At 34.6% G+C, this 58,686-nt stretch overlaps 6 protein-coding genes and 1 long non-coding RNA gene across 10 annotated transcripts; 4 read left to right on the top strand and 3 right to left on the bottom strand.

The window, feature by feature from the left end:
* Positions 1-5,233: 5,233 nt before the first annotated feature.
* On the bottom strand, positions 5,234-8,071 carry LOC135152993 (uncharacterized). 3 transcript variants are annotated; one of them, XR_010292415.1, is made up of 6 exons: positions 7,607-8,071; positions 7,079-7,392; positions 6,831-6,999; positions 6,641-6,751; positions 6,374-6,525; positions 5,234-5,502 (listed from the first exon to the last, which is right to left on the bottom strand). It is a non-coding gene; the product is annotated as an uncharacterized LOC135152993 (long non-coding RNA). The 3 variants fall into 3 exon arrangements; XR_010292414.1 differs by having other exon boundaries at positions 7,611-8,070; XR_010292416.1 differs by having other exon boundaries at positions 7,079-7,180; positions 7,611-8,060.
* Positions 8,072-14,274: 6,203 nt separating this feature from the next.
* On the top strand, positions 14,275-20,749 carry LOC108223061 (AUGMIN subunit 8). Of its 2 annotated transcripts, XM_017397114.2 has the most exons (7): positions 14,275-14,415; positions 15,658-17,032; positions 17,294-17,413; positions 17,917-18,033; positions 18,104-18,193; positions 19,647-19,754; positions 20,392-20,608. In XM_017397114.2, the coding sequence occupies exons 2-7, from the start codon at positions 15,773-15,775 to the stop codon at positions 20,455-20,457; spliced, it is 1,761 nt and encodes a 586-aa protein (XP_017252603.1). In that variant the 5' UTR covers positions 14,275-14,415; positions 15,658-15,772; the 3' UTR covers positions 20,458-20,608. The 2 variants fall into 2 exon arrangements, with proteins under 2 accessions (XP_017252603.1, XP_017252604.1); XM_017397115.2 differs by lacking the exon at positions 14,275-14,415 and having other exon boundaries at positions 15,235-17,032; positions 20,392-20,749.
* A 145-nt stretch (positions 20,750-20,894) lies between these two features.
* LOC108223062 (translation initiation factor IF3-2, chloroplastic) lies at positions 20,895-27,016 on the bottom strand. Its single transcript, XM_017397116.2, has 9 exons — positions 26,609-27,016; positions 26,479-26,518; positions 26,319-26,378; positions 23,879-23,931; positions 23,668-23,723; positions 23,542-23,575; positions 21,893-21,965; positions 21,709-21,801; positions 20,895-21,339 (listed from the first exon to the last, which is right to left on the bottom strand). Exons 1-9 carry the CDS (start codon positions 26,890-26,892, stop codon positions 21,196-21,198), a joined length of 837 nt encoding a protein of 278 aa, XP_017252605.1. The 5' UTR covers positions 26,893-27,016; the 3' UTR covers positions 20,895-21,195.
* Positions 27,017-28,703: 1,687 nt separating this feature from the next.
* LOC108219668 (eukaryotic translation initiation factor) lies at positions 28,704-34,650 on the top strand. The gene is made up of 9 exons (XM_017393158.2): positions 28,704-28,986; positions 29,122-29,193; positions 29,654-29,749; positions 29,869-30,051; positions 30,649-30,746; positions 32,236-32,323; positions 32,446-32,796; positions 32,915-33,157; positions 33,239-34,650. Exons 1-9 carry the CDS (start codon positions 28,849-28,851, stop codon positions 34,268-34,270), a joined length of 2,301 nt encoding a protein of 766 aa, XP_017248647.1. The 5' UTR covers positions 28,704-28,848; the 3' UTR covers positions 34,271-34,650.
* Positions 34,651-35,048: 398 nt separating this feature from the next.
* Positions 35,049-39,578, top strand: LOC108223132 (shikimate O-hydroxycinnamoyltransferase). Its single transcript, XM_017397233.2, has 2 exons — positions 35,049-35,563; positions 38,516-39,578. Exons 1-2 carry the CDS (start codon positions 35,141-35,143, stop codon positions 39,398-39,400), a joined length of 1,308 nt encoding a protein of 435 aa, XP_017252722.1. The 5' UTR covers positions 35,049-35,140; the 3' UTR covers positions 39,401-39,578.
* Positions 39,579-39,664: 86 nt separating this feature from the next.
* LOC108223133 (uncharacterized) lies at positions 39,665-42,564 on the bottom strand. The gene is made up of 4 exons (XM_017397234.2): positions 41,670-42,564; positions 40,898-40,968; positions 40,075-40,603; positions 39,665-39,964 (listed from the first exon to the last, which is right to left on the bottom strand). The coding sequence occupies exons 1-4, from the start codon at positions 41,775-41,777 to the stop codon at positions 39,809-39,811; spliced, it is 864 nt and encodes a 287-aa protein (XP_017252723.1). The 5' UTR covers positions 41,778-42,564; the 3' UTR covers positions 39,665-39,808.
* A 6,778-nt stretch (positions 42,565-49,342) lies between these two features.
* Positions 49,343-53,889, top strand: LOC108220901 (serine carboxypeptidase 24). The gene is made up of 9 exons (XM_017394787.2): positions 49,343-49,754; positions 50,311-50,418; positions 51,293-51,388; positions 51,982-52,074; positions 52,231-52,316; positions 52,418-52,815; positions 52,987-53,082; positions 53,182-53,287; positions 53,438-53,889. The coding sequence occupies exons 1-9, from the start codon at positions 49,502-49,504 to the stop codon at positions 53,582-53,584; spliced, it is 1,383 nt and encodes a 460-aa protein (XP_017250276.1). The 5' UTR covers positions 49,343-49,501; the 3' UTR covers positions 53,585-53,889.
* The last annotated feature ends 4,797 nt before the right edge of the window (positions 53,890-58,686 follow it).

Genomic DNA, 58,686 nt, shown 5'->3' with positions numbered 1-58,686 from the left:
CCACGCCCTCAGCGGATGATCGTCATCTACCTCAGCAGATGATCGTCCTCTCACTCAGCTGATGATCGTCGTCTACCTCAGCTGATGATCTTCATCTACCTCAGCTGGTGATTGTCCACGCCCTCAGCGGATGATCGTCCTCGCCCTCAGCTGACGAGCGTCCTCTCACTTAGCTGATGATCGTCGTCTACCTTAGCTGATGATCTTCATCTACCTCGGCTGATGAGCTTCGTTTACCTCAGCTGATGATCGTCCTCGCCCTCAGCAGATGATCTTCCTCTCACTCAGCTGATGATCGTCCTCTAACTCAGCTGATGATCTTCGTCTACCTCAGCTGATGATCGTCGTCTACCTCCGCTGATGATCGTCGTCTACCTCAGCTGATGATCTTCATCTACCTCAGCTGATGAGCTTCGTTTACCTCAGCTGATAATCGTCCTCGCCCTCAGCAGATGATCTTCCTCTCACTCAGCTGATGATCGTCCTCTAACTCAGCTGATGATCTTCGTCTACCTCAGCTGATGATCGTCGTCTACCTCCGCTGATGAGCTTCGTCTACCTCAGCTGATGATCATCCTCGCCCTCAGCAGATGATCATCCTCTCACTCAGCTGTTGATCATCCTCTCACTCATATGATGATCGTCCTCGCCCTCAGCTGACAAGCGTCCTCTCAATCAGCTGATGATCGTGGTCTACCTCAGCTGATGATCTTCGTGTACCTCAGATGATGATCGTCCTCGCCCTCAGCTGACGAGCGTCCTCTCAATCAGCTGATGATCATGGTCTACCTCAGCTGATGATCTTCGTGTACCTCAGCTGATGATCGTCCTCGCCCTCAGCAGATGATCGTCCTCTCACTCAGCTGATGAGCTTTGTCTACCTCAGCTGATGATCGTCCTCGCCCTCAGCAGATGATCGTCCTCTCACTCAGCTGTTGATCGTCCTCTCACTCAGCTGCTAACCGTCCTCTCACTCAACTGATCGTCTCGCTCAGCTAGGCCTCACCTTCAGGTCGTCCTCTCATACAATTGAACCTCTTCATAAATATCGACTCCGCTATTGATGGCTAGAATATCTCCCACGACAAGGTTCTTGAACGAGATACTTTTACTGTCGCCTCGACCCCTTAACGGAGTCCTCGCCTGAGTGGCGTCCTCGTCCGTTGCTGATTTTGGCAATTAGCTAACCGTAGTGGAAGACTTATTCCATCCTCGCCTTCAATGAGTCCTTTCATGGAGTCATGTCCAGAACGTGATATTTGATTATCTAAACGACTTGGTTCTTTGATGGAGTCCTCGCCCAAGGATGGAGCTCGCCAGAGTACTATTATCGGAAACCAGCCAACTAACCATCTTCCTCGCTTGAAGCTTCTTTAAACCCTTTCGCACTTATGCTTCAAGGGCTTGGGGGTAGTTGTTATGGCAAAATATCAACTCGGAAGATGATTGCATAAATCTCGCTTTACAAACAGGAAGGCCCATCTTCAGGGATCAGCCTCGCCTTCAGCAAGGTCCTCGCCATCTATGTGGCCTAGATCGTGAGACCCGGCAACAGATGGATCCGGGTCAACAGAAGGGTCCTCGCCCAGTATGGGTCCTCGCTCGATACGGACCCTCGTCCTAGGTACGTGTCGGACCTCGCGGCCCAATGACTGGCGGCCCTAGTCTTCAAGGAGTCCTCGCCCTCTGTGATGAGGCCTCACCCAATGCTTACCTTCTTCGCCATCAGTATGGTCCAGGGCACAAGGCCCAGCGTCAGGTAAGACCCGGTCTTTAGCCGAGTCCTCGCCCGATACGGATCCTCGCCCGATATGGAATCTCGCCTGATGTGGATCCTCGCCCTTAACGTGGGTCGAGTCACGCGGCCCAGCATCTTGCGGCCCAGGTCTTCGATGGGGTCCTCGCCCTCAGCTATTGAGTCCTCGCCCAATACGCTTCTTCCTCACCTAGTGCAGAAAGGACCAGATACGACTGGTTCTCAGGCCTGATTATTATTGTTTTATCTTGGGCCCAGGCCCACCATCAGCCTCGCCCTAAGAGAAGACGGAGGGCTAGCCCATACAGCTGAGTCTGAGGAGGTCCACGTGGGCTAGTGCTGGTCAGCCCACCTAGTTCCATGCTCCTCGGAGGAGGCTGGGCTCTAGAAGCCCACGTCCGTCTGATCTAAGGCGGTGGCCCATCGCTGGAACCAAAGAATGAGAAACCTATTCTGATTAGGTTACTTGTTCCCCAAGAACTACGTCTGGCTTGATCCCTATAAATAGGGTACGTAGGCACATTGTTTGAGGAGGTCGCAACCCTTGCAAGAGCGAATACTCCTTCAATCTTGTGAGAAAACCCTAATCCCCCAAACGATCTCAGCCAAATCTAAAATCAACACCCATACTCCGTCGTCCGCCGTCATCGTCCACCACAAGTTCCAGCAACCCTCCCCGAATCTTATTATCACCAGATTCCTCGGTTATCAGTAATCGATTTGGTTTGGTTTTGTTTTTCTAACTTTCGGTTCGGTTACGGTTTCATGGTTAAGAAAACCGTGATTTTCAATTTGGTTTGGTTTGGCACTCTGAAACCGGCCAAACCACCCGATGCTCAGCCCTTTATTACTTCACCAAAAGCTTTCTAAAACCTTCTATATCATCAAAAGAATCTTCTTTAACGTGATGATGGCTTTAAAATTTTGCAGTAATTTCCTTTGATAACACATTACTTGCATACTTGCATGGTGTGAAAAGAGTTAAATATCAAAATAGTCACTCAAGTCAAGGTCATGTATCATTTCGTTCACCGATCTTAACCACGTATTATTTGAATCATTAAAGTGAGAATGACAAAGATTCTAAAGTAAAGGCATGTACTGATGTAGAGATGTACTAACTTCTCCAGACAATATCGCATACCAATCTCGAATGCCTAGATTCAAACTCGACTTCTTGGGTCTTTAATCTTTTGACTGGTAGGTCACTAATTTAATGTCTACTTGAAACATGAAAATGATTTGGATTCCATTACTAAGATGAGACTTGATTTTGGATTTGAAGATGTGCAATGAGCTAGTTAACATGGACGTCTTCATCATCGTGATATTTAGATTCAGGGATGCGCAGATCTTTTGGATACGCAATGCTCATATTTATGATGAATCTAACCGAAAAATTTACTAAAAACATAATAAATGAATAATTTATATATAAATTAATATTATTTTAGTGAAAATAAACCAAACCAAACCAAACATACTCAGTATATCCCGCTTAGAGCAGGGTCTGAGGAGGGTAAGATATACGCAGCCTTGCCCCTGTCCTTAAAGTAGAGAGGTTGTTTCCGTGAAGACCCCCGGCTTAGTGTACAATAAATAATATAGTGTGTGATATGGAGTTAAGTTCCATGTAGTCCACATATTTACTGTAGTACCGTAGACCACGTATGTTCTGCAACTATAGAATGGCATAAAAACATTGCAAAATGTATGAAACTTGTTATTTTGTGAAATACATTCTATAAATATCACTATTTCATGAAAAATATTGAAAATCATTTATGTTCGACAAGTAGATCAACACATATGTTCTGTAATATGTAAATATGTTCTGCAAACTTAACATGTTTTGCAGAATAATGTGTTTTTCACTATTTAACTTGTATAATGTTTACGATTGTCAAAATTTTCAACAAATAATGATGTTTATAGAACATGATTTGCAAAATAACACATTTTGCAATGTTTTTATGTCATTCTATAGTTGCAGAACATACGTGGTCTACGGTACTACAGTAAATATGTGGACTACATGGAACTTTGTTCGTGTGATATAATATTAAGATACCTTAGCTCATGACCTTTTTCACATGAGACTTACCTTAACAGTTCCCGTTTGTCGATGATGCATGGGTGACAATGATGTGAGACCTTACCAAATCCCTCGACGAAACAACATATGTGATGATCCATTAGTACGCACTAAACCTTATCAAATCTTTCGACGAACCAACATCCGTGATGATCCATTAGTACGCACTAAACCTTATTAAATTGTTCGACGATCAACATCCGTGATGATCTATCTTACCAAATCCTTAAAATGCACCCTGAGACTAGAACCCCGTTTCTTAACTGTCATTTCTTGGCAGTTTGGTTTTAACTTTGTACGTATCTTCATTCTGCACTTCCATCACGATAGCATCAGATTTGATACCTTTAAAATTTTTGTCGATACAACACCGCTCACGATTAAAGACGTGGCTCTCTTGAGTGTCGTTGAAACTTATTCCAAAATTTTTAGCGAAAACAGTATATAGAAACTAATACTTCGGAGTTCGAAGCATAATACATAATTATAATTATATATAATTGTTAATTTAAGTGACGGGGTATTATATTATTAAATCATTCCAACTTTTCTCTAATGTCCTTTGAGCAACACGTTACATTTATACAAAATTCCTAAAATATTATATTATTAAATCATGTCAACTTTTCTCTAACCCCTAAGATTTTGGATCGACTGATTATTTATTTGATAACTAGGTGTGAAGACCGCGCTTCGCGCGGTCCGTAGAAACATTATACTGTACAATACTTCGAAGCATTGAGAGCACATTATTTAAAGAATTAAGCTATAAGCGAGCCAAAGAAATTAATATAAACGGGCTCCATAATTTTATATTGTTAAATAATTACAAGTTTACAAACTACTTTCAAGCTGGTAAAATTTTCTGAGGAAGAGCATCTGCTCTGCTTTTCTTCCAAGCATTATATTACACTCTCATGCTTTTATTTTCCTGGCAGCAAGAACAATGGAAAATATGTTTTTGTATATAGGAAATCACCTGGTTGTCCTCCTTAAGCAAGCAGAGTGGCACTAAATGATAGCCGCATAAATGGCAGGAGTTTGTAAGTTCCTTAAATTTGCACTTTGAATTTTAAAACTCTATAAGATATCTGCCCTGGTACTACCATCCATTCAACAGAAACATTACAGGGATACAATACGTGTGGGGTCCATCACAATATCGAGGGAAGTTTGGTTGTACACTCCCAATCAGAGTTGTTATACGAGTTAAAAGAACAAAACTTAAGACCAAGCCTTTGGCCAGATTTTTGTGCAAGCTAAAGTTGCAAAATAATTTAACATCAACACCACCTCATTGGCCAACACTAAACTGAACCCCTATGGCTAGGTTCAACTCCAAAACATGATTAATGAAAACAAAGTGCTAGGAAAACATAACAGATAAAAGGAGTTGTTCATTGCATTCAACTGAAAAAATACAAAACACCAAACATATAATGTGTCTTAAAAACATAACGTCATAAGCGAACAGTAATATAGCATCTTGCATGAAGTTATGGTGCAGCAAGCAGTCACCCATACATCAAGGTGCCGCATTTTGGCTCTCGGCAACAGCGTGAAGAACAGGTGACCGCTTTCTCTCGCCGCTGCCAGTATCTGCTTCCACTTTGCCAGCAGATGCTGAAGACTCCGCCTGATCGAGGGCAGCCTGGAAGATGACAAGCAGCGCATGACAAAGATTAATTACTTCTTAAATGAGCTAGAGAAAATAATTTAAACGGCCTCCATAACTTTAAATTATTAATAACAATATTAGTTGTTATATCATCATCTTTATCGCCATTAGCCTGATTTACAGACGAACAACCCTCTTGAAGTGATGGCAGCCGGGAACAAATGCAAGGTGAGGTCTCGAAGACTCACACTGCTTTTTATGCAATTAACTTCGAATTTCATTACAGATAATTTCTAAGACCTCATCTAATCACATTACAGCTTATCAATTCGGCGGCCTTTTCGTATCTACACTGAACTTGAAAGTCCAACAATCTTATTTAAATTAAATTTCAATGTATGCATGTACTCCTGCAATACTCTGAACTTGAAAGTCCAACAATTCTTATTTAAATTAAATTTCAATGTATGCATGTACTCCTGCAATACTTTGAACTTGAAAGCCCAACAATTCTTATTTAAATTAAATTTCAATGTATGCATGTACTTCTGCAATTTATATATTGTTCCTCTATATTAAACTGGCACACTATTTCAAAAGAAAATTTGAGAGGATCTTAAGGTGATAATTAGTTAAATTATTTATTATTATGCACATTTTAAAGAGCAGAGAACATTTTAAGATTGATTTTTCTGGTGAAAGGGGCACTAATATAAAAGAAATAAATCCAAGCGAGAAGAAATAAAAACAGAAAATCAGAGGCATTGCTTAACACACAGAGCATAGTTTAAATAATGAGTGAATCACATTATCATGAGTGTGTGCTAAACTACAAAACAAATAAGCTTTCAATAAGCACAAGCAAGAAGTATAACATAGGCTGCAGCTGAAGGAACGCGCTTACCTATGGCTTATTTTTCCTCGCATAAGGAGGTTCAAGATCTTGCACGGGTACATATACCGTAGAAACTCCATAGTCCTTGCGGCCATCAACTCAATTGTACTTGTTAAGTGTCAGTTTGAAGACAAATTCCTTCCCTACGAGGGTGTGCAGTTCTGCAGGAGTAGAGTTGTATCTGATAAGTTTGCATATCTCAAAAAAATCTGTACTTCTATGATTGCAAATTTAAGCTCCTATACTTGTTTATTTGAAATAATGTTGCTTCCTTACCTCTATTGTCATGGAGGACTCCTCTTTAATTTGTAAATTAATGCCATTCTCCGAAGCAAGCAATTACTCTGAGGACCTTCATCCTACTCCAGTTGACAGCCTTGCGACCATCTACATATAGATCACAAAAAAAGTACAATCGTATTGTTCGCTTGAGTCTGGAACGAATTATTTTAAATTTCAAATCTACCTTAGTATTGGCTTTACAATTGTTGTGTAATTCAGCACCACGAGCCACAAATTCCTTCCAAAAACATGATGTGAACATTGTGCGCATCTGTTGAAATCCTGGAAACTCTCCGCATCTTGTAGAAGAAAAATCAAGCTTGATACCACCTCCTTCAACTATTCTGAACATCCTGTGTAAAGAGGAAATCAAATCATCTTCAGATCAAATGCTTCAGATAACACACATGAATAAGTGCAAAAAAAACTAACTTTTCTTTGTCTACAAGATCAGGCTCTCCACAAATAAATGACATTAACCTTCTACTCTAACAAACACATCACCATATTCTTCTCCTTGATCACCTGCTCAACCTGTCAAATCCGATATCGAATTAAAAACCGGTACAAGGCACAACATGCATTACAGCAGGGGACAAAAATTGTGTTTGTCAAGATCGATCAAGAAGTACTCGATTGAGATCCGAGTAGCTCAACAACATTAGATCAAGCCACAAACTTCAGAGCATATCGCTGATTCTTCAGCACAAAGAGTCTAGATATGGCCAGGGCTAATCGCCCATCAACTAAAAGTTCAACCAATCACAAAGCAAATCAATCAGTTTGATCAATTTAAACAAAGCCTCTAGCATCAAGATAAAAAAAGGTAAGTTTCACACACCGCCAAATCAAATTATAAAGCAAACACAAAAAATAATCAAACCCCTGATAATAATAAACATAATTGACCAGAAGAATGAGGGAAAAAGAATTTGGGTTTGATTTTGGAAGAAATGGTACCTACAGGATTGGAGGAGTGGATGTCCAGGGACGCCGCTGGAATTTTCTTGATTAGCTTGATCTTCAAAAGAGCGAGAGACAACGAAGCCGCACAGAATTGTTCCGATCCAAAGAAGGTCGGGGTGCCATGGCGGAGAGTTTCGATGATTGTCTGTTTTGAGATTTTGAGATGGGAACTTGAACTTAGATTTTTTCAGTTTCGGCCTTTATGAATACTCAACTGAAAGTAATAAACGTCAGTAATTAATGCTGAGACTTTCAATTTCTCCCAGAAAAGTTTAAGATTTCACAACACTTATCAACAAACAGTGAGGCTTAGGAACCGAGGGAAAATAGAATGGGAGTCTTGGAAGCCGCCACGTCAGCATCCCGAGATTTTACTTTATATAGATATATAGATATAGATGATACTAGGGTTGGTTTTAATAGAGTTATAGGATGTCTGATCCGCAGGAATCAGGTGTGGGAAAGTAAAGATTTCACGGCTCAACTTGCAATGGAATGAAGTAGAAAACAAATAGTAGAATGGCAAGCAGCAAGGAGAACAAAAATGCCCTGTTTAATTAATAATTTCAATATTTTTCTGTCTCCTTCACGGGTGTGTTGGAATCATTATTGTATGATTTTGTTATTGAGCAATAAAACTATCTCCAGTTTTAAAAAAGAGGTATTGGATTTGTTGTGTGAGTAAATAGGATTTGTTGAATAAAAATTTGCTTTTTATTCAAATTAGCCATTTTCTCAACAGTTTCAATGTTTCATTTTCGCTAGGTTAATTAATACTTTTCAATCTCTCATATAATTCATTTTCTAATATATATCAAATTTGTCGATTATATTTAATAAACATTTACACGTGTTATAATTTCAATATAGTATATATTAAAAAAAATCATTTTAATATCATATACTCTGAAACATAATACAATGAAAATTGGTCATCGCTTGTTCGTTTATATTTATTTATGCACATCAACCATTACCAAGCTGGTGACGTATGAATGATTTGATTGGCTATATATCCTGAACACGATATCTTTCGTGAAAATTAACACTGCACAAGTTCTCATAAAATCAATTTGAACTTCTAAAGTAAACTAGTATAAAAGCCCGTGCAAGGCACGGACCTCTAGTTTGTATTATGTTTTAAATAATATCCATGTGTCAGTCATATATTATTTCGAGCATTAATTATTATGTTTTATTCTCTGACGAAATACGTAAATACGAAAATGTTATATTTGCAATCTAATAGCATTAATAGTAATAATAAGTATTATATTTTTAAAAAAATTATGGATAAAAAACTACATTTGAACTAATTTTTCAATATTCAAATTCGATATGATATAAAGGCCACTACCATATTATTTACATGCTCTAAATTATATTCGAAATTAATACTCAAACTTTAAGATTTTACCTCATTAAAAGTATTTGTAATATACTGTTGAAAATTACTAAATTATTTCATCTAATATAACATGATTTTGATGAAAACTTGTTCTTGATATGTGAATTATGATATCCTAAATCATGATTAGATGAAGATGTGTGGTCCGTGTTGTTTTACATTTATTTCTTCTTTTTTGAGCGTATGTTTGCGTAATAGTTAAGTGATACATGAGGAGACAGAGCATCAACGCATTCGGTTTTTGCATATGTTACACACACTTTGTATAAATAGAAATTGAAACATATGTTGTACGTAAAAAAACACATATCTTATTTTATTATAAAAACATCAATTGAACTACTAACTTTATAATTGTACCCAAAAAAATTCTGACACCTTTAATGTGGCTTACCCTTTTAATTTTCATATCAATTATATAGTACTTCAATGTCTTAGATTTTTATTGTTAATTTAAAATATTTGATGAATATTACTTTGATACAACATGTTATAATATTGTCTCGTTATAAAATTTTAATTTTTTATCATTAGTTTTCAGAACTTGTTGATTAAGACTTTTAATGATTTTTCATGTAATTGTTATAAACCAGATCTCAAAATGATTTTCTAGCATTTCAAATAGCAAAAGGAGAGTAGATATGAGTTAGACCCCATGAAGTTCATAAAAACATGAAATATTTAGTTTAATTAGTTGTGTAATTACTTTTTTAACTTTGTGTAAACTCACATTTTTAAATATTTTGACACTAAAGTGAGCAATATAGCATATCATGTTCAATTATTAAAGATCAAATAAGGTATTCGATATTCTGAAAAACTATTTTTTCCAAGTCCCGTTTAGTCAGATTTAGTTTTCACCATATCGTGTCGGATTATCAGGTTCAGAATTAATTATATTTTATTAGTTTAATTTGTAAAAAATTAATTAATTTAATTGTAGTTTGAATCATTTTATTTAACTGGTATGTTATAGATTGATTGATGACAAATTAAAATTATAGTTTTAAGACTTTAATATATATAACTTATTTCTCTATGTTATTTTATTTTAACCAAGTAAAATTTATAACTCAATTCTTTTTAGTAGGTCTCGTAAACGTTTTTTACTATTAGTTGGTTGACTTTTGATTAACAATATAGAATTTTCCTAAATTCACCTTTATATCACAAATTATAATATTTCAAATACATATATCATTAAAATTACATCATCTAGATAGAGTTAAGTTCTATGGAGTACAAACAAAATTGGAGTATTGGAGTACAAATCATAATTTTTTAGCTTGATCCTATATAATATCTTTGATTATCCAAATTTTGATATAATCTATCATTTATAAGTTGTCTTGCACATAATTGTCAATTAATCATTAATATCTTTCAACTTTTACAAGTATTAAGATTATTGTTCTGCTTATTAGTTATATTGCAGAACATAGAGTCCTATGATTTATAAAAGTAATTATTCTACCATTTGATCACGATGTTTATGTTGCAGAACATAATGTGCGGGTTGTCAAATATTTACAAATATTATTGGACAAAAAAGATTTAAAATTTAGATGACTAGATTACATTTTATCAAACTTTGTGCTCTAATACTCCAATTTTTTTTGTACTCCATAGAACTTAACTCCATTAGATATATATTTTCTAACACCAAATTTGATGTCTTTATCACTATTCTTATATCTATATTTTTTAAAAAAAAAATTAGTTAAACGTCGAATTCTGAATTCATAGGTTTAAAATAAAAAAATATTTTAAGTTAGAATATTCTTTCAGTTACCTTATTTTATGTTATCCAAAATATTGTAATCTCTTTATAAATAACCTTTTTATAATGAAAAAATTTAATATGACATAGTACATATTGAAAGCCCATCAATTCATGCTCACTGAAATCTTAGTTTTTGTGCTTATTTCTCACATTCGTGACTTAATATTTCTATAATATTGTATTGGTACTCGTTTAGACGATTAAGTTAGATTTGACTTCGTTCATTTTTATTCGAATATGAATTGTATCTATTTTTAGAAATCTGAATCATTGTTCGAGCCTAATTATTCAAATTATTTTTCATTTTTAAATTTATTAACGTAAATAATTAATTTATAAATATTAATCTATCATGTTAACAATATATGAGACTTAGCTGAAATAATAACTTATCTCAAATAAATAAGATATTGAAAAGAATATAAATACAATTGTTTTAATGTATGTGGTTAATGCTTATGAATAACAAATTAATTGCTTGTTCAGTTCAAGTGGTTTGTGTGTTCTATTTGCATTAGAGAGGTCTTGGGTTCAAATCTTATGAAAAACATTTTTTTATATAGATGAGGAGGAGTTAGGTTCGGAGTTAGGCTCGGGTTCGGAGTTAGGTAATTTATTTGCTCAGGAGCGAGGCTTGACATTAACCTGTTCAGCTATTATATATATAAGTAGAAGTAAAAGTGCAATTGACATAAAATTTTATAACAAGATTTAATATATTAATATATTAATATAATAAATTAAAGGGAAAAGTACAATTGGCATAAAATTTTATAACATGATTTAATGAGTATATACATATATAGAATATTACTCTAATAAAAACCATCTTATACTGGAAACTTAAAACCAAGTTGGAATATCACTAAATTCTAAAGCAAATACCACTAAATTCTTAAACAACCCCATCTCCACCTCTATTATTTCTCTAACAACACAATCTCCACCTCCATCTTTATCAGCCCCATCTTGGTCGCTGCTTCAACCTCCTTCAGCCCCGTTCATACTTCTTTCTCCACCTCGGCTCAACTTCAAAACGCGGCGGAGCCGCCACTATTCCGGCGGCAACGCTCGAACCCCTTTCTTCAAGCCGCTCAAAACTCCGCTACAATCATCCCTCCTCCATCTCCACCTCCACCTGCACCATCTCCACCATCGTCACCACCATCTGAATCGAAAACGTGAACAAATCTGGAGATTCTGAGCAGTCCCGGAACATATGTGGAGATTCTAGGCAGTTTCTGCGAGTTTTCACTAATTCCTGCAACATAGATCACTAATGTTGTGTTTGGTTGGGGTGAATGATTCCGAAATGAATGGAATGAAAAATGAACTATATTATGGGCAATTGTTAACAAATTTCATTCTTTCTTCCATTCCATTCCTTACATTATATGCTAAAGATCACACCTTTAATTTGAGATGGAATGCTCCATTCTCTCCTACCCTCAATTTCTTCTCAAATCTCATTATAGCAATTTTGCACTCACTTAAATTTATTTCAAAACTTCTCTCCTATCTCTATTAGTTCCAAGTAATTTTACTATATCATTTCATTCCATTCCATTCTCCCCAACCAAACACAACATAAATCCTAAAGAGAATATTACTGACTTGTATTGGTTTCTAGTTTTTATTTTAAGAGTGATTTCTCTTTGATGATGAGCCTACATATATATATATATATATATATATATATATATATATATATATATATATATATATATATATATATATATCTGTGTGTGTGTGCGCGCGCGCGCGCGCGCGCGCATATTAAAATTAATATAAATAAATATCGAATATGATAAATAAAAATAACTATTGAGAAATGGAAAATTAATAAATTATTAATAATTATTAATACAAGATAAAGATGACGAGGAGACCGAACACAATAACGCAGATAATCAATATACTTATATAAAGGAAGCGAGGGCGTGTAGGTGGCGCCTCTCACATCGCTCCGTTTTATTTTTCTAATTTTCTGGAATTTTTGGATGAAAAATATTAAAAATTAGAATTACTTTTTTTAGTTTCGGGTATATTAGAAGCAAGTTTCAGAATCTGATTTTGTTTCAATTTTGTTTCAGATTATCTATGGAATATAATATCTTGAAAGTTTTAATCTGATTTTGTTTCAGATTATTTATGGAATATAGTATCTTGAAAGTTTTAATCTGATTTTGTTTCAGATTATTTAATTATGGGAAAGACAGATTATTTATGGAATATAGTAGCTTGAAAATTTTAATCTGATTTTGTTCAGATTATTTAATTATGGGAAAGAGTAGCAAATAAGTCTCTAGCTTGAAAATTTTAATCTGATTTTGTTCAGATTATTTAATTATGGGAAAGAGTAGCAAACAAGTCTTTCTCCACCTATAAATACCCGTATAGATCGTAGTATTTCGATTTTTAAAGGAGAAGCGAGGGGCGTGTAGGTGGTTCCTCTCACATCGCTCCGTTTTATTTTTTAATATTCTGAAATTTTTGGATGAAAAATATCAAAAATTAGAAATATCTTTCTCTTGCTCGATTTCTAACTCGGAGGTGTCGTTCTTCTGCAACGATAAGTGAAGGCTGTTACAGAAAAGGTTGTTGCAAGCAAATGTAGTTATAGACCGTTATATTGGAGTCGACAAATCCAAACACGGGAAAAGAATATAGTCTTGACAGCGATGGTTGATGTCAATAAATTAACTATTAATGATGTATGTTTATTGGTTATTCTTTTATAATATTTGTTTTGTTCATTGGACATGTTTGTTGTTGTTAATTTTTATATTATTTACTTTGTATACATGAAAAAATTATTCATGCATTATCTGTTTGCTCCGTTCAAGCAACTTCTAAGAGGGTGGTTATATTTAAGTTAAATGTTTTCGTGCACAATCAATCTAATAAAATTGGAGGAAGGTGACAATATAAGAACATGATTACTTTTCCAAAAAAAATAAAATTTTAAGATTCGTCACGCTTTAAATTGTTATTTACGTGTATAAATTTATTGTCATTTTTTCACCATGAATTATAGTCCAATTTTACAATTTTATATATTAGTATTTGTATTACATCAAGATTTTTATAATATAAATTTATTTTATCGTACAAATATTAACTTAAAACATTAATATACTTTTTATAGACAGTCATAAAATTATTTTATTGTATAAATATTAATATTGGATCATTAATATAATTTTTATAGGCCGTCGCAACGCGCGGATTCTCAACTAGTTACGGATAACGGACAAGAAAGAAGTCATAAAACTTATTTTTGGAGAAGGTAGAACGGGCTTTTCAAAAAAAAAAGAGAGAGAGAAGGTGGAACGGGCAAATAAACCAACGTTAACTAGATAACGACATTTTATTATTTTATTATTTATTGTTACATCCAGAAGGTGGCGCCAATACAACGGCCCAGTCTACTTAACTAATTCTCAACGTCTTTACCTACATAAACAACAAGTCTACATACGTAAAGTAGTTTCAGTTTATTACATGTAGCGGTTCTCCAACTGTGTGCGTGCTTAAGACAATTCAACTACGCTCACTCGTCGGAAAGTATCATCACCGGCCACCGTCTGTCGAGCAATTTCTTTCTTACTGGTTAGAATATTATTATTTATTTGTTTTCGTGTTGATCGATGATTTGATTTGTTATGATCGTCCAATAGCGATTCTGATTCTGCTGATTAGGTTTTTTAGAAGTTTGTGTTTTCTTATATAATTTTTTTGTGTGATTCTACTATTTAATGGTTTCGAAGTTGTGATTGTATAATTGAAGTTGCAATTGAAGTTTATATTAAGCTTTATATAATTAGTTTGCTTCTTCAGCAATCATTGGTGTTAAGCAATACCCTGAATCAGTTTGGGTAATTTGATACTTGGCATGCAAATTTTATAAATTAAGGACATGTTATAGATATTGGATCAATTATGTTAGCACTCATGATAAAGGAGAACCGGTAATTTAACATGATGATGGCCGTGTCAAATTTAGGCTAACAACTCCGAGGATAACTGATAATTTAGCTGGGTGACAAGCGTGTCGAATTCTTGAATTCTTCCCGCTTTTATTGAAATGAATATGCTGAGAAACAAAAAGGTACCAAATTGAGAATAGTTATCTGTAAAATTGATAGTTAAGATGTAAAAGCGAAACTTTCCGAGGTTCCAATAATTTAAGATTCTTTGATTATTTTACTAAGTATCACTTTAGTTTGATTCTTGTTTATGATGATAATTGGGGTAAGAGAAGAAGTAGAAGATGAAGAAACAAGTAAAAGAATGTGTGTTGATTTTGTGTGTAAAAGTATGTGTGCTTAAGTTAAGAATCCAGCACAGCAGTCCACTACAGTCCCGTGAGCATGACAAAAGTTTGGTGGCCTAAATAAAAGGGAAAGCACAGTAAGAAAAGAATAATTTATTACACACACTTATTGTATATATAGAAGCCATCTTATCCTGTGCACTCCTTCTCTGTAATCTGTATTATCTTTCAGCCCACTCCCTCCATTTTCCCCACCACTCCTCTAAATTCCAAGGCAGAGGGGAACATTGCATTTTTCATTGTTTTTAATTTGCTTTTTAGGACCCTTAAACTTGTTTATAGCTGTAATTTTCGATATAGATTGTGTGTTTAGAGATGATTTTCCTATGTTTGTTTGAGTTTGATCCACTTGGATTGTGTGTAATGTTCATAACATGACTAAAAGGCAATTTAGTGGTTGATGAATTTGAATAATAGATCTGAGTATCTGTAAAGTTGGATGTTCTGTAATCTTTTTCTTTTTTCCTCTCTGTAGTATTCCTACTTTTGGCTGTAAATTTTTAGCCACATTATTGCAGATTAAAAGGGGCTATCTTTTTGCAAATTGGGGTTCAATAATCAAATGTGGGAGTTCTGAAAAGCCTGCTAATGTGTATATTAAGATTTCAATGTGGTTCAGTTTAGAGAGTGTGGATGGATGTACATGAATTAGATCAAGCATTAGTGAAGCATTCAGTAGTGGAGGTTCCGAGGAAAAATGGAGCTACTAGCCGATCTAGGAGTAGGGATATTAGTTCTAGGTATAGATCATCGACTCCATCCTCAGTTGCAAGTCCGAGGCGGTGCCCTTCCCCGAATTCTAGAACAGCCACGACATCATCTGTATCGGTTCCGAAGAGAGCTATATCTGCTGAAAGAAAGCGGCCCTCGACACCACCTTCACCGCAGAGTCTGTCTGCATCAGCTCGTGATACAATAAAAAAAGTACATATGGTGGTACCTACAAAGTTAGTAAGTGATCGGACGGCAGAGGGACTATGGCCATCCACAATGCGTAGTCTCAGTGTCGCTTTCCAGTCTGATACCTTTTCCATTCCGGTCAGTAAAAGAGAAAAGCCTGTTACCCAAGCCCTGTCAGATCGCAATTTGAGGCAGTCACTGAATGTGGCACATAAAGTGGCAAGTACAGTGCCCGCTTCGCGAAAGCCTACACCGGAGAGAAAGAGGAGTCCGCTGAAAGGAAAGAATGCCCCTGATCAATCTGAAAATTCCAAACCAGTTGAAGAATTAAACACTCGGCAAGCGGGTGAACACAGATTGCCTAGCATATTTGGTGGAAGATCATCATCAGGTTCTTCAGTTAAAAGCATTGACCTTTATGGTAAAACATCTAAAGCTTTGGCAGCTTCACAAGGAATGGCGGCACCTTCTTTGAGGCGAATGTCCTTACCAGGTTCTTTGGCAACACCCTTGCAGAAGTCTGCCAGTGATGTGGTGAGGCTAATGTCACCAGATGGAGAAGTAGAAAATGGGAATAATGATATTTTAAGATTAACCAAACTTAATTCTTCAATATTGTTTGAAAGAACAAAATTAGTTACTCCTGCTGGCCGAACTCGATCTTTGCCGGGTTCACACCCTTCATCTCCAAATAAGACATCTATGCCTTCATCTTTTGTTTCTAGATGTCCCAGTCCAGCTCGAACAACCTTAAATTCTGCTCCATCTAGAGGAGTAACTCCCTCTTGGTCAAGGCCATCCAGCCCCTCCAGTCAAGCTAAAAGTTCGACATCTGTACTGAGTTACATTGCTGATATCAAAAAGGGAAAGAAGGTCACAAGCCACATCGAAGATGTGTGTAAATTGAGGCTACTTTACAATACCCATTTGCAATGGAGATATGCCAATGCTCGAGCATATGTTACACAAAATTATCAGAAATTATCTGCAGAGGTTTTAATTCTAATTTTTTTTAAATTTCTGAGATCCTCCTAATTCTGTTTAATAAGTTAAGCCAGTGTGTTTTCTTAATTACCTGTTTGGTCACCTGACTCCTTTAATGAATAAATTGCATTACCCTTAAGTAAAATTTAACTCTAGTTGCTTTTTGTTTGATGCAATTCATTCTTTGTGATGTCCCCAAGCTTGATTCCTTTTAGTGATTGCATGCAATGTCTTATCGGCATCTACTAATTGTCTTCTGTTGATCTGCAGAAAACATTGATCAACGTGTCTAGAACTACCTCAGAGTTGAGAGTTTCCGTTATTGAAAAGAGAATTTTCCTCCATCAACTCAAGCTGAAATTGAAGTTGGCCTCTGTTTTAAATGAACAAGTAATGCATCCCCTTAGTGCAATATCATTCAAGTTGTTTAGTTCTTCTATGGAATACTAAAAATCATACGATTTTAAATGGGAAAGTAAGCATTAACATCAGGTCATCACTTGTTTTTCTTTCAGCGTGTTAATGCGTGTATTAGATTTCAATGCTCAAACTAGTTTCAAATAGAAATATATTTTGTGCATTATGAGATTCCCAACTATACTGTTCAGGAAAAGAAATTAACAATTGCTACACTTAAATTTAAAGAAATTTATATGGTAGCAAAAATAGTCACAAGATTCTGCTTTATAAAATCTATGTAATCTAAAGCTGTTATGAGATGCTTTCTTTTTTGTTGATTTTATCTACCTTGTTTCGCCTGGCTGTTTACTAGCAGTAAGTAATCAGTTCAGTGAGACAGCTCGCTCTTCTTTAATGTCTATATATGAACCTGTGTTTCCATAATTTAAAATTACGAATGCACATCTGATGGTTCCTTTAATGCATGATATCAGATAACCTACCTTGATAGATGGCATTTTCTTGAGAAAGATCACAGCTGTGCTGTATCAGGAGCTATTAAAGATTTGCAGGCAAGCACTATCCGCCTTCCAGTCACAGAAGGAGCAAGGGTATGTCATCTCCAATTTATCAAGATAACATGAGGAGTAATAGTATCTAATTAGTTTTCGAATTCTACAGGCAGATCTTGATACAGTGCAGGCAGCTATGTGCTCAGCTGTCAATGTAATGCACACAGTGGGATTATCCATCTCTTCTGTACTCCCAACGGTGAGTTCAATATAATGTTTTATGTTTATTCTAACCATAGTGTTTCAAGTTTTAAATTTGTTGCTTCCTAATTGCCCTGTATATTGGGCTTACTGTGTTTAGCCAGCTGAACGATACCTCATAGACTTGTAGTTGCATTTAGTGAGATGGCCTCATGCATAAGTGATGAAGTACCAAGTATTTTGGCCCTAAAAAGCAAATTTGAATCCTTTAAAAAACTGCATTTGGAGATTATTAATTGACCCGAAGGACCGAATTTTTTCAGAAGTGATACCAATCTTTAATGTTTTGGTTGTGGCCATTGTTGCACACATGTATCTGCATAAAATGAAACGCAGACACTTCGACCAGCTGAAAGTTCACATATAATCCGAAATGAACTTATAATGCAAGTAATAAACATCAGAAGGAAGAAAGACACTTGAGGGGCAAAAAGAGATTTATTTTGAGTGCTATACGACATCATGGCTGATTTTGGTGTTATTGCTGATCTTGCTAAGAAGTTTGATCGATATACTTGTTTCTCAATGAATAATTTAGTAAAAGGACAAAGTTTCTGTGAGCCAAAAAATTTTAGAAGTTCCAAGTCTGGTGGTCAACATTGCATCACCGAGTTCAAGTAAAATGGGTATTGGGTTTGTATAATGTATACGGCTTAAAGCCCTAAAGCTCCTTTGGAGTTGGGGCTGATGCATATATAACATGTATGCTTAGCTGCATATCGTTTGTAAAATGAGAGAGAATTTGGAAGTTTAACTGAGATTACTTGAAGTACCTCATGCATTTGGTATGAAACTTTAATCTGTCACAGTCGAAAGGGCCAGTCAGACAAACAATTTATTGTCTGATTGGACCATTGAACATCTGAAAATTTATTTCCTTCTGGCCTTCAAAAGGCCTACTTTATACTGTTCTTGAACGCTCTTAGCAGGAAACTCACAAGTGTTGTACCAACTCGGTGTATTATCGCGTATTAATGAATGTGCAGGTCCCGTGATAAACTAAACGGTCCAAGGTTGTCCTTGATTAGGTACTGATGGGGTATTTAAATGGATAGAAGCATGTTAGTAATGGTATAAAAAGTCAGCCTACCAAAGTATTCTGGCTGTGTTCATTTGGTCCCTCACTGCCTGCTGCTTTTATATCATGGTTATGACATTTAGCTTTCAACTTCTAGATAGTTAGACCTCTAAGACTAGGGAATCAAATATTGACTATAGAGTTACAGATCACAAGCACAGTCCTGCCTGGTGCAATTACCAAAATTACACTATAGCTGTGCTACATTCTCTAATGTCCTATCAGATATTTGGAATTTCTTGTAATTGCAATGCAGTTTCTGAGCTCGTAGCATCAATCTCGTGGAAGGTCGACATGTTTCTGTATAATCCGTAACTACTGATTTTTTGTATGATCTCTAAAATAATCCTTTATATTTTCGGTTCTACTATAGGTTGAAGAGGTGAATTGCTTGGTTTCTGAACTTGCTAATGTAGCAGCAGAGGAAAGAGCCATGATTGATGAATTTGAAGCTTTATTGGCAACTACAGCTGCTATGCAGGTCAGAAAATTTATAAAGACATCGATTCATTTCAGTTCATATAAAAATTCACCAACCACTTGTAATCCAAATTCGGTTATATTTCCCCTCCTGGCATTCTTTTCCATGTATTGGTCACTCACAAGTAAGGACAAGTCCAACGGAGGTACAGAATTGATGCTATACCTAATATAGCACCCACCAAAACATTCACACTCCAATGGCATGTTAAATTTGGTTACAAAATAGCCACGTGGTATGCAAGTGAGAAATTGAAGAGAAATAGCAAATCTGATCATTTTTGTTTATTTCATCTACAAGGTGATTAAAAAGTTAGCAAAATATAAGATTATTTGGTGTTATTTTAAATGTGCCATTAGAATAGAAGTTTTATTCTAACATCAAAAGTCACTTTTTGATGTCAAAATATAACAATGTCTATATGTATTTTAGCACCGCCATTGCCATGTTCTAACAATGAAGTTTTTTTGGTGGTGCTAAAAGAGCTATAACTGGATCAGTATAGTTTTTGGTTCTTTTCATTGTAAATCTATTACTAAATGCAATATATGCATTACTAAATGCAAAATCAATCTTGCTTTCTCTGATTTTTGTATCTTACATTTTTTGATAAATTTATTTGCATATCAATTGCCAGGCAGAAGAAAACAGCCTTAGGATGCATCTCGTACAGTTGAAACAAAATCGGGGAGTACTAAAATGACTGATAAACAAATGATCCATCACCAATAGGCCTCTACTACTTCAGGATACTAAACTAACAGCAGTAAGGTCTGCCTCAACAAACGATACACAACTACTAGCCTCATAGGTCACAGCGAGTACATATATACTTCTTTTTTAGGGGAAGGAAAATCAAAGTTTTTATTTTCTTTTCCTTCTTTCCTTGGCAAATGCCATTGGTGCCATCTTGTCTAAGCTGTAATTGTTGTATGTAATTCTTATATCAGTAACGAGAAAAGAAATGCCAATGAAGAAGGAATGGAGTTTCTAGATTTTGATGTGTGGACACTCTTTGTTTGCTCGAAAGTAAATTCCTGGTTCAGCAACTAACTTGTATTGCTAACATAAGAGAGACTCGATTTCTGGCCTTAAATTGGCGAAGCTGTGCATTTAATATAAACATCTGTAAAACTTGAATTCGAAGAATTATGTCACTGATTTCCTATGACAGTAAAAGTCACTTCTTAATGGAACGATCCACATTATGCACCCACTACAACAAAGAACAGAAAATTCACAAACTTAGGAAGCAGTAGCTTCATTGCTGGCTGCAAGGGGTACCAGAAAAGGTTGCTATTGTATTCAGGATAAACAGAAGCTATATATCAATATTATACACTAAAACCTATACTAGACTGTGAAATCTCTGTTCTAGTAAGAAGAATAACTTGAAGGTTGTCCTGCTTTAGAAAATAAAACCAGCATATAAGGGTGGAATTCAGACAGGGGCTGAAACTTCAGTTGCTGTTGTCTCGTTCTTCTTTGGTGATTCTGGAGGTTTCTGTATGGGAACAACTTTATTTGGAACCATTACTAGAGTCATGCTTCTCTCTCTGAAGCTTTTGCTCTCCTCTACTGCAAGCTGCAAAGTAGAACAGAAAAAAATTGCAGAAGGAAATTAATTAGAAAAGGGAGAAAGCTTGAACATGTATATGGTATTACCATGTAAACGTTTATTAACTTTACAGGAGAAAAAAAAATGCCCAAAAATAATACCAGCAAATTAGATGCAATACTATTTTAGAAAGCACTCTTGATTTATAATTATATAAATTTATCTTGCATATATAATTAATAAGGATAAAATTTCCAAGAATATGTGTTATTATAATTATTATCATCACATGACTTGTAAGCTAGAAGTTACAACAAAGCTCTAGACTCATCTTTCGAATCTCTTGCTCATATTGCTTTTTCAATGTGGAGATTCACTTATATATTTAGTACATACCTCTCCAATGTCACTCTGGAAACGTCGAATAAGCTCTATAGCTTTATTCCTGAAGTCACTTTCACGGCCCTTCAACTGCACTACGACTTTGACCTGCACCCAGAAAATAATATATTGATTAAGCGGGACACTAAAAAGGTGCATCAGGGTGAAGCTAATTTGCAATGTGAATATCTGAAGCAACCTTATCGCCAGCCTTCAAAAACTTCAAAGCAGCTTTCAAGCGCACAGAATAGTCATGCACGTCAATATTGTAACTGCAGAGCAAAAGAAAATATTTTATTATGACCGCTTTTAGTTGCAATAATCTGTTATTTAAAACAATTTAAGCCAGTGAAGGATGCATATAACCAGGCATTTTCTCTATATTCGGTACCAAAAAATTTAAGGAACTCAACTCTATCTGTTTGTTTGCTGGAGAAAATATTTTCCAGAAAATAAATTCTTGGGAAAATATTTTCTGTCATTTGAGTACCGTGGAAAAAATTATGAAATTTTGTGAAAAATGATCAATTTGGAAAAAAATTCCTCTTTTGAGAAGGGGAATCATTTTCCAAGAAATTATGTCATTTTTTTTTAAATCCTCCTTTGGAAAACATGATATTTTCCGGGAACCAAACAAACAGGAAAATGTATTCCAAAATTTCTGGTTTTCCTTCGTTTGTTTGACTTCTGAAAAACATTTAAGTGGAAAACATTTTATGGCGGACAAAAGGAGCCTTAACATATTTACTATTGGAATTGGATCAAACGTCAGTATTACTGGTGGAGGTCTATATATATATATATATATTAAACTGGCAGTAAGGCCACAAGTTTAAAAAAACAGGCAGTGTAGCCAACAATAGTGACCAACCTAAAGGTTCCAAATTCAAATATTGACTAGTGACAATTGGCAGCTATATTGTAATGTAACAGATTTTTAATAACACGTTAAGAGCATCTCCAACGGCGTTGGCTATAATCGTTGGCTAAATTGAACCTGTAAGACATTATGTAAAATTTGCTGAACCTGTAAGACGTTGTACTTCAATGGTAATGGCTATATTGGTTGGCTATAATTTAAAAATAGAATGTTATTAATATCTTAGTTTGTTAAAATAGAATTTATCAGTTTAATATGGTAATAAATGATGTGCAATCATCCTACAGATTTCTTACAGACCTGTAGAGGTTCGACAAATATAGCCATCCATAAGACGTTGGCTAAAATTATAGACAACAGGTTCACGTGGTTGGAGTATGATTTTTTCAACAGGTTGGTTAAATTTTTTATATTTGGAATGCCAACTCACTTTTTAGCTAAGGGGTTTGTATGGTTGGAGATGCTCTAAATATGACAGAAAAAGTATATCCAAAGTATTTTAACTGTGATTACAGAACAATTCATCACAACTTCTTGGCAGATATTTTGTAATGTAACATATTTTTTATAATACACTGAACATTACAGAAAAAATTATATCTTAAATATCAACTGTGATTACAGAACAATTCATAACATTTTCTTGTTCATTTTTCCCTGACAACTGGAGAGTTCCCTCATAAAGCTGTGCAACTGATTCGAAAATTACCGAACAGAAAATTTTGTTATGCCTTTTCTCACATATGAACCTACTAAAGCTGAACATCATAATTTATTACTTTGTGTTTATATTTTTTAATTTTTAACAGGATGCATTCAAAAAAATTACAGTGGACAAACTGTAACTCTCCAAATGTAAAGACAGGCCAAATAATACTATTTTACTTGATAGCTACTATTTACTATGAGCTACACAACAAGGGAATCAGTCAACAATATTGCCAGTGGGATTGTATGATAAGACTTACCCCATTTTTAGTTCCTTCAAATCCATGCGATGGGCTAAGAATATCAAGTGTACACTTAATCAGCATATTCTCTAGCAACTGAAGCAATATGAAGTATAAATGTAACAGTTTATAAAAGTCATTTACCAGCACTTTTCTTTTGCTGATCTCTTTTCTTCTTTTGCTGCTCATATTTAAATTTACTGAGGAAGTAAGCAAACTGCTAATCAGTACATGACGGCTCCATAGATTTCAATGACAAAGTGAAATAAGAATCTAGGGTTAAGCTTCGATCAGATTATAAAGTAGTTCATTCCCGTGTAATAATATAGATAATAAGAAGAGCAAGTAATCTTACTTGTAATCCATTAATCTGACGACTGGTGGATCAGCTTCCGGAGACAGTATTACCTACAAAATGTGAAAAAATTAATTCCACCATGAAGATCCCCAATTTGACTGCTGAAAACAAAATTCGACTAGCTTTAAAGTGGAACCATTTTTTGTAAAAAAAAAAATAAAAAAATTAAGCTACCTGGCACAAGTGATCCTTATTATAACATCAACTTGTTAACCACGAACCAAGAGAAATATGTTTCCCAGATACTTTGTATATTTACACTAAGATCTCAGTGTGGGTGGGTCGCTGTGTGTGGGGTGGGGGGGGGGGGGGGGGGGGGGGATTGAACCCTAGTGCATAGGCTAAGAGAAAAAAAAACCCAGATACTTTGTATTTTTATACTAAAATGTCCGTGTGGGGACGGGGGGAGGGGTTGAACCCAGTACATGTGCTGCATACTAAAGCATAGAAAGAAATCAGGCTCCTGAGAAAATGTTAAACACTTCGTACGGATTACAGACATTAGGCTTCTGATATATGAACTCAGAAATTGGCTTTGTTACAAAAGGAGAGAAATCTAGCAAACAAAAGTAAATATTTTGTCAAATAGTTCTTTCATTATCCCATCTTCGTTTCCTCTAGCACTATATTCTCTCATAAATTCGGTTTTGATTCCAACTTTCGAAGTCTATAAGGTTTCACCAATAGATCCTGGCATCAAACACCAATACCAGACAAAATTTAAAACTTTGCAGCAACCTTGTCCTTCATCAGCAGCAATAAGTTTCTTCCTCGTGCCAAATGTCTTTCTAAGTAAAAAAGCGATCATGTGGCACCCAACGGCCTTATATACTTTGAATATATGTATTATCGCAAAAGCATGATTCCAGATCTACATATAAAGCCATTTTCCCAACACCTTAAACTTAAAGAATTGATTATTTGATATGGTATCATAGCTTTTTTGACCCCGCGATCTCAAGTTTAATCCTGTAACATAAATTTATCAAAAAAATATATGGACATTACGAATGAATATAGTCTCAGAGATGAGCTCCTCAAATACACTCTTTATTACAAAACATGGGCTCACAGTTTACAAGGGCGTAGGGAATTTCAAAAAAGAAAAAAAAGGATTTCCCGCCCTTTAATGTCTACAATAAGTCAATAACAAAGAAAAGGGGTACAAAAGTAAGATATCTTCTGCCCTTTCATATCTACAACAAGTCAATAACAGTGAAAAGGGGTACAAAAGTAAGGCATCCTGCACCTTTTACTAGAATCACCACCGGATTGAAGAAAATTTCCTGAGGACAAACAGTAGTTATATTGTATTTTGCATCTAATAATAATAAACCGGCTTTCAATTCGTGAGATGTGTAATTTATATATATATATATATATAGATGTTCTTGGATATCAACCAAGAGTAGTCAAATATAAGGCATCAAACTAAGGCCCCATTTGGCTTACCTTATTTTTCAAAATAAATACTTATTTCTAAAAAAGAAGGTAGGTAAATGTGTACCTTTTTCAAGGAAAAAAGTGCTAATTTATGTGAAACAAGGAATATGAAATGCCCCCTAAATCTAATGTGATTATTTGACCCTATTACTGAAATTGATGGCCTTTGGCATCAAGGTTTAAAGTAAAAAATCAACTTTCATGAACTCCCAATGGAATCTGTATCTTCCTGATCTTTCGCATGCTATAAAAAAAAGCAATCCGAACCTCCTTCAAATCTAACTTCATTCTAGCTAGAACTGACAGCCATTAACACAGTCCGCAAACATCAGCGGATCAATCTACTGCCCGTTAAACCACACTAAAAGTTAGAACTCGCTGCTTATAAGAACATAGCATCTTTTAACTAGCGAAAAATGATAGCCGATACTAGTTTCACCAATATAATAACAGCCCGTCTGAACGGCTTTCCCAACACCTTATGAAACAGCAGACAAACATAAGAGAGAACACCTCCTATACCTCCACCAAAAGAAAAGGTCGAAACAACTAATTACAATACTCTGCTAAACTTTATACTATGTATCCACCGAGAATTTTTAAAAGCATTTAATATAATAATTACCGAATGTATCGAAAATTATATTGGGTTCAAACTTGCAATTTGCTTCCTTCAGGTCTTTGACAACAATAATAAATTCCATTAACATCATAGCATGACAGAAGATTCGGTCTAACCTCACAACCAGTGACAAGACAATAGGTCTTTGATTTAAAGAAATTTAAGTACAGAACAGCTGTTAGCAACCAGTACTTAACTCTAATTAGGATGCAATGATTGCAATGCCTTCGAACTATCGAAAAAGTAAAAAAATGATAACTTTATATAATCAGGAGAACCATATAATGAACTAAAGCACAAAATAATCCAACTGATGAAGCTCACAGAAGAAGAACATGTATGTATGTTAATGGGAGTGGTGCAAATACTTACGAGGTCAAGTTCAGCATCCTCAGCCCTTTGAATAGCGTCATACTTGGGCACTATTCCAATCTACAAACATACATAACACATAAAAAGTTGTCAATCAAGCAATTCAACAGCTAAATAATATGCATATACAACATATCAACAAAAATCAAAATGTCAGTACCATATTTTGCTTCTCATCAATCAGCCTGACATTTTCAGACCTATTACACACCAACAAAACAAAAACACTCAAAAATCAAGAAATTAAATGAACATGTAAATTATATATCAAGCAAAGTGTGTGTACCAACCTAATAGAAGAGATATTAAGGGCTGGATCATTATCATTAGAACCACCCTTACGCCTAAAGTCGCCGGAGTTTGACCGGGGGAAGTTGCCGCCGCCGCCGCCGTAACGGGCGGTGATGGGACTGTGAGAAATGGAAGTGGTAGTTAAAGATTGCGGAGAAGGAGAAGATGGGGTTGTCGAAAGATGGTTAAGGCGAAGTGGGTTTAGATTAGATTGGAAAGATAAGTTGGGGACAGTGAGTCTTGATGGGAAGAATAAGCTACTTGTGCTGCTAAGCGCAGCCATGGCTATGGTTTTCTTGATGTTCTGGTAATGTTGTGTATAATTTAACTACGAAATTGAGTGGACAACGTTATCCATATTATTTCACAAGAACCTCCCTTGTATTTTCACTTGTCATCTAACCATATACTCAAATGGATCCCGGACTAAATCCAAATCAAATTAAACAAAAATTTGCTGAATTGAGAAGAAACTTTTTTAATAATTTAATTATAAATAAAATTCTATATTTAATGCAAATAATATTTTATATAAAATAATATAGATGAACATATTTTAATATTTAAACCAAATATAGCTAATTTTTTAACTATGAAAACTTTCATATTTCTCTATATTTCACTCAACTTTTATTACCTAATCACCCAACTAAGAATTATTTTATGGACTTCACATTAGTTGTGAATTTTCTAATTTTTATTTTTTAACTCAAGATATAAAAGGGGGGGCGAGGTTGGTAACATTTTATTAATATTTGAATTTAAAATCCTTTCTTTTATTATAACAATGTATATAATTTCTTTTAGAAATATTAGATTTTAGATTTAATATAAATATTTTGATATAATCTATTTTAAATTTTCGATAATGTTAGATTTTAGAAATCCAGGTTCATATAAATTCATTTTAACAAATTGATTGTTTTAATTATAATTTCGATACAGTTAGATTTTTGAATAAATATTTTTTTTTAAAATAGAGGTGTTGATCTAGTAATAATAAGTCATGCGGTATCTTTGCACTGATGGAGTCGAACAAACAGTGAACTGTTATCGCTTGTTAAAGAGACAATTAAACGATTTTTTAAAGATAATGCATCGATACTTCATGCATTCTTGTTTGAATTATTTCTACTCTCTTTATCAGACCCCGATGAAACTACCGTGTGAGACATCGACCAGAATTGCGTTTCCATACAGAATATCATATCCAAATCTAGACCCCGCCTACAATAAAGAAGCGAAAACAAATCTCTCACCAAGGAGAAAAAACAACATGAAAATATAAGCCGGAGATCGAAATAAAAGCAAACCGAAAACAAGTGAAAATAAAAAACTTAGATATGACAGTTGAAGTCACAAGATAGGCGACTAACTTTCAAATCCGATAAACTCAGCTTGAATTGAAGAAAATATAAACTGGAAATTCCAACGATTTAGATCAAGAAAAACAAACAAAATCTTTCCATCAAAAAGATGATTGTTGAATAAAACAAATTAAATAAAAAAATTTAAGATTTTCTACCGGTGAAATCGATAAAAACTTTTTGGATAATAGTGATGGCAATTTCAACAATAGAGAGAATTTTTCAAATTTTTGTATAAATATTATTATGGTCGCAAATATCAATTATTTTTGAAAAGAAGAAATAGAACTTTGAAAGAACAAAATAAATTATTTTCAAAATGAAAAAAAATACTACTCCCTCCGTCCCACCCATTTCTTATCAAATGGGTTGGGCACGGAGGTTAAGGAATATGTATAAAGTAGTGGAAAAGAGGAAGAAAAGTGGGTAAAGTGGTGGGACCCATTGATTTTTAATGTATAAAAAGAAGATAGTGGAGTAAAAGTAGTGTGAAAAGGAAAGAAAAGTGGAGAAGTGGTGGGACCCATTGACTATTTTTGGTAAGTTTTGAAATGTAAAGAATTGGGTGGGACAACCAAAAAGGAAAGTGTAAAGAAATGGATGGGACGGAGGGAGTACAACTTTGAAACAACAAAACTTGAACAGCCGAATAAAGGGCAGAAACGTAATTCTAACTAACCCTAAAATCGCAATAAAACGAAGGGGTTTTTCACTCTCTCAGCCTCTCACAGTACAAAACCCCTCCCCTCTGCAAATAAAAACAACAAAACCCTTATCCCTTAATATAATTCCGGCGTCTTTCTCGGCCGACCTCGATTTTCCGGTGACAACTATTCGATCTTACGAGTTCACATTCAATTTAATTGAAAGTTATGCAGCAAGGTGATCACACATTGTTAAGTTTGAGACCCGGTGGCGGTGTCAGAGGCAGTAGAATCACAGCTTCTGCGTTCAGTTCTTCAGCTTTTGCTTCTTCTGATCTTCCGATTCTCCGTACTCACGCTTCCAAGGTTATTTCTTGACCTGGCTTTTGATATCGAAAAACATGTACAAATCGTGTTATTTTAGGCTTATATATCTTCCCTGTAGATTAGTTGTTTCGAGCTAATTTATGTTAATTGTTATTGTGAATATTTGTGATATAGACCAGAGACTCTCGGTTCGAGGGGCACGAGGTGGTTCGGTTCACTCGAGATCAGTTGTTGCAGCTTAGGGAGGTAATGTGTTATGATTTGTGCTTTCTTACTTCTTGTTATTGCAGTTATATGTTGAAGTTAGTGAGCCATGTAATTAGTTGAATTAAAAAAACGATTTCGAGCAGAATGTAGATATGGCATTAGGTGTTCTAAAAGTATGCTTTTGGTTGGGACTATATAATGAATATTACATCTGTTTATAGAGTAATAGTAAGACGTGAAATTAAGTAAGATTGTTAAAAAAGGCAAACTAATTAGCTACTTACGAGTTCTGTCCTAATACTAATCAACTACAATGATTATATGAAAAGACAGAAAGGTAATATGGTACATCGTGCTTGATAAAATTACCAAATGAAATCGATCTACATAATAATTTGTAATTGACTTGCGTAACTCTGTAAGACATATAAATTAAAGTTTAAATATTCGCTTATAATGAATGTGCATTAATTCTACTACCTTGTTTCTTTCATGTTAGGCTGTGAAGATCACTGATGATATTTTAAGAGTTAAACAAGAGGTTGAAGCTGAGTTTTTTGGTGCTGATCAGGACTGGAATCGCGTGGAGAATAATGTAAGTTACTTTTGTCCTACAGAATGTTTTCTGTTGGAAAATCGCAGGTGCATCTGCACTTTATGAGCTCTCTCTCTATAAGAAGTGGGTTCAGTTTACTGATATGTATATTTATTCAGTTGCAAAATCAACCAAATCAGTCGGCTATTCGTCAGTTAGAGCCAGACAGCCGTGATTGGCGTAGTCGACCTACACCATTGCCCAGCACTGTTGATTTGAGACATAATGGAGGAAATCAATATAATCGTCAGGATCAGCAAGACTTACAGTACAGAAGAGGAACTTTCTCTTCTCAGCACGGGGTAAATAATCCTAATCTGAAAGTTTGAACTGTATATTTGTTTCACAATGCTGTAATCATAAATTTTGTTTACATATACAGCATGCTTAGTTATAGAAGTCCTATATTGTGTGCCTATATATTGTTTATAGTTACAGTGTGGTCAATTTTTCTTCGTGAAGTTGTACTGCATCATCTATAAAATAACTGTTGGAACTATGAGTCCCTTCTTATGACGGTTTCTCTTTATCTGTTATTTGATGCAACTTGCTTGGTCATTTTCTTCTTCAATCATATTACATGATCTCATTTTAGTTTATATATTAAGTTAGGGTACGGCTCCTCTTTTATTCTTATTGTCCGCGCTTATAATTTTGTAATTTTTCAGATGTACTGTAGTAGATTATGCAATATGTTGTATTGATCATATGTTCTCTTTGCAAAACAATATAATATGAGGTCCGTGTGCAACAATATGATTGGAGATGTTGCCTATTAAATCCTTCAGAAACTATATTAATTATGTCCTCTATACTTGTGCAAGTTTTTATCCTTTCCTTCTGTTTATTATGATGCTATTACATTTTTCGGGTTCCTTATATATTCCTTTAATGAATAGGGAGGTCCTACTCCAGCTCTTGTAAAGGCTGAGGTTCCATGGTCAGTTCAAAGGGGAACCCTTTCTGAGAAGGAACAAGTACTCAAAACAGTGAAAGGGTAATGTATTTTGGATCTTTGCTGCAATTGTTGCATGTATCATGGCCCTCTTTGTTCTCTCTACTTTCTCGTCCTCTTTGAAATTTAGTTTCTATAGTTGCATGTATCATGCCCCTCTTTGCTAGTAGCTTGCGTTGCAGTTGATACATGCTCCTCTTTGCTAGTAGCTTGCGTCTCAGTTGTTCTGGTTGTACCTGCTTGTAGCCTCCCTTGTTTCCACTGTTGGTTCTTTGACCTAATCGATATTTCATGATCAAGGGTGTAATACTCTTTGTAGTAGCGGTCCTAACATATCATATTAACAGTTGAAATATGGTTGAAAGAAAAAATTTATATTCGATAAGGCTTTCTAGTTTGAGTTACAAAATATCTAACCTCGTAAAGCCCGTTTATTATTACAACGATGCCTGTCTTATTAGTTGTAAAAATGGGAGAGGACCAAGCCTCTTAGTACATGCCTTTATATAGCAAATCTGTACTGCTATCCTACTTTCCCAGCATTTGGAATTTTTTATTAATAATCAAGTTCCCTCACAAATGATATTTGCACTTGTCCAAAATCTAGCAGCCTTTATCCAACAGAGACTTCAGATGCTATCTGGTTATAAGGTGTATCAGCTTCAGACTTAATTTCCCTCATTTTCCATGTCTCTATCTTATTATAAATTGAGCTTACATGGAGTCACTTTATATAAAAAAAAAAAAGCCCTAGCTTGTTCTGGAATTACTGAAAATATATGCAGTGGTGTTGCATATGGACTGATTTATTTAAGCAAAATGTTCCTTCACCGGACCAATTATAGCGGGATGATTATATTCTTCTTAATTTATATACTTTTCTCTAACAATTCATTAAAATATTGTAATTTGCAATACCTTTTAAGGAGTAAATCCCAATTCATAAAAGAACATTGAGCACGAAACGTTTTTGTAACATTTTTTTATCATCCGAGTATCTGACAAAACTCTGGTTTTCTATAATATAATTACTTTTTAGCTTATTAATCAACTTATCTCAAGGCTGTAATATATTCTTAAAATAGATTCATCAAGTGTTGTAACTCTGATATACAATGTGCTACAGCATTTAGGCATTATTAGCTGCAATATAGTATACTATCTTTTTGAATTTTTATAATTTCTTGATTTTTAATGGAAACCTAGTACTCCCTCTGTCCCTGTGGGTTGTTTACCTTTGGGACAGAGGGCTTGACACACATTTTAATGCTCTTATAAAGTATAGTTTCATAAATCATTTTAATATTTTTCTTTTCTGAATAAAATCTAATGTTTAGCTTTTCAGTCAAAGAAAGAATTTTTTTTAAAAATTTATGAAACTATACTTAAAATGCGTGCCTAGCAGGGAAGAAAAACTCTAAAAAAATAAGAAAGAGAGGGACAGAGATATTATGTTTTGTTTATGAGTATTTTGTGTTGAGTTTTCCTGGCTATTTCTACATATGTGCTGACAAATGTACTTGCATTGCAGTATTTTGAATAAGCTGACCCCAGAGAAGTTTGATATTCTGAAAGGTCAACTTATTGATTCTGGGATAACGACTGCGGACATTTTAAAGGTTCTAATATGCACTATTTAAGATCATGTGGCCTGTTGGCCCTGTTCCACACATATTAGTTAGTCTCCGCCACAAAATTGATTTTTCCTATTCTGAAGTATATTTTTTCTGCTTTAATGCAGGGTGTTATATCATTATTATTTGATAAGGCAGTGCTGGAACCGACATTTTGTCCCATGTATGCAGAGCTGTGTTCTGATTTAAATGACAACCTTCCCCCATTCCCAGCCAATGAGCCTGGTGGGAAAGAGATCACATTCAAGAGAATTCTTTTGAATAACTGCCAGGAGGCTTTTGAAGGCGCTGACAAGCTTAGGGAAGAAATTAGGCAGATGACTGCTCCGGAGCAAGATTGGGACCGAAGAGATAAAGAAAAAATGATGAAGCTTCGTACTCTCGGAAACATCCGTCTGATTGGGGAGCTTCTGAAGCAGAAGATGGTGCCTGAAAAGATTGTTCACCACATTGTTCAGGTAGTCATTTACCTTTCTTTTAGCATTCCCATTTCAGATATAATATCAAAATTCATTCTCAGAACTCTGGTTGTGATTTCTTGTAAAGATATTTCTCGCTGATTTTTAATTTTAACAGGAACTTCTCGGCCCTGATAATAAGACCTGCCCCGAAGAGGAGAATGTTGAGGCTATATGCCACTTCTTTAAAACAATTGGAAAGCAGCTTGATGAGAATCAAAAATCAAAACACATCAATGATGTTTACTTTATCCGACTGAAGCAACTGTCAACAAACCCTCAACTGGAAGCACGACTAAGATTTATGGTTCGTGATATTATTGATCTGCGTTCAAATGGTTGGGTACCCAGGCGGGAAGAGGTAATTATCTAGTTGACAGAATACTATTAATAGTGGACTATCTTTGTATTCGAGCTTTATAATATATTGGTTGTCTTGTAGGTGAAAGCCAAAACCATTACAGAAATCCATACTGAAGCAGAGAGGACCATGAACTTGCGTCCAGGTGCTACTGCAATTATTAGAAATAGTCGAGCTATGTTATCTAATGCTCAGGGCGGTGGTATAAGCCCAGAGGGTTTTCCCCTCAACCGACCTGGAACTGGTGGTATGATGCCTGGAATGCCAGGAACCAGAAAGATGCCTGGGATGCCTGGAATTGATAATGACAACTGGGAGGTTCCTAGGTCGCGGTCGATGCCAAGAAATGATCCAAATCAGTTGGCTGGACGTGTTCAGTCTCCATCAGTTGGCAGGTCAGCAGCGTTGAATGCAAGATATTTACCTCAGAGTGGGGCTAGAAATGGCGGGCCTAGTGGCTTATTGCAGGGTAATGCTGTCACTTCTGTTCGCCCTTCTCACTTCAGCTCTAGTGTTGAACCTACACCTCCTTTTCCTGCCAGGCCTGTTACTGGGGCAGCCGTGCTTCCAGTTGCCAACCAATCATCGGCTTCTGGTAGAACAAGTCCGGAAGTATGTAAGAGGAAAACAACCTCACTTCTGGAAGAATATTTCAATGTACTTATGCTGGATGAAGCATTACAGTGTGTTAAAGAATTAAATTCCCCCGATTACCATGCTGAATTTGTCAAGGAAGCAATTTCTCTTGCTCTAGAGAAAAGCCCCCCATGTTTGGAACCTGTTGCGAAGCTACTGGACTACCTGTATGCGAAGAATGTACTTACATCTGCCGACATAAATAGCGGATGCCTTCTCTATGGTTCAAACTTGGATGATGTTGGTATTGATTTACCTAAAGCACCCCTCAATTTTGGGGAGATAATGGGAAAGTTAATTTTGGCTGGGGAGTTGAGTTTTAAGGTGGTAGAGGAAGTGCTGAAAAAGATGGCGGATGACATCTTTCAGAAAGCTGTATTCAGTGCAGCATTGAGGATCATTACTTCGAGTCCTTCTGGTCAAGCTGTATTAGATATGCATGCTGCTGATATTGAGTCTTGCAAGAGTCTTTTTTAGCAAATGTTCCCATCCTTTTAAATCAGGACAAAGCTGGAGTCGTAACAGATTTTCGAATGAGTTGGGTATATGTAGTGTATTCTGTCATTTGAAGTGACGCGGCCGGATATTGCCATAGCCCATATATCATGTTGAGCAGAATGGTAGAATAGGAAGAGGCTGTTTTTATATTTTATTTTAAAAAAAATTCCTATTAATTCTTTATCTTCTGTGCTAAAACCTTAGCAAGGAGTAGGTTTTTGGTCCGGGGCAGATTATATGTTGTACTGTGCATCTTCCATCTTCATTCTAGCTTCTTCGGCTACTGTTTCTTTATTATTGAAAATGTATAAACTGAATTGAGCAGATTGCTGCTTAGCTAAATTGACTCTTTTTTTTAATCACGAATAGAAATGCATTACTTTGTTATTTTAATAAAACTGAAAATTATAATCTAAAAAGGTTAAATATAAATTTAATTCTATAACTTCTCTTATTTTTTCTAATTATAAAATATAAAAATTTCCGTAAACTTCCATCAATTTATTCCCACAAATCTTAAATCGAACAACTAATTTGGACAGATTCGCTACTGTATTAACTACCCCAGTAGTTGAAGCTACAGATATATAAATACTATTTTTTTCAGGTGTGTTCATGCGCACATGCTAAGCATCAAAATTCATAAATTTGACTATTTTAATTGGTTGGTGTTTCTTAATAATGACGGACCCTACATATACAACAACTAGACCAATCAAAATGTTTCAAATCTATAAAATTCGGTACTTAACCTATGCTCATGGCACACACACTGTACAAACCCGTATAAATATATGCAGTAGCCTTCTCAGAATCTCAGTCCCTCTGCCACCAAAAAAGCTCAAAAACATGGTTAGCGAGAAAATAAAAATAACGGTGAGAAATTCATCACTCGTATATCCCTCAAAACCCACACCGTTAAAAAAGCTATGGAACTCAAACCTCGACCTGGTAGTAGGCAAAATCCACTTCCCCACCGTCTACTTCTACAAGCCAAACGGCGCTTGTAATTTCTTCGACTCGGAGATTCTACGTCAGTCTCTGAGCAATGTGCTGGTATCTTTCTTTCCGATGGCCGGCCGGTTGAGTAAAAACGAAAAGGGCCGAGTCGAGATTGACTGTAATGCTCAGGGGGCCTTGTTTGTGGAGGCCGAAGCTGATTCTAGTGTTGATGATTTTGGTGACTTCCGGCCATCTCCTCAGCTCCGGCGGCTCGTGCCTGTCGCTGATTATTCCGGGGACATTTCTTCGTATCCGCTTGTCATGGCGCAGGTACATGCACTTATTTATGTTTGCTCTAGCTCGTTTTGCTACGCGTTAAACATTCGAATCCGCAGCTAAAAAAATTATCGAATAATTTATTCAAAAATTTAATAATTGCTGTATTAGATGGGATCAACCGGAGTAAACTGCTCGTATAGTGTTTTTTATTGAATTAATTAACATGATTCTATGGATTTTAGTAAAGTGTAGTTGATCTTAGTTTTATGTAGATTGTCACGTGATCTGATGCAAAATCTATACTCTCGTTTAGAGTTCTTCACGGGAAGACATAGATGTCAGCTGGACTTTAACGGGTATAAACAAAAGAAAATTTACTAAAATGTAATAACATAAATAATTTAAATTGAAGATTTTAATGATATTTAAATCTTAGTTAATCAAATCTTGGTCAATTACAAAATTTAAAGTATAGTTTAAAATCTTCATTAAATATCTCAAAATTTTAGAAACCTTTTTTAATTCTGATGGAATATTCTCATATTGTACTGTTATTAAATTCTAATGAATTATAAAATTTAGGTTCTACACACCTTCTTAGTTCTTACAAGACATGATCAAACAAGATGTCTGAGAAGACATGCAACAAAGATGTCAATATTTATTATTCGTTATCTATAATATTATTATAATTTATGATCAAGAAGACGTTGAGATCTATTGTCTGTTAAGTGTTATCTATAATATTATTATAATTTTTACCATTGAGGTGCAGCTTAACCGTGATATTTGGAATATTTTACAGAGGATTTGTGTATCTTTCATTTTACTTTGTATAAAGATATGAGCTTATCATGCACATAGCAGGAATCAGCATGCACCGACTCATCTTATTTTGATTTGCATATTAAATTAACGACGTGATTTACGGGTAAGTTTAGTCTGCTCGATCGATATATATATATAATATATAGATATTTGTTGTCTATGAGACAACATATAATTGAGGTAGCTAGTAATTTATTGAGAAATTATAGAAGAGGACGATGGGAACGAAGGCGACCCTTTAATCATCATACAAAAATAATGTACAATATCAGGAACATTAATAACATGTTTCACAAAGATAGAAACGAGCACCAGCTAATTTTCAACATAAAGAGGAGAGAGCCCAGGGCCACAGAAGAAGAGTAGATAGACAAGACTCAAGACTCATGACTCAAGATTCCGTGCTGATGAGTCGTGAGAATGCATATGGAAAGTTTATCAGTAGTTTGTAGCATTATTATGTAGTACGTGTAGAGGACGTGGGGCTCGGGACAACCAAGTAGTGTAACTAACCACGAGTACTGTCTTGTTTCTGAAAGCTACTCTACTGAATCAAATGTGATGTCTGCCTCCTCTTTTGGGTGGTGATATGAATGCTTGACCTACTTGATTTACGTTCAAGTTGCCAACTCCAGAAAATGATATCTCGGGACCAAATTATGAAGATTTTGACTAAGGATATGAATTCATGAGATATCTTTTTGGTTTTCGAAGATGAATAGGTTGGTATTTCGTTCTTAATTATAATGACGCGCCACAGTTAGAGATCGATAGATAACTTGTTGAGAACCGATCTAACACTTTAAGATATTAGAGGAGTGTCTCAAATAGATCTTATGCTATATCTCAACACTCCCCTCACTCGAAATCCGATTTTTGGGTTAAAAAGTGGATCACGGGCGCCGCCAAACTAGAGCTCTGATATCATATTGAGAACCAATCCATCTAAAATCTTGAGGTAAGGTATTAGAGGAATGCCCCAAATGAGTCTTATGTTATATTTCAACATATCTCAACGTCAAGATTAATTTTGTTCGCATATTAGAAATAAAGACAGGACACGATGGCAAGATGATCCTCTGTATAATCGCGCAATCTGTTGATGCGTGTTTCCAGAATGTGTGTGTCTGTTGACCTTGCTAGATCATGTCAAGATGTCATGCTCTTTCATTGTCTCGCAGATGGTCCCTTGCTAATATCTCCATTATAGATATATAATTCAAATACTGTTGCACATTTATTAGAATTAGATAGATGAACAAAACTATGACTTTGTTGCAATATATATACATATCTGTTTACTTGCCAGGAATAAATAATGTTATCAAGCTTTGAGAGAAATCTAGATTTTTAAATGGACGGCTGGAGAACAATGTTTCGGCGATACATTGTCTCTCTATAATAAGTTAATCTGCGGCTGATAAATGATGTAGTCCCATAACAACGTCTTTTAACTATGAAAAAACTGCTGATAATGTTACATCAATCCCTCGTCAGGATCAAATCCCTAATACTCCCTCTGTTAGGATTATGTTAATCTCTAGGGGGTGTTTGGTTCATGGTTAATGAGCCTGGTTAACAGGAATCGGAACTTTGATCTCATAACAAGTGTTTGAATTAGTTATTTGGTGCTATGGAATGAGAACCCCAGTGGTTAAATTATACCCTTCCCACCCGTTGGGTTATCATACCATTCCCATTCCCATTAACCCCCATTCCCATTCCCAACCTCAATCCAAACACCCCCTTACTTTGTTTCAAGTATTTTTAAGAGATTTGATTGTATATTTAAAAATATTATTTTAAAATTTTTTTATGGATAAAAATATTATAATAATATTTTTACTCACACAAAAAAAATAAAAAATAATAAATTTATATATGTTATCAAAACTCTTAAAATAGGTGAAAAAAGTCAAGACCCTTGCATATTCTAATAGAGGATTAGAGAAGTATATTGAAACGGGTAGTCATGTTATTCAAGGTGTGCGAAATTGTGAGCGAAATTGTGAACAGTGGGAAACCTGAACTATAAATCGTATGTGCTATTCTAATTTTTGTTTGAGTCTGAGTTGTATAGCAATGTAATTAGACTTTGTTTCTTTGGAAATGAAAGCTATATTATAATGTTGATATTAATTGTGTTAACGCCGAATCTCATCTGTTGGTGAATAGGTGACCCGTTTCAAGTGTGGAGGAGTTTCTCTGGGACTTGGGAACCACCATACTCTGGCCGATGGTCTTGCAGGTCTTCACTTCGTCAACACATGGTCCGACGTTGCTCGTGGACTGTCTGTCGCAATGCCACCATGTATTGATCGAACACTCCTTCGAGCTCGAGACCCTCGCACGCCTACATTTGATCATGTCGAATACCACCCGCCTCCTACCTTAAACACTCCCAAGAACTCCACTCTGAATTTTGGTTCCACCACTGTCCTAAAGCTCACACCAGATCAGCTGAACAGGCTCAAGTCCTCCACAAAGAATGATGGCAACACAAAGGACCACAGCACCTACGAAATTCTAGCAGCCCATCTGTGGCGCTGCGCTACAAAGGCTCGTGGACTTCCGGATGATCAAATGACAAAACTTTTTGTAGCTACTGATGGAAGGTCCAGATTATGCCCACCACTTCCCCCAGGCTACATTGGCAATGTAGTGTTCACGGCTACGCCACTTTCTACAGCCGGAGACCTTACGTCGGAGCCATTAACAGATTCCTGTAAAAGAATCCACAGTTGTCTTGCAAAGATGGACAATGAGTATCTGAGATCAGCTCTCGACTACCTGGAATTAGCGCCTGACTTATCAGCACTTGTTCGAGGGCCAAACTACTTCGCGAACCCAAACCTGAACATCAACAGCTGGGTTCGGCTACCTTTGTATGATTCGGATTTTGGATGGGGACGCCCTATTTTCATGGGACCTGCAGATATACTATACGAAGGAACCATCTACATATTACCAAGCCCGAAGAACGATAGGAGCATGACACTGTCAGTTTGCTTGGAAGACAGTCACATGGAGCTGTTCAAGAAGTTCTTATATGATTTCTGATCCTGTACTATGTAATGTAATAAGCGTGCCTGCGTTTTTTAGTGTGATCAGACGATTCCTCTGATATTGTATTAATTCGTAATCGCCTGCATGTAATAAGGGAACTTCGGCTGTTTAAGTATCACTAGATTTCATGCTATCAACAAGATTTATTAAAATTCTCGTGTTTCAGTCTGCATTAACTTTAATCATTCATCAAATGCTCTACCTGTTTGTAAACCAACCAAGTTACTAACAGTAACATATTTAAACAACACTTGTACATTAACATAAACCACCATAATATTAGAGCCTGTTTTAGCAATGACATAACACAACTGTTAATACATATCTTATGTACTTCAATCTTCTTCTATAGTCTTCCTTTGTTTCTACATTAATTGACTAATGAATATTCAATATAGCTAATCACACCCTCAAAGCAACTGGATCTTGCCACGAGATCTTCCTCTTTACCGCGCGATTGGAACCGTCTCCAACACTTCTACAAAGCGATAACTTCAACTCAGATAGCTTGTCTTGCCTTGCTATCTCACAATTATCCTGGTATTCCTCTTCTTCTACCTGCCAAATTTCCAAACAAAAAAAAAAAACAGAATGTAACTATTCCAGTTTGCCACTATGTACAACAATACAACTTATTTTGTGATGCAAAATGTAACCTGATAACTTACCAGTCTCTGGTTCAAGTCAAAAATAGGAGCCCGTGTTTGGTGTGTGGGTTGTTTAACATCACTTTCAGTTAAATCAAGAACAGAAGCTGGGGTATGCATATTCACAGCTACACCATTTGCATTAAATGCTTCTTCCCGCTTGTTTAAATCAATCATCTCTATTGGACTTTGATCAGGAGCTACATCTTTCCCTTTGTACAACCTTCCCTTTGGGTTTAACTTTGAAGTTGTCGGAGTAAAGCGAGTTGCATTCTTTCCATTGTGATGTTTTCTTTTATGGTTTGGATCATTGCTTGGAGTTGTATTGTGAAGAGAAATATCATTTCTGTTATATACTCTTACTTTGTTCGGTTTAAAAACTGGGGGCACAGGCACACCTCTTAAAGCAGCCTCTTTCTTGTTGGTATTTTTAACCTTCAAAATAATTTTCCTTTTATCTTTTACATTATGTTGTTGAACAGGTTCCTTGCCCCGCTCTTGGGTCATAGACTTGCTTTCTATAAGTTGCCTGTATCTTCGCCGCAGAAATCTGAACATAAATGAAAAGAAAGCAATTTACTGAGTCTGTTTCGAAACAAAGCAGCAAAATTTGGAGTTTTAACTCAAGTATTGAGACTGACATCCATAACCAGTAATGAAAATAAGATCAAACAAATATACACAATGCATAATTTTTTTCTATGATTGATTTAGTAAGATCACATATAAATTCAAAAGATCTCTTTTACAAAACCATGTCATGCAAAATAAACGATTTTCATGTCCAATAATATCGATGCCTGCATACTAACAAAGTGCATCTCAAGGTGAAAGAACAACATACCTTACTTCGGCCTGTAATGTCCCTTTCCTCTGTTTCACGTTCCCTAACTTGTTCCTTGATGATTCAACCTCCTGCAATAAGCTTGCATTGTTAAAATCATAGTATCAACATCCAAATTTGAAAAAAATATCTGACAACCAGCATTTTAGTGTATATGCCAAAAATAAAAAGAAGTTACATTATACTCAGATAATTATGCTAGTGCTTGATAAGTGCTGATTGCTGGATAACTTAAAAACTAAAAGGAGAACATAGTCCCACCCTGCCCCCGATTTTTTTTTTACAACCCCGTGATATGCAAAAACAATGAAGGGATAAAATTTCTTTCTTTTTGCACAAGGAGATGAAGAACATGGGGTTTTAATGAAAACTGATGCTAAGCATACACAAGCACACAAACATACAGAAATTTATTAATCTTGGAGCATAAAGCATATAAATTTCAACTAAATCCAACAGGCTGTTATGAACCCATCAAATTGAAATTACTCCAGATTCACAGGAAAATATAAATAAATAATCCCCTTAATTTTAAGCAGAGAGACTATAATCACTATATGATGAAACAATTAACAAACCCTACATCTAAACACAGAGGATAAAATTAGATTTTTTTCAAGAACCACCGACACAACTGGTCAATAATCAAAGAAAATACACCAGATCCATAAAAAAACGAATTTGAACAAGATTAGATAAATATTCAGCAACAAAAAGCAAAATAACATAGACATATAATCAAATACAAGATCGGATGTTATAAAAATCTAACCTTCAGCAATTCCTGATAATCTTGCATCAGATTTTGAAGCTTGGACATGGCCTTAGCATCCCCATAAGAACCATAACGAGATAAATCGAAAGCAACCCTTTTCATCATCTTGATCAATCCTCTCAGATCTCAAGAAAAACAAATTAAAGAATAGCAGATAATATCAAAGATAGATTAAAAGACAGGGAGAGAAAAAGATGGGTTTGATAAGAAGGAAGGAGAAAAATAAAAGAAGGGCAACAAAGAAAGAATAAAAGGGTGAGGAGGCGAGAAGTTTCTTGTATATTGGTTGAAAAGAAATTTCTTGAGAAATAGTTTGTGATCAGAGTAAAGAAAGCCCAAAAAGCCCACATGAAAACACAATAGTTTAGACACAAGGAAGCGATGAAGATGGGAATAATAAGGGGGGTTGCAGAAGGGTAAATAAGGAAACATGATTGTGTGTGTGTGTGTGTGAGGTGTGTTTTGTTGGATCAGAAGGGAGGACAGTTCAAGACACCTCTTCGCTTGCTTTGTTTTCTTTTCTTGGTCGTGCTTTTTGGTTTTTGTTTTTGTATGTATTGAATTTGATTTTCTTCTTCTCACATAAAATTTGGTCCAGCTGGGCCATTAAGATAGAGATAGAGATGTAGATGTATATAAATAGTTGGGTGTGGAGTGTTGATTATATTTTGGATGATGATGATGAGGGTTCCTTCTTCTACCCTCTCTTTCTTTGTTGGTGGGGGTTGTTTATTTCTCCCTTCTTGGAAGATAAGAATAGTACTAGTAGGAGGATAATATTGATTTTTATAGATATAACAGGGAGAGAGAGAGAGAGAGAGAGAGAGGGCTTTGCTGAAAAGGTAACGAGAGAGATTAGTGGGATGGTGTTGACTGTTGAGTGGTGCGTTTCAGTTGGGTTGTTGCACCTTGTTTTGAGGTCTGCTTTGTGATTTTCTTGCCTTCTTCGCTTTCTTTTTCTCCATAATTAGTTTGGAAGTGATCAAGTCTTTGACTTGAGTTACGAAAATGCCCCTGCCTTCCTTCTGTCGTTGAATGGGTTCTTGCTTTTTTCACCATGAATATTCATATTCAGTCTCTGCATATGTAATATGTGCAAATATGATTCAACGTTTTACATGGTCTTCTTATTTGTTTTCTTTGACCATAATATCCTAATATCCCTTACCCTGAAGAACAGGGTGATACGGTAATTCGTAATTTACCTGGTAAATCGCCAGTCATGCATTTAGAAGCTTAAAGTGTCTCTCAATTTAGAAACTAGGGAATGCGAATAATTATCTTTTTTGTTAGAATTAAAAGATTTATCTACAAAAGAGTTTACAGAAAATTTCACAAAATAAATATCTAGTTCTGGCATAAAGAGACTTACAAGTTATTCCGTATTATAAATGTTTAGATAATTTTTACTAATAAATCAATTGATTATTAAATTTATAAATTAAAAAAATTCAAATTATTAAAATACAAGAAATTTTATTAATATTTAATAAATAAAATATTATATATTAAAATTTTAAAAAGTTTATAATAAAATACAAATCACTGAAAAATTCAAAAAAAAAACTAGCATTTCTGAGTTCCAACTTCTTACTTAACAAACCCAAGCCATGCTTAAAACATAGAAGTAACTAAAAATGCTAAAAAGAAGTCATAAACACTTAAAAGAAATTAAGTGTTAAAAAATAAATCAAAAACTAACTAAAAAGTAGAAATTAATTTGAAGAAAATTTTTCAGTGAAAAATTAATTACTTTAATTTTTTGATAAAAATTACTACATAATTACCTATCACTTTTATTTTTGTTATTTTATTTTTGATAATTCATAAAATTATTAATAAATCAAAATAACTCAAACGAATATTTTAAACGGCCAAAATGACTCCGAAGGCGCCATAAGTCATCTTAAATCACAGTAGTAAATTAAAAATCATAAACTCAGTCAAAACCACTAGTAATCACTCTATAACGTAATGGAAGCCCACAACAAAAAAGTGGGAGGCAAAAAAAACGGGGTGTAAAGCAATTCTGCAGTGGTGTCGGTCAGGTTCAGCACCAATTAATTAATGGTCCTGAAATAAGCACGCATGTTTGCAGGCAGGAAATTTGTGTGTAAACATGTAGGATGTAGTTGAGGGTTGATGCCTGATGGTGCCGCCTATTTTAATGTAGATGCCATTAGGCATCAAGAGTTGCCTCCTCTCTCATAAATAACAAGTTTGCGGTAAGTATTTGACATTGACACCGATTAAGGATGTAAGAAGATAAGAGAAGAACCTAACAGGGCTGATGTATGATTTTCTGCTTATCACTATCTAGGAAGAGTCATGAGAGGACAAGTGCCTCTCCTAAAATTGTTTTTTACATATGCACCGATTTTATACGTTAGAAATAGATTGGCGGATTGATGGCCTATGTTAACTCAATAAAATTGAAGTTAATTATTTTTTTAGTTACTACATCAAAAAACGATGAAATTGATGGATTAGTGAACAGAATTAAATTGATGGATCAATAAACACTTAAATAAAAGTTGATCAATTTGTTGATCCGCTGGATAAATAAACTATCAAAATATAATCATAAATTGATTAATTTATTAAAATTATATCCAACTCTCTTAAACCCTAGTCAAAAGTTATACTCATATTATAAATAAAATTTATTGAGATTACGTAAACAAAATTCAAGTAAAATATTGTTATTATAAATAATTTTAGTTAGTTTTCTAATATTGACTATATTTTGTCAGCTCTTTAAAATATCTCCAACTCTCTTAAACTCTTAGCTAAAAGCAGTAGCTCATACTATAAATAAAAATTATAAAGATTGCGTAAGAAAATCAACTCTAATAAGATATTGTTATTATAAATAATTTTAGTTAGACGTTTTAAGAGCATCTTTAAAGGCATCTTTAAAGGTATTGACTATAAATGATTGATTCATTGGACATGTACGATATTAGGTAAAAATTGCTAAACCCGTAAAACATTTTGTTTCGATTATAATGACTATATTAATTAGTTAGACTTTAAATTTCAAAGGATCATAAATAGAATACATCCTTTTAATATGACAATAGATAATGTAAAATCTTGCTACATATCGTTGCACATAATATTTAGATTTAAAATTTTTGATTGTTCGATATTTGAATTTATTGCGCGTGAATATTTTTAATTTATATCATAGTTTAATATGTTATAAAACTTTCATAAAACATATATGTGGCTTGACTGCCTTTAACTTTTAAGAACTTATTTAACTTTAAATAAAATCACTTGTTTAAATTATAGCCCGAACAATACCTTAGGCCCATAGATAAACTACTTACAATCAGCCCGTTGGGCTGCCACTAACGTCTTAGCTTTCGTGTCTTTAGTTTCGAAAATGGGACATAATTTAAAATTTAATTGCGAAAAACTACTCCTAATGCCCCTTTCATTTTTTTACGGTTTTTTTACTGCTCCACACGTATTTTAAGACTTTTATAAAACATAATTTCATAACTTACTTTTGAGACTCTTTTTTTTGTGTTAAAAAATCAAACACCAAATATTTATTTAAAAGCAAAAAAATTAAAAAATAAGTTACATAACTATGTTTTGAGCATCAGAATGCGTAGGCCAGGTGTCAGGTCCATAAGACCGCCAAAGCCGCCGTCAAAAGGGGGCCCGTACTCCCATTGCCTAGGCCCACATGATAAAAGACTGTCATGGAGCGGGTCGAAGAACGGATAACGATTCAATAAGCGTCGAGATGTATACTCATGGGCCCCAACCAGGACCGATCATGAGCCTTCATGTCTTGATCATCCTCGTATGGGATGAGGGAGTCCAAACATCCTATGTTAGGGTGAGGGAACCCGAGATGGAGGGCGTAGCCTTAATGAGAGTCCATGAAGGACTTAGTAAAATAAAATGGTAGCAACCCTAAGCTCACCATTGATACTTGTAATGGTCCCTTGGGCAACGACCTCTCAATATGCTTCTTAAGTCTTCATATATTATCTAAGTAGTGGAGGTTCCTTAATGAAGTGGCCTAGTAGAATAATGAGCTCAAAGGACTTGGTCTAGTCCTCCCTTTAGACTGGAGAGCAAATAATATGTATTAATAATCTTATGTTGAGATTGGTTGGGAATAATAGAATGGAATGACTACAAATACTTGAAACTAATAGAGATAGGAAGAAAGTTTGAAAATTTTTTAAGAGTGTGCAAAATTGCTATGATGAATTTGAGAAGAAATTGAGGATAGGAGAAAATGGAGCATTCCATCTCAAATTGAAGGTGTGATATCTACAACATGATGTAGGATTGGAATGGAGGAAGGATTGAAATTTCCTATAAATTGTCCATAAGATAATTCATTAGTGATCATATCTGAATATGTGTCTGCCGAGATCTTGTCCATTTTGGACATAACATGTATAAAAACGGGGAAACTACTTGAGAGTTTACAAGTCATATAAGAGTACAGAAATAGTAGAACTGAGGAAAAATCCGGTCAAATAAATGGTTGGACAAGAACAATGGCAACAACTAAACTTCCCGAACGAGGGCGGCAGTCAGCTGGATTGGTTAAGATCCTTCTAATTAAAGAAATCAACACTAAAATAGTAGTTAAATACTTGCATTTTTTATAGATGGGAAGGGGAAGTGGGACAGCAAGAAGACCAGAGAAACCCTATAATTTTAAGTTGCTCAACTGCTCATATTGAAGACGAAATCGTTGTCCACTTGCTTAAATAGTTATATCCCCATTGGAAGAGGAAATTAAAAAATAAAAAGATATATATAGCAGCTGCTTTACCTTTACGTATGTACTGACAGTCTGACAGATTGCATTTGCAGTATCTGATTAAAGAAATTAAATATCCTTCCAGACTACTCCAGGGTTTGGTTTTGTGACAGTAGAACTAGAACTCCAGAGCAGCTCAAGGGGAACTACGGTTGTGTTCGAGTCAGCTTAATACTGCTTTCCAAAAATGTCGAGCACAAGATTTGATTATTTAAATCTGTATTATTCTTACAGAGAATCAAGCCTGATAGAGTGAATCTACCTAATAAAATTTTAATTTTGTTTACATAAATATTAAAGTGTTTACCGTGTCTCCGTCTCCCCGTGTGTACATATTAGTCATTAACTGATGACGAGAAGAAAAATGAGTCCTGATATTATTCATTTATTCGGTTGACTGATACTACAGTTTACGAATGGATCGAGATTCATCGCCCAAGTCTCGTAGATATTTAATGCGCGCATATGCAGTAGCCAGTAGCGAGTAGACGGTGCATGGTGGATGCATTGCTGGGTATACATAACCATGTCTTAGAAATGAAATTTTTGAAGATACATAGTGTAGTATTTATTTACGCCAATAAATGCACATGGAATTTGTGATTATGAGAACATACTGGCATTTGCTTAATTTATGTTGCTTATTATTCAGTGTATCAATTTGTTTAAGAAATCGGGTGAGGAGGAGGAGTAGGAACTGAGGAACAACGTTCGGAGATCATGGCCAGCCTTTATATCAGATCTCACTCTGTATCTCATCTCATTCGGGATAAGACTTGAAAGCCAACATGCTTTCAGAAATTAAGGGAGCCTCCCAATATTCTTTTGTGGAAGATCAGTAAATGATAAATTTTATATTTTTGTTCGAAATTGTGATTACATTGCTAACTTTCTAGCATGCACAAGGATTGCCTGAACAAATAAAGCTGTAACATCAAGTTGATCAGATCACTTACGATCGAGGAATTAACAGTGAGAGTTTTAGTATTATAACGAACTATGATAAACAAAACGATCCTAGAAAGGAAAAAAAAACATAAATATTACTTTACCAACCGGTTTAGAGATAATTTTAATAACAAGATGCCCAGGAGCTTAATTGGTCAACAGGGAAAAAAAAATAGATATGCCGAGAGCTCAATCGGCCAATCCATATCCTACGCTAACAATTACGAACACACAAAAAATATTCCTCCGTTGTCGAATTATACCACTTGGCTTTCGCCGCATGTTGAAATTATATTCTACTAATCTATGTGATTTATACATATACCGTAAATATATTATGTTCAAATTCAATTTTCTTATCTTATTTGAAAGAAAAAAGAGTAAATTTGAGTGAGAATTATGATCAATAAATTATGATTTGAATAAGATCATAAAAAATGATAGTTAAATTATAATCTCATTTTCATTTTCGTGTAATTAGAATAATCTCAATTACTTTCTGGACATATAAGATATGCCCAAGCCTACTTGAAAGATATATATTGGCATTATTAATCTTGTTCGCATCTTTTGATCAAAGTTGCTCTTATACGGGTGTAAACGAGTCAAATCTTGTATCAAGTTCGAGATCAATTAAAAAACATGGATTCAAGATTCAACTAAGGTTCGGTATGAATCAATTTATAATTTTTAAAGTTAAATTTTAATAAAAATGAACTCAACTTGAAAATTAGAATTAATTTTGATAGATGATAATAAAAGGTGAATGAATCCAGCTACCTTGGATAAATACTTATCGAAAAGCTGTTCTTTAGCCGGATAAATATATGTCCTGTATTAGACCAAAGATATTGACCTAATTTTACTTACAATAGGTCGGCCTAACCTGAAATTAAATTTGTAACGCAATACGGTGAAGTGCATCTGTACCCACTTCATTCAAGACGCGGAGCCGGCGTGTTTGGCTATATTTTGAATCTTTTAAAGTGATATTCGAATTTATATTAAAAAAAAAAAACTCATCCAAAAAGTTATTATTATCATATCTTAAATAATTTACAATTATTATCAAAAAAAATAATTTACAATTATTTATATAAAATTTTCCAAATAAATATTAAATTTTCAATTTTCACTTTTTTATTTTATAAAAATCATACCAAACAGGCGTCCGCAGGAGTCCAACTGTTATCAGTCCTTTTCTACCAAGAAGAGAGGTACTCATTTGAAAATTGAAACCAAAAAAAGAGAATAGGTGAAAGCACTAATCCAAAAATTAACTCATTGGTTTGGTTTATATATGGTAATCTACATGTACAATTTCTGGCCACTACCTCTCCCTAAAAATACTTTAGAATAACAAGTCAAGTAGCAATCCCAATGAAAATGTGGCCATTTTCATGTCTTTCTCCATAAAGATTTACTACTACTTCTCAACTTCCCACTTTGATTACACATGCAGGACGGCCAGGACCACGACTCTGTGGACTACTTGCCTTTGCTCATGTGTTAAAACTAGAGACAAGATGTGGGCGTTTGGTTTCATCTTCGCATTTACTAGTCTCCTACTATTACATGTGGTTCACTCTCAACCAATGTCCCTGCTATCTGCCCCTACTTAACTTAAAGGGTTCGAAAGTTCCGACATTTAGTCTGATACCATGTTAAGTTACCGGTTCGTGTTTTGTCAAGAACGGGAAAAGAAAGATGATAATAATAATAATGAGCATAGTGACATGCATGATGATGCAATTATGATTTTTAACAGAAAGATCTTGGGCAGTACTCATATGGATCTATTCTGTGGGAGTATATCTTCTCTGCTGACTTGAATCATATAAGTAATTAAAATATTAAAGAAAGATTAATGTGTGTAGTTATGCTGTTATTTAATTAGATCAAGAGCCAACATGTACAATGTACTATTTATTATACAGGTACATCAGTACCCATATAATCTTTCCTCTACAATTAATACTTTCACAACACACAAGTCTGTCGATTCTTTTGTGTGCCAGAAAGCAACATTTCTCTATATATTCATCACTGTCATTGCACAGCAGCTGCTTAGCTGGGTGCAATGCCGATCAGCCGGGCTGGTTTGGTATTTTTCATATTGTGTTCGCGAGTGATCTTTAATGTTGCTGCGGAGACAAGCAAAGAACAGGAGCTGGATCGAATAACGTCGCTCCCTGGCCAGCCACCGGTGAAGTTCTCACAATTTTCTGGCTACGTTACTGTCGATGAGCAGGAAGGGCGAGCTCTGTTCTACTGGTTGACAGAAGCTACTGGCAATTCTCTCAACAAACCTCTTGTTCTTTGGCTTAATGGAGGTCAGTTGTTCTTGTATTATTTTTTCCTTGTCAACCAAACAAACAAAACAAAAGATTTACTTGTGTTGATTAAAAAAAAATAAAAATTACTTGTGTGACATGTAGAGTTAATTTTACATCAAAATCTCTCTGCCAAATCTGCATTTTCACTTAGCATACTCAGAAATTTAAAATATCTGCCTCATAGTTTCGAAATTAAAAAAACAATAATCATAATTTAGAGGGGTGAGCATTTATATGCATCATCAAAGGGGAAAAAAGAGGTTTGTTTATTGCTAGCTTAAGCAGTTGAGCTACCTGGTGTGGCCTTTATTTTGGAGAAACCAGAAAATAATAATAATAACAATAATAATCTCATATTATTATTATATTAGTCCAAATTTATTGATTTTAATGTGGATGTTCACAAGGATGTGTTAGTTAATGATTAGCGTAAAGAAAAGTAATTGTATAGATCAAATTAGAATAAAGTGTAATTAATTATGAAACTAGCCGTTATATGATTTTTCATTTTAGCTTATTCCAAGCATGTGTGTTAAGCCCTTCCGATACGCAGGTCCAGGTTGTTCATCAGTAGCATATGGAGCTTCCGAGGAAATCGGGCCATTCCGTGTAAACAAAACCGCTTCCTCTCTCTATCTTAACAAGCATTCATGGAACAGAGGTGTGTGCATTAATATATCGGCTGCTTGTGCAATTTGTCAATATAATGTAATGCATGTTGAACATAATATAATTATTTATGACCTTCTTACTCAAGTCAGAAGTTTGCGAAGAAAGTTAATATGGTCCCGGAGATAGACCCTGACAATCGGCTCTTCAACTCAAAATGGTCTTTCACGCAAGGCAGAGAAATTAATGAATTTTCATAATTTTTAGTTTTTAAAAATGAGTGGAAGTTTTATTTTCAGCTCCGACTGATCCTAGATTATCCTTGGAAAAATTTTAAAATGTCTAGGTTTTCTTAAGATTCTGGTTTTGGCCACTAAAGATTGTTGTTAAGGCATGCTTGATGAAGCTTTATTAGGATTAAGATTTATTACGATTAAGAGTAAACTTCAAAGTTGTGACCAAAATTTACACCGATTTTTAAAAAGTTGGCCAGAGTTTCAAATTCTCAAAAAGATGGCCAAATTTTGGCTCCAGTTTTTAAAAATGTGGCTCCCGTTAAATGTCACTAACGGGAGCCTAACGGCAGCCACATTTTTCAAAAGCGGACCAAAATTTGGCCACTTTTTGAGAATTTGGAACGAATAGAAAGGTAAAAATGAGTTTCAAATTCTCAAAAAAGTGGCCAAACTTTGGTCCGCTTTTCAAAAATTAGGCTCCCGTTAGTACCATTTAACGGGAGCCACACTTTTAAAAAGTGAAGCCAAAGTTTGGCCCTTTTTTTTGAGAATTTGGAACTCTAGCCAACCTTTTGAAAATCGATGTAAACTTTGACCACAATTGTGAAGTTTGCTTTTAGATTAAAAACCATTTAGGTTCCCTAAATAAATTTTCTTTATATCTCTAAATTACTGTCTGCGTGCTTGCAGACGCGAATATCCTGTTTCTTGAATCACCTGCTGGTGTTGGATTCTCGTACTCAAATACAAGCTCAAATTTACTGGACTCAGGGGATAAGAGGACAGGTAGTTAATCATTCCAGAACTCTCACTAATAGGCAGTGTTGTAAAAAGCGCATTAAGCGGCCGATTAAGCGGCCGCCTAAGCGGAATCGGGCATAAAACGCTTCGATTTTGTACTAAGCGGGATATTAAGCGTTTTTGAAAATTAAGCGGACTATTAAGCGGATTAAGCGGTCATTAAACGGATTAAGCGGTCATTAAGCGGTCAAAATGATGTTTGACTTGCTAATTTTTTAATTTTAAAATATAATTTGTTTATAATATAACTAAAATACTAAAAATATATATATATTATTAAAAATATTTTAAATCTAAATTCTTACCACAACATAATATTATTTTTAAATATATTAATATTATAACTAAATATTTAATTATATTTTATTAATCCGCTTATTGACCCGCTTAAAATTCCGCTTAAGTGTCCGCTTTACCGCTTAAGCGCTAGAAGGTCCTTCCACCGCTTATGACCGATTTGCGCTTTTCACAACACTGCTAATAGGACTAACTTTTGTTATTGTTAGTTCTTACATTTACTTTTTTTTTTTTTTTTGACAAATTTCTCAATCGCATAATTATCCCTTGTGACTGATCAGCTCAGGATGCTCTGGTTTTCCTCATAAAGTGGATGTCCAGATTTCCACAGTACAAACATAGAGAGTTTTACATATCCGGGGAGAGTTATGCAGGTACATAAACATATAGAAGAATTCCTCGGGCCTTAGAATTTTATTTTTTTAGCCCCGTATCTGTCAGGGAATTAATTTTCCCTCTGCATTTCCAAATTGACTGTATTTAGGAAGGTCTTATTTATATTCGTGTAAATTCTGTTTATATACGTGCAGGGCACTATGTTCCTCAGTTAGCAGAGAAAATTTATGACTATAACAAAGCCACTTCCCAGCCGGCCATTAACCTTAAAGGATTTATTGTAAGCTATGTGTTTGTTTAAGCACCATAGTCAAAATAGAAAGCGAAAGCTGGTCTAAATTCAATGAAAGCGTTGATGTTTGAAGTTAAAAAAATCTGCAGGTGGGAAATGCTGTAACAGACAATTACTACGACAACATTGGTACAGTTTCATATTGGTGGACTCATTCGGTGATATCGGATGCTACATATAAATGGATTATGAAATCGTGTGATTTTAAAGCGGATAAATCTTCTAAAGAGTGTGATAAAGCGGTGTCTTATGCATTGGACTATGAGTTCGGTGACATTGATCCGTACAGCATCTACACGCCGTTTTGTAAGCCGAATAATAGCTCTGCAGGAAGTTTAAGGCTGAAGAACACTCTTCTGCGTCGACGAGCTTCTGGATATGATCCCTGTACTGAAAATTATGCTGAGATATACTATAACCGACCAGATGTTCAAAGAGCTTTGCATGCCAATTCTACTGGCATTCCATATAAATGGACTGCTTGCAGGTTAGTTTAAATCAATTTTCAACACTAATGAAGCCATAGCGCAATACTCATCCCCTTTCGGCTTCCCCAGTAGTAAAATAAAATTTAAAAAAAAATAAAATTGGAGCACGAGGTTGGTTTAAAATTCTTTGCGACTTATAGGATGTATAATGGTTTCAATTTGTGTTGCAGCGATATCTTGATAAGGAACTGGAATGATAGCGCGACGTCAATGATACCCACGTACAAGAAGCTGATTGCAGGTGGTCTCAGAATATGGATTTTCAGGTACATAATAATAAACCTTGTTCTGTAAATGCGCACACACAAAAAGTTGAATCAAAGATCAGGCACTTAGAAAAAATCATTTGCTTGAAAATTTTGAAGCGGCGACACAGATTCAGTAGTTCCGGTGACAGCAACTAGATTTGCTCTCAGCCATATGAATCTCACGGTTCAGACTCGTTGGTATCCATGGTATACAGGTGGCCAGGTGCGTAAAGGCACATGTTTATATTTTAGCATTCTAAATGAATTATATATGCAATAACTATTAAGTCGAGGTACTGCAAAAGAAAAACTGTAAAATCCGATCCAATTTATCGTAATCGATTAGTTATATGTGTACATGATGATTGTGTAGGTAGGAGGATGGACAGAAGTGTATGATGGACTGACATTTGCCACAGTGAGAGGAGCTGGGCATGAAGTCCCTCTGTTTGAGCCCAAGAGAGCTTTGATTATGTTTCAAACGTTCTTGGGCGGCAAACGTTTACCATCCAAGTCATAACCATATTGTGAAATTCAAATGTTTTCAAGAGTAAGAATGTTGGGTTATTTGCGGTATGTGCGAGATCTGGGAACGAATTCACCGCGGTAAGGGAGTACAAGCGGTTACTAGCATAAAATTTCAGAATTCCAACCAAGTTGGGTGAGTATGACTAGCTAGTATAGAGATCATTCTTTTACATTGGAATTATTATAGTCGTCTACTAATTGGTAGTATTGTTTGTACGTAACACACTTTGGATTCAATTCAAAGCTATATTTCTAATTCAGACAATGAGACAAGTAAATGTCGTATGTTCGAAATAAGTCGTTTACAAGTCGTGCATTTGACTGATATGCAAACAGAACTTTCGATTTTCGAGTTTCTGAGTTGTAAATTTGAAATGATCATTCGACTCATTAGTCGTTATGATATAAAATTAACCTGAGTATACAATTTAGAATTGTTTGGATAATCTTAAATTATAACTAACGTACCGGTTATTAAGATTGTATTAATATAAATAAGTTTAATACTTTTTTTATTTGAATGGAAAATTGATTTTATTAAAAGAAATTATAACAACTTAGTTGTTCAAAAAATATGTTTTGCTAGCCTCGTTTTTAAAACGATTTTCAGGTTATTTTTGATTTTTATCTAGTTTCCGACTTATTAAAGTGATATTTTTTTAACTTAAACTAAAGATGATTTTAAACTCCTACTTAAGCTCAAACAAACTTAAAAAGGACAATGATACGTATTCCAATTTTTTTTATCAAATGACGTGGCATACAAGTTAAAAGTTATGATTGGGTGATTAATGTATATACAAAGGGTAAATGCCTTATCTAACCACTTTTCAACCGAGAGTTTTCAAAATAATAACGGACCTAAAACATCTCTTAAATACCCAAACAAACACGCATACAAGGAATGCGTATAACTACAAGTCTAAGAGCACACTTTGATCACGCATTTACATAATGCTGAGTACTGTGGACACGCATGCCCAGCATGCGTGTATTAAGTTCCTTCTATAATTTATAGTACACATATAGGAGATGTGGGATCAGGCTCATACACATACCAGTTAAACACAGGACCGTCAAAACATGATTCCTTCATGCATGGGTAATCTATCGTGACACATATGTGTGAAATCTACCACTTGTAAATATTCTAGATAATAGAAAGGATGTAAGTGCATATATACATTTAACGAGCCACACAGAGAGAGGAAGATGGAAGAGTTATACATCAGAGAAAGAAGAAAAAAACAAGACAGACAGGTGATTTACTCATTCTTGTATGCGCATTCTCATGATGCGAGGGTGAGTAAAAAGGACACTTTTACCGAATATCTGTAATTTGGACATTTAATATTAAAAAGAATTAATTGCAATTGGCACCCCTTTAGTTTCAGCATAATGCACATTGCACCTAATAGTTTTGGAAAATACACTTTGCAACCCCAGACTTTTAACCCGTAGACACTTTGCACCCTTTCCGTTAATTTCTACCGTTACCGTTAACTTTTGCAGGGGCATTTTGGGAAATTTAATTATATTTAATTAAAATCAGACCTTTATTTAAATTTTCTGACCATCTAAGCGATATTTTTCGGAAAAACTTAAAGAACGAAAGTTGTATAGAATAAAAATATCTTTTTAGAACAATAAGGTTCAAAATTTAAATAATTATTTAAAAATGATTGTTCATTTTTAGAAGATTGCTAATTTTTGAATTTTTTTAGAATAATTATAAAAAGAATTACGAAAATTTTGAACCTTATAGTTCTAAGAAGATCTTTTTATTCTCTACAACTTTCGTTCTTTAAGCTTTTCCGAAAAATATCGTTTAGATGGTCAGAAAATTTAAATAAAGGTCTAATTTTAATTAAATATAATTAAATTTCCCAAAATGCCCCTGCAAAAGTTAACGGTAACGGCAGAAATTAACGGAAAGGGTGCAAAGTGTATACGGGTTAAAAATCTGGGGTTGCAAAGTGTATTTTTCAAAACTATTAGGTGCAATGTGCATTATGCTGAAATTAAAGGGGTGCCAATTGCAATTAACTCTATTAAAAAATTGATTATTATGGGCATTTTCTCATTATATACAAGAGGTTGGAGTAAATACAGCCAATCAGACTTTGACCCATCATTTGGGAAAAAAATTTAGAATTATTTTTTTAAGTACCTAGCATTTTTTATTTAAAATGATTTTAAACTCCTCCCTTAAGCTCAGACAAACGATCTTACGTTACACATTTTTAAGTCAACACAAGTGTTTTAAAATTATAAATTAACTAATACTCCCTTTAGTTCTTTTTATAAATCACTTAGATTTTTTGCACACAATTATATATGTTTTGATCATTTATTTATTATTTTTTCTAATTTTTTTTCTAAATTAAAATATGAGACATATATTTTTATTTTGAAAAAGAAATTTAAAAAAATAATTTTAAATAGATGATCAAAGCACATAGAGTTATGGGTAAAAGTATAGAGAGAGTAACTTCTTTACACAACCAACCGAGTCCAGTACCCTTGTAAAAGTTAACTCAACTTGCTGCACATCCCAGCGAAGTCCTGTTAAGTACTCCCTCCGTTTCAAATTAGATGTCCACTTTAAAAAAAATCACACAGTATAAGAAAAGTAGATGTTCACTAATTAATTGCATTAAATGATCAAAATATGTGGAGTGAGATTGATCTAGGAAATATAAATGAGAGATATGTGGAGTAGAATTGACTTTGGAAATATGATTTTGTATTGAAAGTTGAAGTGAACATGTAATTTGAAACAAATTTTTTTTCTAAAAGTGGACATCTATACTATACTATTAAAGCCGAAACATTGAAAGTTTGGTCGGTCGGTACTTGAGCCAAAATATGAGCCCATCTATATAACTAATTATTTTTATTAATTTTGGGCCGAAATACAAACCTATATATGTAACTAATTATTCTTTTTAACTAAAATATGTTATCTTTTTTTACTATTAAAGCCGAAACATTGAAAATTTGGTCGTTCGGTACTTGGGCCGAAATACAGGCCTATCTATATAACTAATTATTATTTTTAAGTTCGGGCCGAAATACAAATCTATATATATATAACCAATTAATTTTTTTAACTAAAATATGTTATCTTTTTTTACTATTAAAGTCGAAACATTGAAAGTTTGGTCGTTCGGTACTTGGGCCGAAATACAGGCCTATCTAAATAACTAATTATTCTTTTTAACTTTGGGCCGAAATACGGGCTTATATACATAAACAATTATTCTTTTTAACTAAAATATGTTATTTTTTTTATATTTTCTAACTAAAAAACTCAATCTTCTGATCGAGGAATATAGTAATTGCCTTTTTAACTAAAAAAACATTATCTTTTTAAGATTTTCTAACTAAAAAAACCGATCTTCTACAATTTACACAAGCGACATATAATATTATTCATATATAATTATTAATAAATAAATGATGATATTTTTCGACCAGAATATATTAACATTATTTTAAATACTCTAATGGTCTCAATTTAAAAATAATTAATATTACAAATTTGTACTATACTATATATTATTGTACTATTAAAATCGAAACATGAAAAGTTTAGTTGGTTGGTCCGTCAAGTTTAATAAACCATTTCATATTCGATCCATGGACCTCCATAATTTATAACATATTATAATATATTTTTTATTATCTTAATCAAAACATTAAAAATTAGGTCAGTATTATAGATCACTATTTGAGTTTACGCTTCCGTTTAACTTATAATATTTTTATACTATATTATTAACCATTATTAACTAAATATTAAAATGTTGATTGGATTGTTTTTATTTGGGTTTATAAGGTCTCTTTAAATTATAACATGTAAAAAAAATATTTTAACATTTTTACTAAAAAATATATATTTGACCTAATTTTAAATTAGCTATTTGAATTATTTAACTATTAAGAATTTATTCAGTTGTTAAATAAAAGTTTTTTCAATCAAATTATTCTATCATAATTTCACTTTCAATAAAATTAGTAAAATCAAACATATATACGATAAAATAATAAATACTATAACCGCCCGTGCATTGCACGGGTTTTAAGCTAGTGTAAATTGAAACAGAGGGAGTATTACTTATCTCTCGATCACATAAAAGAAGAAACTGATATAAATTAAGAGTTAAATAACTTAAACATAATTAAATTTATAGCTAACTTGCAAGTAGGTCACTGAACTAAAAAAATTTGCATTCAATTAAGACAAGTCATTAGAACTTGATTTCCGGTGACTACACCAAACTTTATTTGCATGTCTGTTATGTAGGGTTGACTTTTAACGGAGCCCCGTTAGTTTGTGCCACCAAAACGGCCACGTGTTAAATACGACCCAAATTACTAATAACCCGATCCACTGATATAACCCATTTATTTAAAACCCAACCCACCAATATAACCCAACACGAATCAATCTAACCATAATCATTTTAGCTGAATCGCCGGCGACGTCGTGAAAATGATATGATAATAAAATAGTTAGTAATCTGATTGGAAAATCCCTGGAGATGGGGGTTTAAATTGCAAAAAGTAAGTGTGATTAACGAAAGAGTATCCATTCGATGAGTGGAAAATGGGTATATATGTTGACGAAGGGGTGATGGGCAGCAGTGATATTAGGAATGTTGAATATGGTAGTACTAATATTGGGAATGATATTGATATGCGAGATGGTGGAGGGAGAGATGCAGCAAATGAGATGTATTGGCAATTGGTGAGATATAGTTGGTTTTTTTCTCAAAATTATTGTGATGCTTCGTACTACTATTGCCAAGCGTGCTACTGCTCTTCTTGTTGTTTCCCAAACGGAGACGGGGAATTATTAAAATCCTCCCTTGTTCATCTTCACTCTCAGATGCGATGTTTTGGTGGACTCGCGTCGAGGTGGGTTAGATTTGATTGAGGCACTCGATTGGGCAGATTAGCAGCCAGCGTGTCCGATTTTAAACAAGTCAGCGTGTGCCAACTAAGCATTCCGTCAGTCCCGTAAAAAAATTAACGGCGATCACTCGATTGCAAGATTTAAATAAAATTGTTAGTTGACTCCAAGATTTT

This window comes from Daucus carota, chromosome 5 (assembly GCF_001625215.2).
Source record: "Daucus carota subsp. sativus chromosome 5, DH1 v3.0, whole genome shotgun sequence".
NCBI lineage: Eukaryota > Viridiplantae > Streptophyta > Magnoliopsida > Apiales > Apiaceae > Daucus > Daucus carota.
The sequence above is the reverse complement of the archived record's forward strand: the minus strand, read 5'-3'. Positions and strand labels throughout refer to the sequence as shown.

What these genes read in the sequence shown, in the direction of transcription:
- LOC108223132 (XM_017397233.2), top strand. Translation starts at nt 35,141, where the DNA reads ATGGTTAGCGAGAAAATAAAAATAACGGTGAGAAATTCATCACTCGTA. An exon ending in ATCCGCTTGTCATGGCGCAG is followed by an intron (nt 35,564 to 38,515) that starts GTACATGCACTT and finishes GTTGGTGAATAG; the next exon opens with GTGACCCGTTTCAAGTGTGG.
- LOC108223133 (XM_017397234.2), bottom strand. Translation starts at nt 41,777, where the DNA reads ATGATGAAAAGGGTTGCTTTCGATTTATCTCGTTATGGTTCTTATGGG. An exon ending in ATTATCAGGAATTGCTGAAG is followed by an intron (nt 40,969 to 41,669) that starts GTTAGATTTTTA and finishes AGCTTATTGCAG; the next exon opens with GAGGTTGAATCATCAAGGAA. An exon ending in TTGACTTGAACCAGAGACTG is followed by an intron (nt 39,965 to 40,074) that starts GTAAGTTATCAG and finishes GAAATTTGGCAG; the next exon opens with GTAGAAGAAGAGGAATACCA.
- LOC108223061 (XM_017397115.2), top strand. Translation starts at nt 15,773, where the DNA reads ATGGATGTACATGAATTAGATCAAGCATTAGTGAAGCATTCAGTAGTG. An exon ending in CCTCTGTTTTAAATGAACAA is followed by an intron (nt 17,414 to 17,916) that starts GTAATGCATCCC and finishes GCATGATATCAG; the next exon opens with ATAACCTACCTTGATAGATG. An exon ending in TCTCTTCTGTACTCCCAACG is followed by an intron (nt 18,194 to 19,646) that starts GTGAGTTCAATA and finishes GTTCTACTATAG; the next exon opens with GTTGAAGAGGTGAATTGCTT.
- LOC108220901 (XM_017394787.2), top strand. Translation starts at nt 49,502, where the DNA reads ATGCCGATCAGCCGGGCTGGTTTGGTATTTTTCATATTGTGTTCGCGA. An exon ending in ATCCGGGGAGAGTTATGCAG is followed by an intron (nt 52,075 to 52,230) that starts GTACATAAACAT and finishes ATATACGTGCAG; the next exon opens with GGCACTATGTTCCTCAGTTA. An exon ending in TTAACCTTAAAGGATTTATT is followed by an intron (nt 52,317 to 52,417) that starts GTAAGCTATGTG and finishes AAAAATCTGCAG; the next exon opens with GTGGGAAATGCTGTAACAGA.
- LOC108223062 (XM_017397116.2), bottom strand. Translation starts at nt 26,892, where the DNA reads ATGGCTGCGCTTAGCAGCACAAGTAGCTTATTCTTCCCATCAAGACTC. An exon ending in TTGATGAGAAGCAAAATATG is followed by an intron (nt 26,379 to 26,478) that starts GTACTGACATTT and finishes GTATGTTTGTAG; the next exon opens with ATTGGAATAGTGCCCAAGTA. An exon ending in TTTTGAAGGCTGGCGATAAG is followed by an intron (nt 21,802 to 21,892) that starts GTTGCTTCAGAT and finishes TTCTGGGTGCAG; the next exon opens with GTCAAAGTCGTAGTGCAGTT.
- LOC108219668 (XM_017393158.2), top strand. Translation starts at nt 28,849, where the DNA reads ATGCAGCAAGGTGATCACACATTGTTAAGTTTGAGACCCGGTGGCGGT. An exon ending in GGAATCGCGTGGAGAATAAT is followed by an intron (nt 29,750 to 29,868) that starts GTAAGTTACTTT and finishes ATATTTATTCAG; the next exon opens with TTGCAAAATCAACCAAATCA. An exon ending in GGGTACCCAGGCGGGAAGAG is followed by an intron (nt 33,158 to 33,238) that starts GTAATTATCTAG and finishes GTTGTCTTGTAG; the next exon opens with GTGAAAGCCAAAACCATTAC.